A 59,575-nucleotide genomic window follows, 5' to 3' on the forward strand; every position below is an offset into this window, starting at 1 on the left:
GCTCATCTACATGTAATTTCCTCCTGGGTGAGGACAGGGAAAAGCGTGATGAGGACAGGAGTAGAAGGAGCGGTTGAGAAGCGAGGCAGAGAGTGAGCCCAGCTGAAGCTCAAGAACGGCAGCCTGATTGTCAAGCAACACGTAGCCATGGCAACGACAAATGGGGAGAGCAATGAAAAGAGGTACAGAAACAGTGGAGGGGAAAAAAGAAATGGGGGAGATGCTTCAGGTTAAAACTACATTGCTCAGAGATTTAAAAAGAAAAGAATTTAGCTGCTTTCTTACGCTACACTGGAGACTAATGTTACATCCACTCACAGGTGATATTTCAGTTACAGTCAAGAGCACGGAGATTAAATATTGCCTGGGGATACTTCTTCCATGTGGTCTCACCCTTCCAGTTTAGATTGCTCAGCAGTGTTCAGTAGTACACTTTAATATTTATCCCTAAGTGCGTATCTCTTTTCTGCTGTTGTGCTCTTCTACTTCTTCATCACTCCATTCTCGCTTTCATTTGTATTCTGTGTGCATACTGCCTCTCCTCATTCTCCAGCCCGCCATACACCCTTTTTTCCTCCTTTGTCTCTCCGTTGGTTCCCTCTCCCTTATTGCCCAAAGATCTCTTTTTCTGGCCTCCATCCCCTCCAACCCTGCAGAGAAGAGCTGACATTGGGCATGAGGTCAGAGAGATGGGCAGTCATGCTCCTGCTGTCAGCCAGCTCAAATGGGCTTAGATACAGTGTGTGGAGAGACCTAAGGGACACCCTCACTAGCCTTCGGCGCTGGCTTGGCATATACAGACACACACACACACACAAAACCCCTACACATTCAATCACACATACATACGTTAAAACCAACAAAAATGTCACCTTCACTTGTAACAAGGACATTCATTCAAGCTGCACATATAAAATGAGCGTGTGAAAGCCCATACATGAAAGCACACACATGGTTTTACTCACACAAACACAGTGAGACGTGGAATAACAGATTACAGAAAGGACAAATTCCTTTGGAGAGCAGTGGATTATTGGCTGTTAAAAACAGACTTTTGAAAAATAGAGATATAAACCTCCATGTGTCATATGCATGGACTGGATATATGGAATAGGCATATACCAGGAAAAAAATAAAGTAATTAAAGTAAAATATTAATTAAACTTCATTAGATCTTTTCAACTAGCCTTCTGTTCAAAGAACGCTTGTGTCATCTATTGGTGGATATTACATTGCCATAAGTAACTATAAGGTTAGCACCGCACTGAAATGTCAGACTCTCCAGTCAGCTCATTTGAAATTGGGATATGATTACATCTTTGTATTAATGTTAAACTCAGAAATTGCAGGATCTTTAAAAGGGTAATCATTGCTGTGGTATTTTAAGTAACACAGTTAGAGAAATGTCCCATTTTTCCACATTTTTACACAAATGGCATAACATATATAATAGGATGTCATGGCTAGGGTCACTTTGGATTACAGAAAGAAGGACGCTGTCAGAAGCACTGTACCAAACTGCCCCCAGGTGGCAATGATACACATTGCAAAGGTTAGATAAAGAGGACGTAAACAAAGCTGTGTACTTTGATAAATTAGTCGAATGGATATTTTTTCTCTGTATTTTGCTTTATTATTAGAATAAGAAACTCTTTAGGGAAACCTGTACAGTATGTTTTGTTTCCCTAAGACACACCTATAATATAAATTACATCATTTGAGTTTCTTAATAATATTAAGCTCATCACACATCAATATATATGCATATTTAAGGTGAAACATTACCTGCACTGGAGTAGTTGTTGCAGTTGGGCCTCCTCTGAAGGCTCAGGTTACAGGATAGGATTGCAGGGCACACAGGCTACATAAATGGCCACCTCCATTCAGGGTAATGAAGGCAGTCCGTAGTGCTTCGTCACCTGCCCATCAAGAAGTGTATCACTTTTCATACCTGGAGAAGAGAGAAGGAAAAGTTTGTTGAGTAGAAAGAGCTCATCCATGTTATGTGCTGGGAAATACCAGTTTATAGCTTCATAGGTTGTTATAGATATTTGACAAGAAGGACTGGTAAGTACATACCTGTTAGCTCACTGTTGGTGATACTCTTTTCTTATTTCACATTCCTCTACACATTGTTGTGTCCTTCCTGCCCGCTAAGAGCTTCATGGCTGAAGCCACCAGCATGAGAAGCAGCAGTGGAGGTTTAGGCAGCGGAGGGGCTGGGGGAGTGCGTGCCTCCCAGGAGCCCACTCTCAAAGCCGGGGTGGTTTTGTCAGATGAGAGAGTGGACTTCCTCCGGGAGCAGGCCTTCTATGTGCTGAGAGTGAAGACAGATAAGTGGAACCGCTTCATTGGTGCTGATGAGAACCAGAAGATTATACTGGATTTTCTGGACCACATCTGGACTAACAGGCTGCTGCTTTTCACCGGACCTGGAGGGACACTGCATGCAGGGGATGCTCAAGTAAGATAAATGCACAGAAGGACAATGATAAATGTATATGTATACAGATAAAAGTGATGAAAAATTCAGGCAACTGCTTTTATAAATGTTGTTTTCATCTCCCCACCCAGTCTTGAATAAATATTTAATAGAGCATAAACTGTTTATACTAACATCTCTGAGGTAAACATAAGAGGAACAGTTATGATACACATATTTTCACAATCTTTAGTGAATTTAGTTCCTATAAGTGACAAAAGCTGGCATACAGGTACACAGGTGTTTAACAGAAACTCCTGGGTTTGTAATCTGCACTCCATCTAATATACACATTTTTCTGAAATAAGTCGCTACTTATTTCTAGTGCTTTCAATGTTCTTGAAAGCATTCCCACTGTTTTTTCATCTGTGAAGACATCCCCGCCATGGAAGACCAAGCTGCTGTGTGTCCTAAAGAAGGGCGTGAAGAGAATTTCCCGAGAAGGATTCAGACACCAGTTCAGGCTGGGAGAAGTACCTGGATACCCAATGGAGCACCTGCCTGTTGTCATATCTGAGGTTGGGTAGTGTGTTCAGGTGTAGGATGTCTACAAGTGCACATTTTCATATATGTTGACTGTGGATGCAAAATTTTCTGGTTTACAGTTTTTCTGGTAAGTTCTGTGTACGTGTCCTTGTGTAATTTGTGTGCGTGTATAGCTACCTTATGAACACCTCTTCATACAGGTGCTGGTGTGTGTGCTATCCAACGGTCTCAACCACGAGTCCTGGCCGAGGGTGGTGTCTGATGACATCCACAGGCACCTGGAGAAGCTGAGGAGCAAGGTGGTCACTCTGAGAGGCCGAGCCGAGGGGCGAACACTGCTGCCCCTACCCCTGTACGTGGAGAGGGCACGACCTCAGGACATTGTGCTAAGGTCGGTGGTGTCACAATACACAGACAGCCAAATTATAGCTGAGAATGTTGGGAATTTTTAAAGTGTTGCGATGGCTTTGAATGGTGTCTCCGAATTAATCGGTTATTTTTAATTATAATTTATAATTGTAAAAGTTTCATTTGCCGCCCTTTTTTCAGGATGGAAAGGGGCAGGGCATGGGGAGCATTTACCTGGTAAACAGGCTGTTTTCTGGTCAAGTTCGTCGATGAAAATGTTCCGTTTGTCAGACATATTACAAGAAAAGTGGGCGTCCTTGTGTTTTACAAGAAACAAGACAAAAGACGGGATTCAGAAAGTGAAAAAGCAGGGTCAGCTGTCATATTTGTTTTCTCCTTGAGTCAAGTTTAGACAAATTGCTGCACAGTGGCGGAATGTTTTTCTTTCATGTTAGCTAAAGTTTACCTTGAGACCTTGAGGAACTTGGAAAACGCCTTCAACACAGCATCGTCAGTTAAACAGCTAAGTCTGACAAAGTTTAAGCAGTGGAGTTAAGTCATTAGCGCAAAAGTCCTACAGTAACTCGTTTTATTTCTGATATTAGCTTAATAGTGAAGAGTGAGGGTTTACATACTTGGCTATTGTCAGACTTTTGAAGAATGCATGGAGTAAGAGGTAATTGAATAATGTAACAAGAAGTTACATTAGTACTACGCACTAGTTCTTTAAAAAGAACTAGTGCGTAAAGGCACTGGTAAACGCTGGTTGGCATTAACAATGTCCTAGAGAAATAATATACAGTACCTCATTTGTAGCGTTCGTATTGTACGTATAGCTTCAGTAGCTCACTTCTATTTTTATCCAGACTGATTGCTCTCACTCTGTCCCTCTCAGCCACACTGGATGGCCACTGGACCGTGGCTTGTTATACTCTATAGAAACTCTGATTGTGCAGTGGTCCGGACAGATATGGAGTGTGCTGAAGAAAGACTCTGGTATGATGCTGCTTCAGGGAAACCACCCAGGCCCCAGCGTGGAGCTTCAGTTCTGGGCAGCTCAAAGGGAAAACCTGCTGGGCATCCAGTCACAAGTATGACGTTATAAAATAAGTATAAGACTCGTGTTATTCATTAGTTTAAAAAGAACAAAAAAAATGTATGTAATGTATGTTAAATGTATGTTAAATGTATGTTAAATGTTTATTAAATGCGTCCAAAGTTAAATAACAGTAGAGGTATATAAAAGTCGTCCCCGTGAGCCAAAGCTCAGCCTCCAGATTGCTCTGAATAGTGAGTTTCCACTTGTTATTTTCTATTGCTGCAAGGAGCTGACATCAGCTCCTCCTGGATTTCTTTATATAGTCATCTGCTACAGGTACAGCCACCTTTAAAGTACTGACAGCACAGCTCACAAGCAATGGCAGACTTCTGGAGAATGATCATCCAGAAGGGACGTTTAAAGGGAAGGTTAAAGAGTCAGCTTGTTTCAGTCCATTTAAAGAGCTGTGAATGCTGGGGTGCTCTAGTGGAATCACAATATACAGGAAGGAAACGTGGAATCACAATATACAGGAAGGAAACCTGACAACTAATGAAATTTTACTTTATATTCATTGTATGCGATGCTTAATGTTGAGATGTGTCCCTGTGTCAAATGATAAATGGCCTGTATTTATATAGCGCTTTACTAGTCCCTAAGGACCCCAAAGCGCTTTACACATCCAGTCATCCACCCATTCACACACACATTCACACACTGGTGATGGCAAGCTACATTGTAGCCACAGCCACCCTGGGGCGCACTGACACCAATACAGATGAACAGAGAGGGCAGCAATGACGAAAGTTGTCAGTGTAGTACAAACCTGTACATTTATTATACTCTTGAAATAATAAGTCAGTGCATGTTAATATGAGATCCTTGGTTCCAGATCCGCAGCTCCAAAGTGGAGCAGATCGTGGAGATCCTGAGAAGAGTCAAGAGCAGTTACTACTCCGCCTTCAAGGACGTCTGCGTCAAAGTCAATGAGGGTAGATCAGCATTACTTCTCATTCATCAAGGCTTTAATTTGTTTTGTCATCATGACATGAGTATGACAGCTCCAGCTCCCATTTAGTTTAATTTAAGAAACATATCAAGCATTAATTTTTCTTTATGCTTACTGAACCCAGAATTTTACAGCATTGTTACCCTAACAGAACCTTTTTTTTCTATACTTTGCCTTTTCATTGCATTTTCTGTGTCATCATGCTCACTTAACAATCATGGGAAGTGCAGATATCATGTTTACACTGGTGCTAAATAAATGTAATCAGAGATCACACCTTTTAGAGCACCATAAATGCCCCATTATGTTCACGTTATCGACTGATACTTGTGGATGTAATTATCACAGCCGTGCTGGAAGCAGAAGACATAGATCTGTATCTACGCCCTCTAAGGAGACTGATTACAAACTTGGAGGAGAAGAGTTTTCCACAGGTGGATGCGCTATTACCTCCTCTTTTTCACACGCTCTGCCTCATCTGGAGTCATTCCCAGTATTACTGCACTCCTCAGCGAATGGTGGTGCTTCTGCAGGAGTTCTGCAACCTGATCATTGAAAAGGTACAGGTGATGCATGTCTGTGCACATGTGATGAAAAGGAGACGAAGGAAGAGGAATTAAAAATTTATCTCTGTAACGACTTTGTGTCTGAATACAGGCCTTTGCCTATTTAATCCCTGAAGAGTTGTTTAAGATGGAGCTTGAGGAAGGGATGGAGAGAGTACAGATAAGCATCTCAGTTCTGCGCACCTTCAAGAAATTGTTTCACACTTACCGCGAGCAGATCCCGAAGTATTACAAACACTCACAGAGCATCAAGCTCTGGGACTTTCCAGCGAAACTTGTGTTTCAACGCTCAGATTGCATCATGGAAAGGCTTCTTATGATCGAGGTCTGTATCTTGGTTTTCCAGGAAAATTGCAAAATCAACATCTCTCACTCCTATAAAGGAGGGAGTATTTTTTTAATCAAGTAAATCTGCATGAAAATGCATATTTTTGAACTTCAGCTCCACGATATTATGCTGATCCATCACTGTCTTTTCTCATTTCACTCGTAGGAACTTTTTGCAACAGCACTGGACTTTCTGAAGCTGGAGAAAATTGAATTAGGTGGATCCAGAGGGAAAATCTTAAGTGAGATGGTCTTCAGCATGAGTGAGGAGTTTCATGACCGCTGGCGGACCCTTAGAGAGAGCAAATATGACCCCTTGGACTGCACTAATGACGTGAGAGCTACTGAGAGAGTTGCCGTTGTTTTTAATATCACGCTGCTCTTTAATTGTGGCATTGGCTGGCACAGGCAAATAATAAAAAATAACAATTATATTTTATTTTTCTGCCCAGCAGTACAATAATTGAAAGGTAGAAAAGCAGAGTAGTTGCTAAGCAACACACAAGAACAAGTGGCAGGAGTCATTATTAGTCAGCGCATCAATATTTAATTTACTGGATATTTTACAATAGTTTTCAGCGTGGCTCAGAACAGGAACTCGATCAGAAATTGATCTGTGTTATAATATATTTCTCTCAAGTATGTGTTAATCCAGTCAATACTGATTAAATGAGCTAAGGAGGAATTTTATGGAATGAAATTGTCTAATAATTTAAATTGAATCAAAGCTTTTTAATCACAAAGGCTTCTCAAAATACCCATCATTTCCCCTCTAATGCCTTCTCAGGATTTTGTGAACCACTATAGGTGTTTCTTGGAGCAGAACAAAGATTTTGACCAAAGGCTGGGAACTGTCCTCAATTTGGCCTTTCAGCACTCCAAAAACCTGAAGTCAGCCTTTAAGGTAGGCCGGTTACTCCTTTAAAAATCATTTAGTAGTTTACTTAAAGTAGCAAGTGTACGACATTTAGCAAGTTAACATAATAGCATCATTTGGTTGTTTTGGGGGATTTCAACTAGTGGTGTGTACATGTTTTGTGCCTTGAATGTACAAAATGTCACAAAGCTGCTGTTGTTCCATCTAGCTGTTGAAGATTTTTGGCACCCTGCTTGAGAGACCCAGAATCCACCAGCTGTTTTCACCTAATTACAGTGTGCTGTTGGACATGTTTAGCCAGGAAGTAGGCCACTGCCAGTTTATACTTGATCAACACAAAGATGGGGTGAGACAGATTGAAATTATGTTCCTAATTACTCGCACACATTTGCTTCACAATACGCCACGATTCAGCTGCCGTATTTTACGCGTGTGTCTGTGTGTGTTGTGAGTGTTTTATGTGTGTATTAATTAACGGTTTGATCAAGTTTAGCAATTTAAAACACTTCATTTTTGTCTTAGCAGTGAGTTTTATAATGTCTCTGGGTACCTGGGTTTTTCCTGCATACATAATTTGATTTTCAGTTGCCCCAAAGAGATTTTAGACTGAATTTTTTTTTAAAAAAATTACAAGGGTTGTAATTAAGATTACAATGCTTGGCTATTATTTTTAATTACTGAAGCACATTAGGCATTTTTTTTAATCAAATAACCAGACATCTTTGTTTAAGCACATGTGCACTTATTACATGTTTTCATTTACAGTTATTGTATGTTTATATGTTTACAATGTAGGTTGTCTGACACACAGGAAAAACAAAATGATGAGATTTCATTTGGGATTGTTCTGTGTCTTCAGTTTTTGGACCCAGCACAGTGCTGTGACACACAGGACACTGTGAGAGACATAAAGTTAACACCAGCTGGTATTCACAAAATAAATGGCACTGCTAAGAAATACATTGTGTGTGAGTGTGAGAGTGAATGAATAGTGGCATTGTAAAGCGCTTTGGGTGCCTTGAAAAGCGCTATATAAATCCAATCCATTATTATTATTATTTCCTGTATACTGGGAGCTTAATTTAAATAATATGAATATTATTAAAAATATGTAAACAGAGCCTTTGCACACTTGCATAGAAATGTAAACATCCACAGCTCACTGCTCTTACACCCAGCGAGAACAGTGTCGTTAATTACAGCGGAAACATAGTGCTGTAACAGCTGCTTCATAAATAGTTTGCATGCATTACATGTTAATTGTAGCCACAGCAGAAGATTTGAGATGACACAAATGGCACTGAGGTCCACATACTTCCGCGTGAGAGTGTTAACTCAAAGTGATTTGAAAGATTAAGCTGTCAGCCAAATGGCATGAAACCTTGTGTTTCAGCTGCAGTCAGGTTTTGCGATCCTGGGAAAGAATATGCCTCAAGTGGCCGGTAACCTCAAATGGTCGCAGGAGCTCCGAAGCCGGATTCTGACTCACAGGAGTAACCTCTGCCAGCTGCCCCACATGTAAGAACCTACCTAATAAACACAATAAGGATGATTTTAGAGTATTTTTTGGTGCAAAGCACTTGGTTATTAATCACTAAGGGTATTAAATCAATAAAATGTTACCTTCCTCAGTTGACATACATGGGTTTTGAAACCCAGCAGATCCATTGATGTTATTATTATAATTTGCAGTAACCGAAAAAAGTTTAAAAAATATATATCTTGTGTCCATTGATTATTTAAAGATTTAAAAAGAACATCAAACATTCAAAGCTTTAAGCAGTCAGCTGTAACTAATATTTCAGATTCATGTACCCTGTATTTAATCATCTGACCAACAATGTGCACCTAAAATATGTATTTTGGTTATAAACACTTTTTTTTTTTGCATTTAGCATATTCATTACAAGAATTTATTTATTTTACTGTTTCTGCCAAATGTTTACAGTATACACATGACTTATACTTCACTTGCTATATAATTCTTTTCCTGCATTATCTCTTTCTTTCTCCGTCTCTCTTTCAGGCCCCTGGATTGTGCAGAGGCACAAGATGTCCTCCAGAGGTGTGAACGCGTTCTTGAGGTTTTGGACCAGCATGATGAGGAGATGTTCTTAGAGTGGACCGAGGGGCTTGAAGAAATCTGTGAAACACACCTCAAGGAGCCACTGTTGGCACTGGATAGTGAAACTGGCTTCTTCCAGGTCAACTTCAGTCCTGGTGTAAGCCCAAAGACGATTGATTTTTGAACAGACTTTAAAAACAGATAAAAGATATTCCATAGAGGCAAGTAAAGGTGAAAATCTAAAAGTCACAGTCATTTTGACTGTATGAGTTCAGAAGTGAAATGACTTGTCAGACTGCTTCTTTAAGCTCTGCAGGAGAGAGATCGAGAGAAATTCAAGGTTTTGTGAAGAAAACCTGCTAGTATCAAATTGAGCTCATAGAGTGTTTTTCTCTGCTAAGTCATTATTCAAACTAGTGCCTCTGTCTGCATTTCTTTCAACTCAAGGTTAATAAAGCCACATTTTTGTCCACTAAACTCACTTTGTGAAACATTCCCCAGAAGTAGCAACAGCAGTTTGATACACAGATGAAGCATATTTTACTAGTATAATTAATCACCATGGGAGGAAACAATGGATACACATAAATATAAAATATGAGAAGGTGTTTGGTAACTGATATCTATTCCAAAATCATGTACTATAATCTATGGAAATCAGATTGTACTTTCTTTTGTTGTTACTCTCCACAGTTAGCATCTGTGCTAAGAGAAGTGAAATATCTGGGCATGCTGAAGACCCAAAACATTCCCCAAGCAGCTCTTCATCTCTATTCTAAACGAGAGAGACTACACATGGTAGGTCATTAACCCTCAAGCAGTTTTCTGGACTTGACAGCTTTCTTTAGAAAGCGTGTTTTTTAGAAATATGTTGGGGGTTTTAATGCTGCATTTTATTATGCAGTACACACAAACACTGACTTTGGTGACCCAGTGGTACAACCAGCTCCACAGCACCATCCTAGCTGTAGAGCTGGGACTGGTCAAAGATGAGATGGATGGGATGAGACGACAGCTGAATCCGGCCCTCCGGGAAGTGACATGGGCTCAGGATGACCTATGGGACTACATTCAGAGTACACGAGACCTGGCACAGGTACTGTAAATATGCAGGAAATGTTGTACTGAACTTAAAGCAAACAAAAAGATGCAAGGCAGTGCCTGCATTAATGGGTGAGTTTCCTGTACATGTGTTGGTTGACACTATTTTGCAGCATATTTAAATGATTTTGCTTTTTTAAGTAGAATAAACACTGTCTCTATCAACATTTGGGCTGATTTATTTTAAAAAAGCCAGCGGTCGCCTGTCTGCATGAAACCCCAGAATCCTCTGTGTGTGGGCCAAGCTAGTTTTCTTAATTATAGCCCTATCTCAGAGCGCTTCAACTCTACAGCAAGCACTTGAAAAACAAAAAGCAACATGATGCCGGAAACATAATTATTGCCTGTAATTGTTGCTCCTTTTTTTTTTTTTTGCCATCGCCAGAGCATTTCTAGTGGTGTCCAGAAGAGCAAAGCTAATGTGGAAGCAATCCAGGCCTTGATGGGTAAATTCAGCAGCCGGGCTTTCATTACCAGAAAGAGTCGTGATTCTACTCTCCTCGTTTTCGCTGACATTGAAGAGAGTGTTTCCAAACAGCATGCTCTCATTACTAGTACAGGGGAGCAGATACACAAATTACTGCAGGTATATTCATCGTATAATCTCCATGCTGGAGAGATGCTGTGCACACATTGCAAATGTTAACACAACCGATATTCATGTGTATGTTTATTTGGTGTTTAAACTTTTCATTCAACACATAATTTTCAGGAGAACCAGTCTCTCCTCAGTGTGACGGATCTTGACAGCAGTGAGTGGCATGCCTATACTGAGTATGTTGACAGGATGATCCTGGCAGGCTTCACCAGCGCAGTACGCTGCTCTCTGCAGTACCTCATGGACAATACAGATGCAGCTCAGCGTATTACACCTCTGTTTGAAGTCCAGTTGGTTCTCAACAGCAATGAGATGACCTTTGACCCTTCATTAGACTTGAGCCACACTGGTAACTTCTATGATATTGTGGATAAGATGGTGGGCAACATTACAAGCATGGCTTCCCTCATTCCTAGAGTGGCAAGTCACAAACAGCTGAGTAACTACCAGGTACCACACAGATTAGATTATAAATGCATATACATATACATACATATATTTCCATGTAAACAGACCCTTATCATAAGCAATCTTGATTTTCCATCTTGCAGGGTGACATTAATGAAATGGAGGATTTGTCAGACATGTGCCACATAATCCGCTCACGGGCACGTGCATCTGTCGCTAAGGTTAGTGACATTTTTTTATGGTCACATGTGGAAGATTATTTTATGAAGTTTACAGGCGAATAGTTGTGAAAGTGTTTATTTACAGGTCAGGGAGTACCAGGCATCATTTTCTAGCTACCGCTACCTCTGGACTGATGACAGGTCAGCTGTGTGTGGCTGTTTCTGATTTGTTTTGATTGTTAGCAAGTACAGAAATAATTTGTCTCATATGTTCACAGGTCTGAATTTATGAGACAGTTCCTACTTTATGGACATGCATTAAGTACAGAGGAAGCTGAGCTGTATGCCGACTACGAACTAAAGAAGAACCCACCCACCCTGGACAACTTTAAAGAACAAGTGTGTTCAACATTTGTGATCCATTTATGCTGTAACCTTGGTTTATTTCACTCACATTTGGAAAGCAATGCAACAATAATAACTGAATTATTCATTATTTCAGATCAATCTGTTTGAGTCACTGTATGTGCGAGTGAGCAAAATGGAGGACCGAAGGGTGTTTTGTGGTTGGCTACAGCTAGATATCAGACCCTTCAAGCACACACTGATGAATGTCATTAAAAAGTGGAGCTGGATGTTCAAAGAGCACCTTCTTAACCACGTGAACCAGAGGTCAGACACATAAAAGTCAAAATAAATAAAACTTTTTTATCATTTAAAAGACATTTTTTAAAGCCAGTCCTCTGAAACCTCACTTCATCTCCCTTCTTCTCTATTTAACAGTGTGAGGGAATTGTCCCAGTTTGTCCAGGACACAGCATGTGGCCTTTCCACCAAGGTGTCAGATGGCGATTATGCAGGCCTTGTGAAAATCATGGGGCACCTCATGGCCATACGAGACAGACAGATCAGCGACGAACAGCACTTCAAACCGCTCAAGTCTACCGCTGAACTTCTAAAGACCTACGGACAGCAGCTTCCAGAGAGTGTCTGCACACAGCTAGAAGTGTGAACCAATTCAAAAACACACATTTTTTCATTTATCATAGGCGATATGTACAGTTATCAGTGCTTCTTTCCCACACAACACAGGAGCTGCCGGAAAAGTGGAAAAGTGTCCGAAAAATTGCCTTCACGGTCAAACATGAGGTGGCACCACTACAGTCAAATGAGGTTTCAGTTATCCGCAGGAAATGTGTTCGGTTTGAGGTGAGGCTTTGTGTGATTGGGGTAGGATGTCAGTCTGGCAAAGAGCTCAATATCTGACACATAAAACCTCTTTCCTGCATTATATATATGAAACCCACACAGTGTCTGCAAAATGATAGACAGAAAGGTAGAGGCAGATATGCATTAATCCTTAATTTGCTATGATTTCATACTTTAGGTCAAACAGCATGAGTTCAGAGAACAATTTCGTTCAGAGTCAATCTTTAAAATCAGTGTGGAGGAGTCATATAAGCTTATTGATAAGGTGAGCAGGGGGCACATTTCTTTTAGTGTCTGTTAAAAGAGAAATCTTAACAGTACTTCTTTCAAATGTAGTACACAGTGTGTGATTAAAGAAAATTTAAATAACATATCAAAATTGCCTGCAGTGTAATCGAGGCGTAGCTACAATGGAGATGGAAATGAAGAAGTTGCAGGACACAGCTGATCTGTTTGAGGTCAGCTTCCCAGAATACAAGCAGCTGCGGCAGTGTCGCTCTGACATCATACTTGTCAAAGCAGTATGGGATATGGTCGTCTTTGTAAAGGTACGGTTGAACTCCAGAAAGTTGGGATGGTGTGTAATATGTAAATAAAAACAGGCAGTGATTTACAAATTTACAAATATCATTTTATTCTCTGTTGGACACAGAAAACATTTCATGTCATGAACTGAGGTGTGTGGCAGGCAGAGAGTGGACAGCTTTCTTAAATATCACAGCTTTTATTGTGCTGGCAAAAAAAACAGAAATCAAAAGCTAAATAATGTGGACAGTGATGGGGCTGTAACAAACTAACTAAAGAGACTGACAGAGACTACACACACCATGAGGGTAGACACGACAAAGAACAGAGAGAGATGCAGAGAGTATATAGACAGAAGGGAATTAAGGCAGATTGAACACACCTGTGAACACAGCTGAACAGAATCTAAATAAAGAGACACAAGAAGCAAAACTGAGACAGAGACAGGAGCTCGATGCAGGGACCAGCGCTAAACATACATGGAAACATAACTGACTGGGGAGACAAAAGGATAAAACAGAAGATTATGGGCAGAGGAAAGCATAAACATGAGGAATAGGAAGGAAGACATATTAACTTGGAACGGAGATTGGGAAACCAGGTAGAACCCAGGAAGACCAGAGAGACATGACCAGGGAGACAGAAAGCGTTGAAAACACTGAGATACTGATGACACGACATGTAGATGAGACTAGGGCAGACCAGGCACAGAAAAGGGTACTCACGTAATCAAGAACCACGAAGTAGAAATATAAATAATGACAACTCATAGGCACTAGGAAATACTGAAGTCAGGACTAATACAGAACTAAAACCCTGAAAATCTTTTAATTCAAAAAGAATGAATCGCAAAACAAAACTCAAAATAGATCACAGCAGCCTTTCTGGATCATGCTCACATGTGGCCTCTTCTTTGCATGACAGAGCTTTAACCTGTGTTGGTAGATGGCACAGTGAACTACACTCACAGAAAGGGATTTCCGTGTAATAAACATTATTTCAAGTTGAGGAACATTATTCTGAAAGTGTTGCATAATTTCTAAACACTTTATTTACATTTTACACACCATCCTGCCTTTTTGGAATTGGGGCTGTAAATACAAATATGCTATTTTTTTTTAATACAAGGCAGGGTCTCCATAGTGAGTCACTGCATGCAAAATAATCAAATGATGCACTTAATCTCCTGCAAATCCTAGACCAGTATAGAGGATTGGACAAAGACTCCATGGAAAGAGATCAACGTTGAGCAGATGGACATGGAACTCCGGCGGTTTGCTAAAGTACAGTACAGCACTCTTCTCTGGATAGATACTTGAACTTTGATTCAGTTTAACTGTTTCATGTTTGAAACAAGAGTACCTTTTCAATAACTGTGAGTATGTCTGTTGTCTGTTGAAGGAGATGAAAATGCTGGATAAGGAGGTGCGTGTGTGGGATGTCTATATGGGTCTGGAATCAACAGTGAAAAACCTATTGACCTCTCTGAGAGCTGTCAACGAGCTGCAAAACTCAGCTGTCAGGGAGAGACACTGGCAACAGCTTATGAACACCACTGGGGTAGGGTATCTGTGCTGCTGCTGCTACACAGTCTCTCATACCATCTGCTGTGCCATTTTTCATTTTGTTTGTTTGTCTGTGTGTCAATGAGATTATCCAAAAGTTACAAGTCCAAATTTCATTAAACTTGGTGGCGGAGTGGAGAATGTGTATGAGAACAGCCCATTAAATTTTGGTCCTCATACAGTTTTTTTCTTTAAATTTGTTAGCGCTTTGGTCTTGGCAGAGGACTGCCCCAAGTGCTCTTCTTGTTCAGTAACTTTTCATCAGTTTTACTCATGGTATATTATACTTGCCACTCTGTGGGGGTTAATCCGTTCGTTTGGCTGTAGTTTTCATGCAGTGAATTGCTCTCATTGTTCTGCAGACACTTCTCTGGATTTGATGAACCCAGTTATCTGAAATTTGATCACACCCATAGTCTGCTTTTGTTTTTAAATCTTCAGGTTAGGTTTGTGATGGGTGAGGGCACCACCTTGGGGGACCTGCTGGAATTGCAACTTCATCGTGTGGAGGATGAGGTTAAAAACATAGTAGACAAGGCCGTGAAAGAAATGGCCATTGAGAAGGTAAGACACCAGACCAACCAGTTACTGTGTGATATATCTTGTAGTAGTGGATTATTGATGGATGGAATATTTAATTACTTAAGCACTCACTAGACTTTCATCATATTCTTAGAACAGATATTTATGAGCAGATTCAGAAAGCTGAACTCACAAATAATGACACACAAATAGGAATGAGCCAATGTTAACGAACGCGTTAGCTTGTTTTTTGGTTGTCTTTAAATGACAGGCGTCTTTGTGAAGTATCTGTCTTTGGGGTTTTTTAGGTTTTGGCAGAGATAACCCAGACATGGAGCATTATGTCGCTGTCCTATGAGACTCATGCCAGCACAGGAACCCCTCTGCTCAAAGCAGATGAGAATCTGATAGAGACGCTGGAGGACAACCAGGTGTGCCTGCCTGCTGCAGAATGTGATATGCAGTTTGCTTTATTCTTTCAAATTGCAATATTAACACCCCAGCGATCCATAATATAGTTTTAGTATGAACGGCTCGGGTTTATTACTGACTCCTCAAAGACTAGTTATATAAATGCATAGGCAATGGGGAATTTAAAAAATGTTCATGCAATTTCAAGAGCAGCTCATCAGGGCTTCTTTGTACAAATTGCCATTTAAAGTTACTGCTTCATTTCTTTTCAGGTGCAGCTGCAGAATATCCTGATGAGTAAGTACATAGAGTATTTCCAGGCAGAAGTAAGTGGATGGCAGAGGAAGCTGATGGTGGCAGACCTTGTCATCTCATCTTGGATGTCTGTCCAGAGGACCTGGGCCCATCTTAACAGCATCTTCACCAACAGCCATGACATCCGCTGCCAGCTGGCCAATGATGCTGAACGCTTTCAGGGAATACACACTGACTTTCAGGTAAATCATACCTCTGCCTACATATAGTGCCATGCTTGGCTACATATTTTTAGCATGTCTTTTTGCATTTCTCCCTTTATTTCCTTTGATTTGTTTGTTTGTTTTAATCAGAGTTTAATGACTGAGGTGGTCCAGAACAGTAATGTAGTAGATGTGACCAACAAGCCTGGCTTCCTGGAGAGCCTTGAGACCTTACAGCAGAGGCTGTCTCTGTGTGAGAAGGCCCTTGCTGAGTACCTGGAGACCAAGAGACTGACATTCCCCAGATTTTATTTTGTCTCTGCCTCCGATCTACTGGAGATTGTGTCTAAGGGAACACAGCCCAGACAGGTGATAGATTACATTTTAATCATGTTTTTCTAGAAAGAATCTATAAAGAGATTGTTAGCACGTTGTGGTTATCTGTACTTTATATACCAACTATATTTCAGTGTTATGGAGTGGAAAAAGTGAAAATGGAAAAACACAATAATGAAAGGCAAAAGAAATCTTTTTTTCTTTTTGATTTGTTATCAGAGATCAGGGTCTGTTAACGTCAGAGCTTTGTTAACATCATAGCCTATAAAACCAAACTCAAAAATAGTCTGTGTGTCTTTTGAATACACATATATATTTTTTTCCAGGTGACCCGACACTTGCTGAAGCTGTTTGACAATATAGCAGATCTTCGCTTCAAGGACTCAGACCAGGCCGAAGGACGGGGGGAGGAGGGGGAGGCAGTTGCGATAGGGATGTACAGTCGAGAGGGAGAATATGTTTCGTTCTCTGAGCCCTGTGTCTGCGAAGGACAGGTACTGTGAAAACAAAATGCGGTTTCTGTTTGTGGAAGTACATCAGCACCGTTTTATTTGAAAAATATGATATTGCATGCAATTCATTTTAGAGTTTTTTTCAAACATTTTTATTTTTTTTAATCAGGCAGAGTGTTGGTTAAGTGCTTTAGAAACCACCATGCGCTGTACAGTTCGAAAGGAGATACAGGAAGCTGTAGCTGCCTATGAGGACAAACCCCGAGACCAGTGGCTGTTTGACTACCCAGCCCAGGTCTGTTCATGCAAAGTCTGTAGATTTACAATTTTAACTTTATAAACATGCAAGCTATCTGCTGTACACCTCTGTTTCCCTTCCATCAACAGGTGGGGTTGACTGGTAGTCAGGTGTGGTGGGCGACAGATGTGGGCATTGCTTTTGAGAGGGTGGAGGAAGGATTTGAGACAGCTCTCAAGGACTACAACAAGAAACAGGTACTTCCATAATGTAAGATTTTATTAGGCTGGTAAGTGATCGTAGCATCATTGTATTTGTCAGTGATGTCTGCTGAATTCTGGTTTTCTAGATCACACAGCTCAACTTGCTAATCCACATGCTGCTTGGCGATTTAACCCCTGGAGACAGACAGAAAATTATGACTGTCTGCACTATTGATGTCCATGCTCGAGATGTGGTCGCCAATCTCATTACTCAAAAGGTACTGCGACTATTAGATATTATTTCAAATGAGTTTTGCATTAGTTAGCAGACCATCCTGATGCTGTTGTATGTCTCTAAGGTGACATCAGGACAGGCATTTGCGTGGCTGTCCCAGTTACGGCATCGCTGGGATGAAGAAATGAGACACTGTTACATTAATATCTGTGACGCTCAGTTCCAGTTTAGCTATGAATACCTGGGGAATACAAACAGACTGGTTATCACTCCACTCACTGACAGGTATGTGCACATACATGTTCTCCCGTAAGCCAAACCTTTGCAAAAGTATACAGAATGCATACATTAGTAATGATTTGTATTCTAAAGGGAGAGACTTACAGTAAGGGCACGCATAATTACTAGACTTGCTTTGCAACTAAAAACAAGGCCGCTTTACTTTAGCACTAAACATCTTAATGCTACAGTCAAGCTGTGCAGAACGTGATAGTAGGCACCCATGCAAAATGTAAGTGCAAAGATTGAGATAGTTGTTATTTTAGAATAAAGCACAAATACTAAAATCTTGCATATTTGCTTTTTCTATTCACAATATCCACTATACTCAAATACATTACATTGTTGCTTTAAATCTACATTATTTTCAAATGCACAACTTCATTGAATCGAAATTATCTATTACTTTCTTTCTCCTGTGATTTAAATCTCAACCGTACCATGACAGGTGTTACATAACCCTGACCCAGTCCCTCCATCTGACTATGAGTGGTGCTCCATCAGGCCCAGCTGGCACTGGCAAAACAGAGACTACTAAGGACCTTGGACGCTCCCTGGGTATCATGGTATATGTGTTCAACTGCTCTGAACAGATGGACTACAAGGTAACCTGGACTGCACAGATGTTTCTTCTAGTGCCCGTTAATGTCACATTTATTCTTTTTTTTTTATGTTGTTATTGATATTTATTCCACCATTCAGCCATAGCATCTCATCCTCCAGTCTATAGGTAACATCTATAAGGGCCTGGCTCAGACAGGAGTGTGGGGTTGCTTTGATGAATTCAACCGGATCTCGGTGGACGTTCTGTCTGTGGTAGCTGTGCAAGTCAAGACTATACAGGATGCTGTACGCAACAAAAAACAGAGGTATTATGAGGAAATAATGACATGTATGTTGTAGCATCTATACATTTGTCTACTAATCCATTCTATATATTTTCTAAGCATCCATTTAGCAGCATGCATTTGTTGCTGTGTATGTAGGTTTCATTTTCTGGGGGAGGAGATTGAGCTGAAGCCAACAGTAGGAATCTTCATCACTTTGAACCCAGGTTATGCTGGAAGAGCAGAGCTCCCAGAGAACCTCAAGGCTCTATTCAGGTCTGATATGAGACAAAGAGGAGACTTTAGCGTGCAATGAATAGCAGCTATTATATGATTATTTATTGGTTAATTTTCTAAATGCTCAGGCCCTGTGCGATGGTGATCCCAGATTTTGAACTGATCTGTGAGATCATGTTGGTGGCCGAAGGATTCATAGATGCACGGCTACTGGCACGCAAATTCATCAGTCTCTACACTCTTTGTAAAGAGCTGCTATCCAAACAAGTGCGTACATACAAACAATTTGTCTGACTATTTCTTCAGGGGGTTTTCTGATGAGCGGAGGGAAGAAGAGGAATTTAATTTCGCTGTCAATGTTCTTATACGCATCAGAAGTGTGGTCCAGCTTTTATTAAAATGCAAAGTAGTGGTGGTGCTATTCATCAGATTATGGTTTTGTGTTTAGGTGTGAAGATTAGTCACCATAATCTTCCTATTTATATTCCAGTTCCTCTGTGTGTGATGTAGTGAATATAGTAAATAATAAAAATATCAACTATTTTTGCTTATACTGTGTAGAGTACTAGCTCTCAGCTGAAACTGGCTGTTTGTGTCCTTCTATTATAACATCAACAAACACTTAAATGCTTATTTTGTCAGGATCATTATGATTGGGGTTTGCGGGCTATCAAATCAGTGCTGGTTGTGGCTGGATCTCTGAAGAGAGAGGAGCGTAGCAGACCTGAAGAACAGGTGTGTATCTCTTCGCGATCACTAATGAGGGCTGTTCTTTACACTGAAGTGTTTCAGCTCTCATGGTTGTTTCCAGAAATTTGAGGTTGTCAGAAATTGCCTCATCAAAACTGTGCGTCCAATATTGTCTCACCAGGTGTTGATGCGGGCTCTTAGAGACTTCAACCTTCCTAAGATCGTGACGAGTGATGTTCCCATCTTCCTTGGGTTGATCAGTGACCTCTTTCCACAGCTGGATGTGCCCAGGAAGAGAGACCCAAAGCTAGAAAATGCTGTTCGCCAGTCAGTCAGTGAGCTGCGTCTGCAACCAGAGGAAAATTTCATACTTAAGGTTCATCTGTGTTTTTATTATATAGTATAGTTTATTTGGCAACACCTTTCGTTAGTGGTGGTAACGGTGAACAAACGTTAATTTTAGATTTCTCAGAATTGTGGGAAAAAGAAAAACAGTTGTTATGATAAAAATGTCAAAGGATTATTTTCCTTTTTTCCATCATTCTGTGAGCAACCGTGATGTGGTTTTCATACCGTGCATGGCCTGAGTCTGCAGACAGAGCACAGTGAAGGGATCTGTTACCCCGCTGTGAAGCTGGAGGTGTGGAGTCTGTCACCTGCAGCTCTTCATCTGACAGTTCACTGTGGCTGCTCCTCGTTCCATTTTTCCCTGCAGTATTTCCGTTTTTTGCAGGGAATAAGGAAATACAGACACACAGTTCATAAAGCTTCCAATATATAAACACTAATCAGTTGCCTCCTATTGTGTTCATTCAATTAGTGATTTAATAGACAAAAATCTGTAAAATCTAATAGAAGTATTAAATTAAGTGTTAAACTGCTTCTTTTTCAGTGGCATATGAGCAATGATAGTTAAGGATGATCTGAAATCAACATGCCAGATCACTTTACAAACACATTCATAAAGTTCTGAGCTAATTTTAACTTGGGGGAAATGCATAATTCCCACAGGTCAATAGAGGAACAATATATAAAGCTTTGTGGTTTGTAACATAAACTAATTGTTAATCATTTTGGTTGTATTTTTTTATTGTAAGGTGAGACAGCTCTCTGATTGAACTTGCAGTATTTTAGAGTATTTTTTTTTTCAGAAATCCCACTATTAATGTGATTCCATGTTTGCAGGTGACCCAGCTGGAGGAGCTGCTGGCTGTTAGACATTCTGTATTTGTAGTTGGTGGCCCGGGTACTGGAAAAAGTCAGGTTAACTTAACTAATGAACATTTTTAAAACTGTTTATGTGTTTTTGTTTTTTTTTAAATATCTGTGTGATCCAACTTCTTATACCCAAAATATGCCCAAACATATTAACTAAAACTACTTATATAAATGATCTTGTTTACTTATCAGATCTTGAAGACCCTTCATAGGACTTATGCAAACATGAAGATGAAGCCCTTATGGAATGATATTAACCCTAAAGCTGTTACCACAGATGAGCTGTTTGGATACCTGCACCCTGCTACCAGAGAGTGGAAGGATGGTGAGAAGCAGGAGGATTATACAAAGGATTTAATGTGCAATAAATGATGATCAAGAGAACCAGTTTTTCCTCCAGAATTTGGGTCGCTGTCAAGTCTGATTTATTTTGGTGCCAAGACCATAATTTATTCCAAAGCCTCCTCTCAGAAATAATTAGAAAGTTAATGCACTTTTTCTATTTCACAGCCCACTCCTGTTTAAATAGGTTTCGTGTGCAATATTTTCATTACCAGTTCATTTCACAATTTTGCATTCAATACCTTTTTTGCTGCAGTGATGGTTTAGTATGTAAAAATGGATTTACCATATGTCACTGTTTCCTTTTACAGGTCTGTTCTCCTCTACCATGAGAGAGCTGGCCTCGGTGGGCCATGATGGACCCAAATGGATTGTTCTGGATGGGGATATTGACCCTATGTGGATTGAGTCACTCAACACAGTTATGGATGACAACAAGGTAAAAGATCATCACATGTTTTTTTGTCTTTCATCCAGGAGTTTGAATATGTCTCCAAATAAGTAATCAATTTCTGCCAATGCCAGTCATTAAGTTAGCGCATACTTTATATTTTTGAACCAGTGCTTGAGCTCCACTCCTTCTGCTTTTCCCTCCACATCCAGGTTCTGACACTTGCCAGTAACGAGAGGATCGGCTTGTCCTCGTCCATGCGTCTTCTCTTTGAGATCTCTCATCTGAAGGCTGCTACTCCAGCTACAGTGTCAAGGGCAGGAATACTCTATGTCAACCCACAGGACTTGGGTTGGAGCTCGTAAGACACACACAATGCTTAAATGCACGCATAAAATCACAGTCTTCTGTTTCTTTGATTTTCTTAAGGTTATCTTGGTTAGCAGAGCTGCCTTTACTGTGTTTTCAGTTATGTGACAAGTTGGATCGACACACGGCAAGCCCAGTCAGAGCGAGCCAACCTCACTATTTTGTTTGATAAGTACGTGCCATACTGTCTGGAACAAGTTCGCTGCAACCTGAAAACCATCACACCGATTCCAGAAAACAGCATGGTGCAGGTACATGTAGGGTTTTATGGATATCAAATGCAGCCTGCAGAGCCATAATATTATATTTTTCTGTTGTTATTGTTCAGTCACATGCAGCATTTCTGTGTTTTGCTCAATCAGACATTGTGCTCGTTGTTGGACTGCTTGCTGATTGAGGACAACACTCCAGCCGATTCTCCCAGAGAACTCTATGAGATCTACTTTGTCTTTGCCTGCGTCTGGGCTTTTGGAGGCGCTCTCTTTCAAGATCATGTGTGCAGTGACTAACTGTTCCTTCTAATCGTATCAGATAATTCACATTATTATACCATATAATGACAGTGTTTTTACCTTTATAGCTCAATGACTACCGTGCTGAATTTAGCCGCTGGTGGTCCAAAGAGATGAGAGCCGTAAAGTTTCCCTCACAAGGGACAGTCTTTGACTATTTCATTGACCCTGAGACTAAAAAGTTTACTCCGTGGAGTGAGAAGATGGTGCCATTTGAGCTGGAGCCTGATATTCCGTTACAGGTATGTTATTAGACTAATGAATGCGTGTGGTTGTCTACAGCAGGCCAGAGTGTCCTGTATAATTATAACATGTTGATTTAGATCTCTCAGCACGCTCATCCACTGTCTGTTTCAGACGGTGCTTGTCCACACTCCAGAGACCATCTGTCTCACCTACTTCATGGACCTTCTGCTTCAGAGAGGCAAACCTATCATGTTAGTGGGCAATGCAGGAGTGGGAAAAACTATTCTGGTGTCTGATAAAGTCGCTAAGCTGAAGGAGGATTACATAGTAGCAAAAGTTCCCTTCAACTACTACACTACATCTGCCATGCTGCAGCGTAAGAGTCTCTGAAATGAGCATACACAAACAGATTTTTTCACATGTGTATTTTTTATTAATTTAACAAATTGTATAATACATATAATAATCTAATAATTAGGGAAATATAATAAGACAAATCGAATAATCTGAAAAAAGGCTTCTAATGAGATATGTGTGCTTCCTGTCTATGCATTATGTTATTGTGGTAGTACTGTATCTAATTGTGTTTGCCTATTCATACTGATTGAATGGCACAGGCTTCATTAAAAAAAAAAATTCTGAGTTTCCCTGTATCTTCAATTCTTTTTTCCTTCAAATTTCAGTTCAGATTTTCAGTCAGTGAGTTTCTGTGAAGACTGTTCTCACTTTGTCATTTTCCTAAACTTGTGTATTAAATGTACTCCAGGCATCTTGGAGAAACCTCTAGAGAAGAAAGCTGGTCGTAAATTTGGCCCTCCCACCGCCAAGAGACTTATCTACTTCATAGATGACCTCAACATGCCTGAGGTGGATGTTTATGGGACTGTCCAGCCACACACCCTCATCCGCCAGCACCTTGATTACAGCCACTGGTAGGATAAGACGCACGTGATGGACTCGCATATTTATACTGCTTTCATACTGCCAAAGTGTGCAAATACACATATATACTCTGTACACAACTGTTACACAGAGTTTAGTGCTTAGTGTGAATTTTAACCAACAGGTCTTTGTACTGTAGGTATGACAGACAGCGGCTGGTTTTGAAAGAAATCCATAACTGCCAGTATATCACCTGTATGAACCCAACAGCTGGAAGCTTCTCTATCAACCCCAGACTGCAGGTACTGCCACACATTTGCAAGTTCTTTATGCGTAAATTTTATTTGTTCATAAATGTTATTATCAAAATTCTCCTATCTACTGAAACTATACTCGATCACTATGGCTTTGTACATAATTTCATTGAATACTTATTTAGAAAAATTTGTTTCAAAGAAAAACAGCCAAAGACAGGCAGAAACCTTTTTTTGGCTAATAAGAAAAATTTAAAGGTAGTTCAGAATGCAGCTTTCTGTCAGGGTCTGCGGAGGCAGACCGTGCGGAAACGTGTGTGGTGGACCCAGGTGCGAACACAGGCGAGGATGCAGGAGTGGATTTAAACAAAAGCGAGCCGTTTATTATGGCTGATGAAAAGGAACAGAACAGAGTGAAGGCAGCATAAGAGTAACCGTTCAAACGAAAACCTAAACTGGAAATAAACTAAGGAAAAGCTATGGCTTGGAATACGGAACACAGAGGTGGTAACACAGACGACGCGACACAGACTGTATGAAACACAGAGACTAAATACACATGAGGGATGATCAGGGGAAGTGGATGCACACGGGGAACACAGGTGACACTGATAATCATAACAAGACACGGCAGGAGTGAACGTAACACTGATGGGAGATGGGCAAAGTAAAACAGGAAGTACACAGAGGTTCAAACAGGAGGGGAGAGAGCACGGGGAGAACGCAGACATAACGGGCTGGGGAAAACATAGAATAAAACAAAGAGAGACGAGGGCTCATAAATACACAGAGGGGCACACAGGGGGTGAGAGTCACGAAGGGAAAACACATAAGGAACAACGTAACAGATCAACCCAGGAAGCATGGCCTAAATAAAGAACAAAATACAAAAATACATGAAAACTAAGAATACTGGGCCCACATGGCCCAGGACCATGACACTTTCTCAGTTTAAGTGGGTCCAGCCACAGATTACTGTTGGTAAAATCTTTACTGCCTCCATTTCAGAGGCATTTCTCAGTGTTTGCAGTGCATTTCCCCGGTGCTGATGCATTAGCTACCATCTTCTCCAGCATCTTGTCAGCTCACTTTCTTCAGGGAGGGTTTAGCTACGGGGTCTCTCGCTCAGTTGGAACTCTCATTCAGGTACTGTACACTTACACTGCCAGTGCAGCATTCATTTCTATTAAAACTTGACTTGAGACAACATTTATCTGTTTCTGTGTCACTATCTTTTGATTCTCCTCAAACAGGCAGCTATCTGCCTGCACCAGAAAATTAGCCAGAACTTTCTTCCTACAGCAATACGCTTCCACTATATCTTCAATCTGCGAGACCTTTCCAACATATTTCAGGTAACACACTTTGCTCAGTCATCCAGAAAAAAATAAAAACATAAAAATATAACTGAAATAATACTTACTTCTGTTGAAGATCTTTTCCTTGAACTGCTTAAAAGGATGCTGTTGACTCCTTTTTTCACTCAAGGTAGCAAATACGAAAACGTCATATGAATCCATTTGCAAAACTGTCATTGGTGGCAACTTGCTTTAGATTTGACTTTTGTAGGAATGTTAATCCTGAAAAACTGAAAATTCTGGTGTCAAAAGTTCTCTCGTGGAATAGTTATGTGTTTATTAATACGATTTCTGTATAGGGCATCCTGTTTGCCTTGCCAGAAAGCATCCGTTACCCCATGGACCTGGTCCACCTGTGGCTGCATGAGAGCTCCAGGGTCTACTCAGACAAACTGATGGAAGAAAAAGATGTAGAACTCTTTGATAAAATCCTGTTGGACACTGGCAAGAGATATTTTGAAGTAAGACATGGGCGATTCAAATTGCAACCTTAATCTTAAAAATCTTTCAAAATGTAAGAGGTATTGCAGAAGTGATGCTTTTGGTATTTAGTATTAAAGCCAGCTATGGCATGTTCAGTATTTTCTTGTTTGTTTGTCCTGCCAAACTCTCCAGGGAATAGATGAGTCCATCTTTATCCACCAGCCTTTGGTGTACTGCCACTTTGCCCAGGGAGTGGGAGAGCCTCGCTATCACCAGGTCTGACACATTCACACACACACAAGCTAGTCTGCACTCCAAGTTCTTTATGGAGATTAAAATAAGAATTAAGAGTGTAGTCAAATACATTATGGGAGTTTAATTGTTTATTACTTGAATCTGTACTGTAGCATACTTATTTAGTGGCCTCCAGATGTGTCGTATCTGCTCTGACAGAAACCAGAAATGAGGATAACTGTATTGTCGCTAGCAAAAAGATTGCCTGTCTTTGATATGTGTGTGGCAACTTAGTTTCATTGTATATGGAATTTACCACGTAGACACGGGTTAGTGCTGGCTTTCCTCAAGAGAGACAAGTTTATTTGTTTTATTTCTCCTTTCTTGTCAGGCTTCAGACTGGGAGAAGCTCCAGAAGACATTGGCTGATGCTCTAGAGCACTATAATGAGTTGCACGCTGTCATGGACTTGGTACTGTTTGAAGAAGCGATCCAGCATGTGTAAGAGACACACACAGACACAAACTAACATGCACAAAGAAGAATTTACAAAGCAAATGTAAACCACAGGCAAGAAACACACCATCAGTTCTGTGTTTGTACCCAGGTGTCGCATCAGTCGTATACTGGAGGCCCCCTATGGTAATGCCCTGCTGGTTGGAGTTGGTGGGAGTGGGAAGCAGAGCCTGTGTCGACTGGCTGCTTTCCTCAGCATGCTGGAGGTTTTCCAGATCACGCTGCGTAAAGGTTATGGAATCAATGACCTCAAAGTAAATATGCACTTCCACATGCAAAACACGGTTGTATATCATAACACATCTGTTTTGAATGATTTGGGATGTTTTTTTTTCCCTGCTTTGTGTTTGCTGCAACCCTTGTCTGCAGAGTGACATAGCTGCATTGTATATAAAGGTGGGGGTGAAGAATATTGGGACAGTGTTTCTTCACACAGATGCCCAGATTCCAGATGAGCGCTTCCTGGTGCTGATCAACGACATGCTGGCCTCAGGTTTGGATACACAGACCGGAACTGAGATAACTGAGATTTCTGCTTTAATAGCTGTCAGATCTAAGAAATGAATGTCATTTCTGCAAAAACTATTTTTGGATGGTGTCAGTGGCTTTGAGAGCATAGAGTTGTGCATTTGAATAGATAGCAAAGAAGGCTCATTTGGTCACATAGACCTGCTCCAAGTAAGAGTGACTATATAAGAAAGAACAAATACACAGTGAGCTCGCATTCTTTGCATTTGTAGGGGATATTCCTGACCTTTTTAGTGATGAAGAAGCAGATATGATTGTTTCATCAATCCGTATGGAGCTGAGGGGATTAGGACTCATAGATACCAGAGACAACTGCTGGAGCTTTTTCATCGAAAGGATACGAAGACAGCTCAAGGTCTATAATGCAAACCATGTAGAAACCATGATGTAATGATTAGTGTTGATAGTCATCTCACCTTCTCCTTTTGTCACCCTTTCTGCCCTCCAGGTCGTCTTATGTTTCTCTCCAGTTGGATTCACGTTAAGGACACGTGCACGGAAGTTTCCAGCCCTAGTAAACTGCACAGCCATAAACTGGTTCCACTCTTGGCCTCAGCTTGCTCTGCAGTCCGTCAGCTCTACTTTCATAGAGAAAATACCTGGACTGGAGGTGCTTCTTGTTTAAATTCTGTGATACAATCTAAAGCTGCTTTTAAAAGTACTAACTCTGATGCTGATTATGCAAGTGTTTCAAATAGTAGATACCTAATAAGCATAAATAGGAACTAAAATAACTATTAACGTAGACACATGTCTATAGCTACTTTTATGTGAATTAATCAAATAAGAAGGTTCTTCTTACTCTCTCAGTGAAGTGAGTCAATGTGTGTGTTTATACTGTGCAGCCAAATGTGAGAGCATCTATCAGTGAGTTCATCTCCTACGCTCACACGAGTGTCAATGAGGTAAGAGCTGCTGCACAGCACTGCGAGCGATGACCTCTCTTGATGTCTTCTTTGATACGATTTCTTGGTTTCCTTGTTGTGAATTCACCTCACAGGTGAGTGTCAAATACCAGCAGAATGAGAAGCACTTCAACTATACCACGCCAAAGAGTTTCCTAGAGTTTATGAAGTTGTACGACAACCTGTTGAGAAAGAAACGCACAGAGCTGACTCAGAAGATGGAAAGATTAGAGAATGGACTTCAAAAACTGCTGACTACCGCGTCACAGGTCAGGGGGGAAAAAACACCACATTGCACCAGTGTATACAAAAGTTTGTGTTTCTTGTTCTTACTTATTTTTTCTTTAGGTGGAGGACCTCAAAGCCAAGTTAGCAGTGCAGGAGGTAGAGCTGTGGCAGAGAAACACAGATATCGAAGCCCTCATTGCTAAAATAGGACAACAGACAGACAAGCTCAACCAAGAGAGAGCTGTAGCTGATGCTGAGGAGCAGAGGGTAAGAGTGTGATTCTAGGGCCTCTCGAGCAGCAAAATGACAGACTTAACGCCATGTATTTTCAGAATTACTGCACATTTTGAGGTTCATTTTAAACCACTTTGTCAATGAGAGGGCCATTAGAGAAGAGAGGGCAGAGAAGTAATAACATAGGTCTGAAACAAGCCAAACTTTCAGCAATCCATTCACAGCATACACACACACGCGTGTTGTATTTTTGTGATTCAGGTGGCAGCAATCCAAGCTAAAGTGACCAAACAGCAACAGGAGACTGAAGAGGACTTGGCGAAGGCTGAACCTGCCCTACAGGCAGCCAACACAGCTCTCAATACACTCAACAGAGTAAAACACTTGCACACACATAAAGTTTTACTTCATTTCATTCGATTTATTTTATGAGTCCATTGCAAGCATAAAAGAAATCTAATAAAGTTGTCCTGAGCTCAGGCCCCTGATTAAAAATGTGGGCGTTTGTGCATTCGTGTGCATCTGTTTGATCTAGTTAAACCTGACAGAGCTCAGGACGTTTCCCAACCCTCCAGCCATTGTCACCAACGTCTCAGCAGCTGTTCTAGTGCTACTGGCTCCTCAAGGCCGAATCCCCAAAGATCGCAGCTGGAAAGCTTCCAAGGTGGTCATGAGCAAGGTGATACGATTTTTAGGTTTTAGTTTTCCTTCATTTAATGGCTTGAGACCGCCAAAGTAAATCCATTTTAGGTTAATGTTATGGTAGATCTGGCGACCTGTCCGTGTACTGTATGTAACCTTTCATATGAAAGTTAGGATAGGCTCCAGTCCCCCTGCAAACCCGAACTGGATACACTATTAGAAAAATAAATGGATGAATGAAAACCAAAAAACGAATACAGAACCAAAAAAAAATCTCTCTAATCATCTGAGATAAAAAAATATTTAACATTTAAAACACGACCTTCTCTTTTAGTCTTCATCCTTGCACAACTCTAATTTAATATTGATTGCGACTGCAGTTATTTTGTTGTGTGACTGTTGGCACTTTTCAATCTGATATACTTTATACTTTGATGAACCCATTCATATTTAATTTTTGTAATATAGGTTCTTTCATATTGTTAATATCTCCTGTGTTGTTGATACCGCCTTGCCTCAAAAACTCTTTTTTTTTAAAGAGAGGTTTAACCTGTGAGGAACTATGCTGGTTGAAAAAAGTAACAACTAAAGCAATGTTCACACTCTGTAGATCAGATATGGTTTTTTTTTTTAGTTAATTCTACTTTTTGACTCAGGATTTAGAATTCAAAAATGTTGAAAAATATTTTGTTAATTTGAAACCCTTTGATCTAACGCGCACCCGTTTGCACACAAATGCTTGTGCAGGTGGATGACTTCCTGCAGGCTCTGGTAAACTTTGACAAAGAGAACATCCCTGAGGCCACGGTGAGGTGTGTGAGAGATGAGTACCTCAGTGACCCAGAGTTCAACCCTGACTTTGTAAAACAGAAATCCTCTGCTGCTGCGGGCCTTTGTGCATGGGTGATCAACATCATCCGCTTCCACGAGGTACACATCTAAACCATCTGCCACATATATTTAGTGTCATCCAAGCTAATCCATTTGCTATATTTTTTTCTGTGTAAAACACTTTGAGTTTGTTGTTTGATTTGTTTTTTTGCCTTTTTCCCCAAAACTTGTGCTGCCTTGGATAGATTTTTGTAAGTTCATCTCTTCTCTTATTTCTTTATTATAGGATGTTCCTTATAACAAAGGTTATACTGTACTTTAGTTTCAGCTGTAAGGATGTTCTTGTTTCCAGGTGCTCTGCGAGGTAGAGATGAAGAGAATGTGTCTGACTCAGGCTAACGCTGATTTGGCTGAGGCTGCTGAGAAGCTAGACGCCCTGCGGAAAAAACTAGCTGTACGTCTGTTTAAATTGGACAGATTGGATTATTTGGTGCTTGACAACAAAATTAATTAGTTATTTGCAAATGCCAGCATTCATAATATTTTCATCTGTTCCTTTTTCTCCTTTCTCAGGAGCTGGATAGCAGTCTGGAAACTCTGAAAATAGCTTTTGAGAAGGCAACATCAGAGAAACTTCGCTTTCAGGAAGAGGTCAACCGCACAAACAAGACAATAGAGCTAGCTAATCGGCTGGTCAAAGGACTAGAGGTAAGTATACAATGCTGTGCAAAAGACTTAACCCACCTCTCATTTCTTTATATTCTGCTGGGGAAAAAGGGAAATGGATTCAGTGATTTACTTAAAAATGTTCTGACCTACATGGAAATACAGTATAGGCAAAAACAGACTTTGCCTGCTATGACTACCTTTATTGTGCAACACAGCCTAAACTCTCTCAAGAAGCTCCAGTAGTCTTCAGGAAAAGCTCTCCAGGCAGCTTGAAGGACATTGAAAGCTCTTCTTTGGATGTTGGCTGACTATTGTTCTGTTGTGTCCAGATGATCCCACACTGCTTCAATAATGTTGATGTCCAGGCTCTGATAGTGTTAATTGTGTGTTTTTCTATCCATTTATGCTTTTACTGCATATGAAGTGCATTGAGGATTCTTGTCACGCTGAGGAATTAAGTAATCATTTGAACCACAAATGTGACATTTGTATTCATGACTCCATCAGACCTGTTGTCACTGATTTTCAGTCCAGTTCTTGTGTATTTGTCATACAAATACACAAGTATTTGTATGTCTTTTCAGTCTTTTCCCCCAGTTTCCCCTCTTTAATAAGGGGAACCTCTTAGTCTCAGCGACCCCTCCACTGAGACTATTTCTGAATATGCTTCAAGGAACAGTTCATTTAAGGGCTAGATGCATCTCTCGGATCCTGTGTCATTGTTTCTGTGTTTTGTGTCTTTGTTAAATTTTTTCTTATTTCTTGAGGACACTGTTCAGATACTGTTCATGTGCTTTAGATTGTTTTTTTAATGCCTGCCACTTCTTTTGCCCTCCACTTGCCAGGTTTCCCTCAATTTTTTTAGGGACACACTACACACCATGCTGCTGCCAGTTTTTGGGGCTAATAGCTCTAATACTATTTTATTCCTGTCAAACTGTGTTATCTTTGCATTTTTGGTAGATTTAACTGAAGAGATAAAAACAAATTATGTGTTTTTGTAGGCTGATAGTAACAATAAACCTAAGGATTCAAAAGCAGCCAATATCCAAAGAAAAAATATGAAAGACCTTCAGAAATCTTGGGTTACTATTGCTCAAGACCATTTTAAAAAGCTGTCTGAGTGTTACACAGAGCAGCTGTGTCTGTGTGTGTTTTTCAGAGTGAGAACGTGCGCTGGGCTCACTCAGTGGCTCAGTACCATGAGCAGGAGGAAACACTTTGTGGGGACGTCCTTCTAACCGCAGCCTTCATCTCTTATGCCGGATCCTTCTCAAAGAAGTACAGGAAAGAGCTGCTGGACAACCTCTGGATGCCGTTCCTACACAGCCAGAAGGTTTAAAATCTTAAAACACTGAGATATTTCTTTTAGTTTTCTTCTGCAAATGCAGTTATTCCCTCCAGTATCTTTGCCGTTCCACAACAGATTGTGTCTTATTTCTCTATGAACACACACCACTGTTTCTATCAGATGTCCATTCCCATGACGGAGGGCTTAGATCCAGTGTTGATGTTGACTGATGATGCAATGGTTGCCCAGTGGAACAATGAAGGCTTACCAGGAGACAAAATGTCTACCCAGAATGCCACCATACTTACTAACTGTGAGTGGAGTTTTTCACTTAGTGTAACTGGCTTTTTATAACAAACATTACAAACGCTACGGTACTAGGTTTTCTTCTTAGCACATCTCTGTGTATAAATAAGGAGTTTATTGTTGCAGGTGAGCGCTGGCCTCTCCTTATCGACCCTCAGCTGCAGGGCATCAAATGGATTAAGAGTCGCTATGGTAACAGCCTCAAGGTTGTCAGTCTGGGGCAGAGAGGGTGAGCGTTTCCTTTGTTGATGCTTGCTTGAGGCCTCGAGGATGTGTAAATTTGTTTAGTAGCAATTCAGAAATAATAACAGTGCTACAATTTCTACAGTTTTTATAAATTAATCTTAAATGTTGTTCCAGATATGTAGATGTTATTGAACAGGCTGTAGTGGCAGGGGACACTGTCCTCATCGAGAACCTCGAGGAGACCATTGACCCCGTTATTGACCCACTTCTGGGTCGACACACAATCAAGAAGGGCAGGTAACACACAGAATTGCTGTGATCGAGTTTTTCTCCTTTCTGCAGATGCTTTAAGAACTGGACTAAATTTGTAGATGCAGTTATTTTGGGTTCAGGGTAACAACATTTCCACACAGATATTAGTGAATGAAGCCCAATTTAAGGGAAAGCTTTTTCCTTGAAGAATTACTGCATTACTTGGTTAAGTACTCACCTAGCCATCAGGGCAGATAGTAGCAGATAAGGACACAGAAAAACAAAAGCCCCAAAAAACAAAATCTGCCAGTAAAGTACAAAAAAAGATGTTGTTATAGATTAAACGTGACCTAGAAAAGAAACTGTAAGACTCCAGGAGAATTCAATCAATTTTCACATATTTATTAAAAAATGAACACATGAACAGAGCTGATGTGTTTCATCAGAAATATATTGATCTATGTTCAGTCCTGTCTGTAGGGTTTTGTGAACCTTTCAATACATGTTTACACGTTGAAAGCAGACAAGGTGGTATAAGGGTTATGGATCAGAAGGAAGAAGTGGTGGGTAAATTCAGAAGGAGAAAATGGTTAGGAGGCTGGTGGGGGTGGGATGGTAGAGAGTGGGTAAAGAGAGAGGATAATTGGAAGGGTGGGTGGGGGGGTCTAAGGAGGTATGGGGAAAAGTGGGTAAGGTAGAAAGGAGGGAAAGGGGTAGGGGTGGGGTATAAGGAAGTAAGGATCTTATCACTTATCCACAACTTGCTCATCAATGCCACTTTTCCATGTATCGAAGATCATTCATATGACACTGGGTTCATTCATTTTATCATGCTCTACTCTCTTCTTCTTCCTTGCTACTACGCTGCTACAGTTGTATAAAGGTTGGAGACAAAGAGTGTTTCTTCCACCCAGCCTTCAGACTGATTCTCCACACTAAGCTGGCTAGTCCTCACTATAAGCCTGAGATTCAAGCCCAGACCACCCTCATTAATTTCACAGTGACCAGAGATGGATTGGAGGACCAGCTCCTGGCCCAGGTGGTGAATCAAGAGAGGCCAGACCTTGAGCAGCTTAAGGTAGAGTGGAACAGTTGATGGAGTTCTCTGTTGATGAGTCTGTCCTTTTTGTACTGCCTGTCCGGGTCCGGCAGTCTAGGAGTTTAAGAAACGTTAAGGCCTTCCTCTCGCCAACCACTGCCTTTTGCTTCACAAGGGGGCAGCATGCAATCTTCCACTTAATGCCTTCCTCTCTTGTGTACAAGACCCGGGTTACCTGAACTCGATTTGCTGTTTGGTATTTAGCTGTCCCAGTGCATGTTGGAGTTCATCGTTTAATGAGGCCAGCTGGCATTATTTCATCTCTGTTGCAGGTTTTGGTTTTCATCATTCTGGTTCCATTTATGCTTCTTTTTATATATTTGCATCGTCTTCCTACAGAGTGAACTGACAAAGCAGCAGAACATGTTTAAGATTGAGCTGAAGCTTCTGGAGGACGAGCTGCTAACCCGGCTGTCTGCTGCAGAGAGTAACTTCCTTGGTGACAATGTGCTGGTGGAGAAGCTTGAGACGACAAAGCACACTGCTGCTGAGATTGAGATGAAGGTATCAGGTTACATGTCTGCGTTGTTGCAGTAAAATGAATGGTTAACCTACTTTTTACTCCCTTTCATATTTTTTCTTTTTTCTGTCATCTCTCATTCGCAGGTTCTGGAAGCAAAAGTTAACGAAGTAAAGATAAACGAGGCCAGAGAGCACTATCGCCCTGTTGCTGTCAGAGCTTCTCTGCTCTACTTTATCATGAATGATCTTAACAAGATCAACCCCATGTACCAGTTCAGCCTCAAGGTAACCAGAAGCAAATATAGGACCTGACCACAACCTAGGAACCAACAACTGAATTTAACATAAGATGTAAAATATCCAAATTTATGTGAAATTATGCAGCAAACAAATACATCCTACGAATTGATTTGTCCTTTTGTTCTCAGGCCTTTAACGTTGTTTTCCACAAAGCAGTGGAGCTGGCAGAAGCCTGTGACGACGTAAACAGCAGAGTAAACACTCTCATAGACTGTGTTACATACTCCACCTTCAACTACATCAGCAGGGGACTATTTGAGAGAGACAAGCTCACCTTTACGGCACAGCTGGCCTTCCAGGTGTGTGTGTGTTTGTGGAAGGGTTAGACAAAGACTGTGTTTGTCCCTGACTGTGTTCTCCCTATTTCAGTTGCTCCTGATGAGTAAGGAGATAGTTGTGAGAGAGTTGGACTTCTTGCTGCGTTTTAACATTGACCACAGCTACATCAGCCCCCTTGACTTTCTTTCCAACTCGGCCTGGAGCGCCATCAAGGTTCACAGGCACATACACGCAGCATTTATTTTTGTTGGCATTTGAATTGCAATGCAAATCAAAAACTGCTCTCTCTCTTGTATCGGTCCAGGTTATGAGTTTCACTGATGAGTTTCGTGGTCTGGATCGGGATATTGAAGGTTCACCCAAGCGCTGGAAGAAGCTGGTGGAGTCAGAGTGTCCTGAGAAGGAGAAGTTTCCTCAGGAGTGGAAGGGAAAAAGCTCGCTGCAGAAACTGATCATGATGAGAGCCCTGAGGCCTGACCGAATGACCTATGCTCTAAGGTGATGAGGATTTGTTTTCCTGCTTGTTTAACTGTGTTTTTGTCTTTTCTATTTTTTAAGTGTATTTCCATATAAGGACTATTAAAAGCAGTGTTTGTTCATTCGTTTATGTCAATATAACCCGACTCTAGGAACTTTGTTGAAGAGAAGCTCGGTGTGAAGTATACAGAGGGACGAAAGACTGAATTTGCAAAGTCCTTTAGAGAAAGTGGTCCTTCCTCCCCTATTTTCTTCATCCTCTCCCCAGGAGTGGACCCACTTAAAGATGTCGAATCGCTGGGTACTGTTCAGAAAGCTGCATGCATCCAAACACAACTGCCTGATCGCACACTGTAATGTGTTGATTTATTAATAATTTAAGTGTCCAGCCATTTCTTTACAATTCAGTGACAACCTAAAAGAGTGTTAAGGTTAGCACATAAAAAATCAGTCCTTTGTTTTCCCAGGAAGGAAGCTGGGTTTCACTATTGACCTTGGGAAGCTTCACAATGTCTCCCTGGGTCAAGGACAGGAAACTGTGGCTGAACTCGCCATGGAAAAGGCCGCTAAGGAGGGTCACTGGGTTATATTGCAGGTCCAGTTAAAAGAAACACATTTTCTTATGTTAGAATGGGGAGAATCTGAAAAAGAAATCAGCATGACAGTGCCTGTGGAGTATGCTACAGTTATTGAGCTTTGATTATGTGTTTCCATTTCCCTGCAGAACATCCATCTGGTTGCTCGCTGGCTGGGTGCGCTTGAGAAGCTCCTGGAGCGCTGCTGTGAAGACAGCCATCCGGACTACAGAGTGTTTATGAGCGCTGAGCCGGCATCTACGGCCCAAGAACACATTATCCCACAGGTAAAGATTCAGCAAGCATGCAAGAAAAGTCACACTTTGTCTCACTTTAACACTTTAATGTAACATCTACATAAGGAATTTATTCTCCCAGCTGTCTTAACCTATACCAGCATTGCATTCATTGAATTACAGTTGAACACTTTAATAGTGACATGAAATTTTTATTTTTTTATTTTTTTTACTCAGGGAATTCTGGAAAATGCTATAAAGATCACCAATGAACCTCCTACAGGCATGCATGCTAATCTACATGCTGCTCTGGATAACTTTGACCAGGTGATTTTTTTTTTCTTTCCTTGTGTTCTTTGTGCATTTGTTTTGATTTATTTATCAATTCACTTATTGCTTTGCCCTCTCTCCAGGACATCCTGGATCAGTGCAGCCGTGAGCAGGAGTTTAAGACCATCCTGTTTTCTCTCTGTTACTTTCACGCCTGTGTGGCGGAGAGGAGGAAGTTTGGGCCCCAGGGTTGGAACAGAAAGTATCCATTCAGCACTGGAGATCTGACTATATCAGTTAATGTCCTTTACAATTACCTGGAGGCTAATGCACAGGTGGGTTTTGTTGTTGTTGTGGATAGGAAGCATGGTGTATAACTGGATGACCGAAACACTGATGTATGAGGTTGTCAGTGGTGCTGCGAGTGACGGTGCCACAGGCGAATTAGGGTTGTGATTGCCTTGGCAGTGATTTTTATAATTATGATGACACAGGTGCCATGGGAGGACCTGAGGTATTTGTTTGGGGAAATCATGTATGGAGGACACATCACTGATGACTGGGACAGACGCCTCTGCAGAACTTATCTGGAAGAATACATGCAGCCCAATCAGGTTTGTGTGTGTGACAGTAAAAGAAAACATGGACGTAGTGTGCCAGCAAACCTGGCTGTGTTCTGCAGAAAAAGAACAGGCTTCTCCGCAGGCATTATATGGTAGCCAAATGTAACTGCTCTTCTTGTGCAGACTTGGGCCATTTTGGGTTGAAAATCAGCTCCAGTTAGAGCAGATTGACTACTTTTTTACTATAGACTGTCCATAAAAGCTAAAAAAAAATACTGGCATGAGTTCCTGGCAACCAGTTGCACCAGACCGAGGGAATTTTGCCGTCTGGGTTTGGAATAATTTTATGTTTTGTACAGTATGTGAGTCCCACAGCTAACAATACTTCTCTCTGTTTTGTGTCTCCTAGTTTGACCGGAAGCTTGCATTGGCACCGGGATTTGTCATTCCCTCCAACCTGGATTATCAGGTAAATTAAATCCAGTAGTTTTTTATTAAAGTTTACTTTACACTATTGTACCTTAAACCCTGAAAAAATATTGTCATGTAAATGAATATTAAAGGCCAGTTTTCATACTAAATAATTCTGACTGTACAGCTCATTAAATGAAAATGTTACTCTGCATCTCCAGGGCTACCATGATTTCATAGATGAGATGCTGCCCCATGAGAGCCCAGTGCACTATGGGTTGCATCCCAATGCAGAAATTGAGTTCCTGACAGTGACATCAGATAACCTTTTTCACACTCTGCTGGAGCTGCAGTCCCCTGATGTTGTGATTGGAGAGGGAGCCTCACAAACACTAGAAGAGAAGGTACAGTAGATGTACAGGGTTTTTTTTTTTCTTGGAAGGTATAAAAAGACAATTATAGATCAAAACCAGTGACCAGTGAAGTCATAAAACAGATAAAAAGTACAGAAACAGATACATTCACTCCTCTAATGTTTAAATTATTCACAGTAGGAACACAGTTAGCCCGCTTCTCTAATTCTAGGAGAACCAAGATAGAAATGAGCAAACCAGTAAATCCAACATCTTGGACTGACTATATACTTGCTCTACACACATCCAGGTGAAATCAATTTTAGATGAAGTTCTGGAAAAGCTGCCAGAGGTGTACAACATGACCGACATCACTTCCAAGACAGCTGAACGATCGCCATACATCCTGGTGTGCTTCCAGGAATGTGAGCGCATGAACACACTCATTTATGAGATACGCCGCTCGCTGAAGGAGCTTGACCTTGGACTCAAGGTATGCTTGACACCTTTGTGTGTTTGAATGGGTATTTACAGTAGAAGTAGAAAACTAGTCTGGATAATATATAAACACAGAAGCCATCACAGCACAGACTGTCATCACAGCAGAGTGTGTGTCAAACAAATGATGTAAGGATGAAAAGAAGCCTGCATCAGGAGAAATCAGAGAAGCTTTTGCTCTTTATGCAAAAATGTGTTCAGCTGAGTTTCTGACAGTATTTACACTGCTGCTTTAGAGGTCACGTGTTAATGTCTCACTGATGTTAAATTACTACATGCATAAATTCTGATCTGTGCGGTTATACTGTTGCTCTCTCAAAGGGTGAACTGGCCATGTCCTCTGAGATGGAGAAGCTACAGGCAGCCTTGTTCTTTGACAACGTCCCAGATAGCTGGACCAAGCTTGCCTACCCCTCAACTTACAGCCTGGCAATATGGTGTGTTTTTCTTTCTCCAGGGGATGGATTTCCCAAATCTTATATAAGACTCTGCATTTAATTTCAGCTGATGCAATTTTGCATAATGTGCAAGGGAATCAAATAAGCCAAGGTATTGTACTGTTATACATTTCATATAGTGAAGAGTTGAGTTACAGTGCCCTATATAGTTTCCACATGACTGACATCATCCAAACAGCTGTCTCGGTCTATTTCCTTTCATTTGATGTCAGGTATAACGACGTGATGCAGCGTTGCAAAGAACTTGACAGCTGGACTCAGGACCTGTCTCTGCCCAGTGTTGTCTGGCTGTCTGGGCTGTTCAACCCACAGTCCTTTCTCACTGGTAAAATTCATTTACAGCATATAGAAAATTTGTACTAATACATTGACTTCTAACCAATTCTTAGTTATTTCATCGTGTCCTTGCACTCCAGCTGTGATGCAGTCTCTGGCACGTAAGAATGAGTGGCCTCTTGATAAAGTGAATCTGACAGTGGATGTGACCAAGAAGTTTAAAGAAGAGTTCAACCAACCGGCCAGGGAGGGTGCATATGTGTATGGACTTTATATGGAAGGTAGAAACACTGACACTTATTTTCTGCTTATTGTGGTGCAGCTTGCAGAACCACAGGCCACTTCTTTGTGCATAATTCTCCTTGTCTGTGTTTTAGTTCAAATAAAATCATACATTTAACTGTGTATATGTACCTTTGCACTGGGGACAGTTTTCCAGTTGTCTGTCTGTCCTGTTGTCACAATATCTCAAAGTAGCTTGAGGGAATTTCATTAAGTTTAGCGTAAACCTATGAGGTGCCGTAAGGGACATTATTACTGAAACGCTCTCACACACACTACTGAAACGCTCTCACACACACTACTGAAATTTTAGCTCTCACACACACTACTGAAACGCTCTCACACACACTACTGAAACGCTCTCACACACACAACTGAAACGCTCTCACACACACAACTGAAACGCTCTCACACACACTACTGAAACGCTCTCACACACACTACTGAAATTTTAGCTCTCACACACACTACTGAAATTTTAGCTCTCACACACACAACTGAAACGCTCTCACACACACTACTGAAACGCTCTCACACACACTACTGAAACGCTCTCTCACACACTACTGACATTTTAGCTCTCACACACACTACTGAAACGCTCTCACACACACTACTGAAACGCTCTCACACACACTACTGAAATTTTAGCTCTCACACACACAACTGAAACGCTCTCACACACACAACTGAAATTTTAGCTCTCACACACACAACTGAAACGCTCTCACACACACCTTTAATGAATCGATTTTAATGAAATCGATTCATTAAAATCCTGAATCGATTTTTTAATATAAATTTATTTTACCCGAAATCCCAGAATCTCTGGTGAAACCTCACAAAATTTCAACAACCACCAAACAGCTAAGACAGTAAATGAGAGCAGGTACGGCTTCTGCACAAAGACGTAAACACACAGCGCGGACCCGCGGATCAGAATCAGTGAGATGTCGCCTTTCTCACCCGACAGCACGGACACGGTCGGGGCTGAAAGCCGACAGCTCGCTGACTCTGATCTGTCGGCAGGTCCGCGCTTTGTTTTCACGCCGTTTTTGCGCCGATTCTAAAGCTGTTAGTTTGATCTCTCTCCAAACAATATTGACTGAACCAGCAGCAAAAGAAGATCCAAACTGCGCTTCACATAAACATCGTCATGAATTCCCTCACTGTTTTGCTTCCACCACGATAAAATCGCACGTCATGCACAGCCCTCTTTCTTTCTCTCTCTCTGTACTTCAAGAACAGTTTCCCGTCTAAAAATCTGTTTTCTGTATTATTCGCTTGCTTGTTATGCACAAGTCTACTGTTGTTTACAGCGCAGTCGGCCGCTGTTTTTTTTTTTTTTTCATTTTACATACTTCCGAAAAGAAAACCTAATTTCTGCCGTTCAATACTGAATAAATTTAAACTTTTTAAAATTATGCAAAACGTTAGCCGTGTCTCTAATAAAACCGCTGTAACGTCAGAGGTAACGTTCATATGTTAATGGTTTTCTTTCGTTTTTGATGTACTGCAGAATATTTTTTATAAAATCCCAGGCCAGGAAAACCACCTTCATGTTTTTATGTGTTTTATCTTCAGCTACTTTGACACAAAGGCATCTGCTGTGATGCTCACACCTTTGATAAAGTCTTGCGTGTGTCAGCTTCCTTTTTTTAAATACAAAAATATGTAAATGTACTGATCTGAATTATAATATTTCTGACTGTCAAAATTCCCCATAATCAAATCGAATTGAATTGAATCGAATCGAATCGTGGAACAAATCGATTCTGGACCTTAGTGAGACAGCTGCATTACTTAACAATATATTAGCCTCAGCATAAGTCAAAATTTAGAATAGCGGGAGACGTGCATTATCCTGGTTATTTTTTTGGCATATGTGCTTTTTGTCTTTTTTTAGCAAAGAAAAATATCTTAAAATCATCAATAAAACCAGGGAGAGAAGGCTTAGCGTTCCTCCATTTAGCACAATGGATATGATATTTACTCAAAAGTATTGTTAAGATATTCATTGTGTGTACTCATGTTGTACAGTGTTTAACTGCATTATGGTTACTGTGGTTTAACAGAGACAGTATTTTAGTTGCCACAACAAGGAGGCACTGTTTCATTGTAAGAGCACGGATGCTGCGTCATCACGCCCCTAAGAAAAAAAAAAAGTATACCACAACGAAAATGGCACCCATGAGAAAAGTTTTGCCGCATGTTGATGAGGAATAAAGTTCCCAAAAATATTAAGGACATTTTTGCCTCCGTCGTCATTTTCCTTCGAGTTGATCGCTGTCGATGCTGCAATACTCAACAAGTATGATGATGTTAATAATGTCTGAGACATCCAATGCTAGATGATCCATATAAAAAAAATTATGATGTAATTCAAACAGTGGCACATCATTAATATTTAGGGAAATCCAATTTTTTAAGTTGCACCAAATACATTGTGTGATAGGGCATAGGAAAAAAAAAAGATGTTCTAGGGTTTCATTTTCATCAGTACAAAAAGAACACTGATCCACCTCAAAGCCAAATCTCTTTTTTTAGAAATTCTGCCACAGTATTAGTTTTGTTTAAAGTGTGTTTCTTTAACTTTAGGTAGAATAGGCTATTTCATAAATTTTTAGTATGCTTTATCCAGTGTATATGAAATAACTAAACTAGAACCATGCCATGTAACCATTCTGTTGTAACTATGAAATATTTTGTCTTTGAAGAAACTACTAACAAATTTCTTATTGCATTTTTATCAAACAGCTGACATTGCCCTAGCAATAAATTTGGGAGCACTGATGAGAAATTATTGTATATCATAAAAATTTTAATCAAATGAAGCAGAGGCAGTGGGACCAGTTCACAAAATTTGTTATATTCTCTTTGAGAACAGTTTAGACAATATTTTTCTGAAAGTTCTGTGTAACTTAGAATGACACCGTTATCATCCAACAAATCTGTTATGAATATAATATTTTTGTTCAAACCAGTCACTCTTGAAAATTGATTTTTGATTAAGTGTTATTACCCTATTATTCCACAAGGTTGAATTATGGGGAGAAGTTGTGGGTAAATCGCATTTTCCCAAAAATGCAACGTCTGTTTTGGAAAGTTTGATATCTTTATGGGGATTTTATTTGCCGCAAAATCACATTTCAAAATAAAGTCTAATCCTGTATACTATTTTATTAAACAAGAATCATGGGATGTGGAGCTAAGTAGAGTCTGGCTGTGACAGACAAGATTTTAACCATTTAATTCTAAGGGTGCCAACCATAAATTCCAATTCTGGAGTTTTGATACCACCTTTATTGTATCCCTTCACAAGCTGAGATCTATGTAATGGGTTTTATTCCTCCACAAAAATTCGAACACATTTCTATTTATGGTTTTCATGGTATTTATCGTTTTTTTATTTTTATATCATTTACGTGGCGCAAAAAAGGTTGGGGACTGCTGTACTAGCAGGTTGCTGAGTAGAAATCCTTGTAGTGTTTTGAAATATACCACTTTTTCCATCAGTTTCCTTGTCAGGAAACAACTTCCTGTTCAGCAGAAATGCCTCTGGTTTCAGTGGTGTGTGTGAGAGCGTTTCAGTAGTGTGTGTGAGAGCGTTTCAGTTGTGTGTGTGTGAGAGTGTTTCAGTAGTGTGTGTGAGAGCGTTTCGGAAGTGTGTGTGAGAGCGTTTCGGTAGTGTGTGTGAGAGCGTTTCGGTAGTGTGTGTGAGAGCGTTTCGGTAGTGTGTGTGAGAGCGTTTCGGTAGTGTGTGTGAGAGCGTTTCAGTAGTGTGTGTGTGAGAGCGTTTCAGTAGTGTGTGTGTGAGAGCGTTTCAGTAGTGTGTGTGTGAGAGCTAAAATTTCAGTAGTGTGTGTGAGAGCGTTTCAGTTGTGTGTGTGAGAGCTAAAATTTCAGGTGTGTGTGTGAGAGCTAAAATTTCAGTAGTGTGTGTGTGTGAGAGCGTTTCAGTAGTGTGTGTGTGTGAGAGCGTTTCAGTAGTGTGTGTGTGTGAGAGCGTTTCAGTAGTGTGTGTGTGTGAGAGCGTTTCAGTAGTGTGTGTGAGAGCGTTTCAGTAGTGTGTGTGTGAGAGCTAAAATTTCAGTAGTGTGTGTGTGAGAGCTAAAATTTCAGTAGTGTGTGTGTGAGAGCTAAAATTTCAGTAGTGTGTGTGAGAGCGTTTCAGTAGTGTGTGTGTGAGAGCGTTTCAGTAGTGTGTGTGTGAGAGCGTTTCAGTGGTGTGTGTGTGAGAGCGTTTCAGTGGTGTGTGTGTGAGAGCTAAAATTTCAGTGGTGTGTGTGAGAGCGTTTCATTAATAATGTCCCTTACGGCACCTCATATAAACCGTTCACTTGGGCTCAAGATTTAATGATTGGAATTTGATGATCAGAGATCACTGGGACTCTATAAAGCAATTTTGTGCTTATAACTTCTAGATAGAATAAGCATATAATGATTAATTGACACATTTAAGTGAAAACTTCACTGCAACATCATGATACTCTGCAAAAAACAGACTTACTTCTCAGGATGAGCAGCAGATATGGCCTTGAACAGCAGCTAGGAGAGTTAATGGGGCATAAAAATCCCCAAAAGTGCTTTAAGTCTTCTCTCTTCTTCACCTACGCCCGACTACAGGTGCAAGATGGGACACTCAGACCGGAGTGATAACTGAGGCTCGTTTAAAGGAACTGACCCCAACCATGCCTGTTATCTCAGTTCGAGCTGTACCCAGTGACCGTCAGGAAACCAGGAATATCTACGAGTGTCCCCTCTACAAGACCAAGATCAGAGGACCCACGTATGTTTGGACTTTCAGTCTAAAAACCAGGGAGCGACCTGCCAAATGGGTCCTGGCCGGAGTGGCTCTTCTACTCAGTGTGTGAAAAGTGTAAGAGTTCTCAGTGAAGATGCAGTGTGTCCTCAGTGCTCCTGATGTCCCTTTTGAACTTATTAGTAGCGCAAAGTGACTGGAATATAATAAGATTTCTTTTCTTTTTATTGAAAAATGATAAAATGTACAGAGAAAAATGCCAATACTTCACACACTAGATCACAGTTAGAACTGAAAGTCAAAGCATGTTTGGAACAAATCAAATCTATAAACTACAAGATATAAGCAGGAGAAGAAAAAAAAAAGAAAACAAAGACAGTGCTGCCTCGTTAGAGCGGCGTTCAAGTGTCTTATTTTGTTACACTTGTACCTCTTACAGTATGTTATGCATCAGTTTTAATAGCACATTAAATTACACAGGTGAAGCCAATCTGACAACATGACAGTACAACCTCAAACTGCCTTTTCCTTCCTTCCCTCTTCACAGTACACATGGGTGTAGTATTCGTCCATTTAATTAAAAAACAAATTAACAAAAAATGTGTGTATACCAGCTCTTTTTTTTAACAGGAGATCGCACATACTGTAGCTCAGATACTGCATGTGCTTACAAGTCAAAATCTTTCTAGTTTGGCCTCGGTGTGTATTTCTGTGTGTGTATTTCTGTGCATGTTTCTGCTAAGGTGTCATCTAATCACTGTCAGACCAGTCGAGCTCCATCATGTCCATGGCTGCTGTTGCCATGTTGATCTTGGTTCCGTGCCGCATGCTGCAGCTCTTAACAGAGTTCTGATTAGACGATGCCCGCATGCTCACCTGCACCCCAGAGTGACCGACGACACCCACTTCACCCCTGATCTTTTGGCTGATGGCCTCGCTGACGTCTCCTCTAACATCCTGGACTACAACTCCCATGTCACTCCTGCGACCCCTGACCCCCAGCTCACTTCTGACGCCGTGACCAATGACTTTCATCACTCCCAGGTCGCCCATGTTCATGTCCATGTCACCCAGTCTCTCCATCTCCCCCATCTCATCCATATCTAAAGACAGCATGTCCCCAAAGCCCCCCATGCTCCCATGGAGACCTTTGAACATCGTTGGGAGCCTCCCTCCTTCGAGACCACCCTCCATCCCTCTCTCTTCCAGCGTGTCGCCGAGTTTTTCTATCTCCCATCCTCCCTCTCTATCCCTCTCTCCTTCCGCCTCCCCAAATCCCCCCGAGTACCCTCGGACAATAGTAGTCACCCTGCTTCTTTGCATTCCTCCTCTCTCCCTGTCCCCTTCCTCCCATGTCCTCTCCTCCCTTTCCACTACGCCACCGGGGAAACTCCTGAGTGTCACCTGCACCCTTCCTCCCTCCAGACTCCCACTGTCATCTCTGTCTCTCTGTCCCCAGCTTTTCTCCTCTAGGGTACCCTCCTCTTCCTCGTCCTCCTCCCCTAACCTCCCCTGCAACCCTCGGAACATGGCGTGCAGCCTCGTGCTGTCGAGCGAGCCCATCCCTCTCTCCAGCACCACACTGCTCCCCCTCTCTGTGTCTCCGTTGCTTAGTGTGCGAAGGAGAGAGCTGACACCAGCACTGCTGACCCCAGCGCTATTGGAGTCCTGAGAGTGTGAGCGGAAGAACGAGCCCGAGGAGCTGATGGACATCGGTGTGAAGAACTGGTAGAGACAAGGGCAAGATTAAGAAAAAGGTATCAGTTAATTTTGTTTATGGCAGTTTGAGATAAATTATATACAGGCAAGTTTTGCGTACCGGTGAGATGTTTGAGCGCTCCATGAGTAGGGAGGTGGGGCTAGGAGTCATGTTGGACCTCTCCATTAGCCTCTCTTCCCACAGTCTGAGCCTCCTCTCTCTCTCCTCTAGCTCCTTCTCCTTGGAGTAAAGTTCCCTCTCTAGCTTCCGGAGGCGCTCTAATGTTGACTCAATTTCACACCTAAAGTATTTGTACACATGAAAACATTAGTGGTCAGTGATTAACTCCAGGTTTTAAAGGAGAAATGACTATATTCAGAATGAGAATATAATAATTAATATGTAGTCTGCTAAAAACAGCTACCAGTGCATCTAAAAAAACTGTATATAATGAAAAGGTTTTATTTTTAATTTATGTCATATATCATATATTCAATACACATAATGTGAATTATTTGAAATCTTTTTGTTTTAACATTGATGCTAATGACCAGGGGTCCCCAATTGCAGTCCACGAGGGCCGGTGTCCCTGTAGGTTTTAGATCTCACCCTGGGTCAACACACCTGAATCACATGATTAGTTCATTACCAGGCCTCTGTTGAACTTCAAGACACGTTGAGAAGGTAATTTATCCATTTACATCAGCTGTGGTGGATCAAGGACATATCTAAAACCTGCAGGGACACCGGCCCTCGTGGACTGGGATTGGGGACCCCTGCTAATGACTTACAGGTCATGAAAATCAGAAATCCAGTACCCCAGATTATTTGAAAGCTTTCATTTTAAGTAAATTGCTATGCCAACTCTCGATCTAGTTCAGTACACACAACTACAATCATGGAGATGACTGCTGACTTGGCAGTCATTTCTATGATGGTCACTGACACTTTCCACAAAGAGGGTAAGAAGGCGTTTGATGAAAAGCCTGGCCTTTCAGAGTGTTGTATCAAAGCTTATTAATGGGATTAACTGAAAGGGAACACTGTAGTAGGAAAAGGTGCACATGCAACACGAATGATCGCACCCTTTAAAAAATTGTCAAAAACTTAAGAAAGATTCAGAGTGGACTGATCCTGGTTTCTGTGCATCCAAAGCCACCACAGAGGTCTCCAGGAAAGGAGAGACAACACCAAAAGAGTCTTAACTGGGCTAAGAACAAAAAGAACTCAGTGAAAGTCCTCTTTTCAGATGAAACTCAATTTTGCATTTTAGTTGGACATCATGTTCCTAGAGTCTGTCAGAAGAGTGGAGAGGAGCCAAGAATCCAAGGTGTTTGAAGTAGTCTGTGACGATTTGGGGCGCCATGTCATCTGCTGGTGTCGGTGACATTGTTTGGTCCACCATGTTAATCCAAAGTCAACATGAGACAATCAGAAAGAGATTTTAGAGCACTTCATGCGTCCACCTGCTGACAAACTTTATGGAGAGAGCGGTTCGTTTCCAGAAGGACCTCTAGCAGCACCCAGCCATAGTGCCAAAACTACGACTGAATGGTATGCTGACCGTGTTATTACAGTGTTATTATTACTGTTATTGTTTGTAACCGGCCAACTTGTCTGGCCTGAACCTCATCAAGCACCTGGAATATTGAAAAAAGGAAGTCAAGAAACACCAGACCCAAAAATACAAACAGCAACCTGGGCCTCAATAACACCACAGCAGAGCCAACACTTGATTGAATCCGTGCTAAGACACTGATGCAAAATATTGAGGGCCTAAATAAGCATATTATTCAAAAGCTGGTCATTTCTGTATCGTAAACGTCATTATAATTAATATTTTAATGATTTAAGATACTGGATTTGTGATTTTCATAAGCTGCAAGACATTTTTCACTTTATGTATATTGAATATGCAAAATGTGAAAGTTTACATTTTTTGAATTTTGCAGTGACCTCTGAGGCATACTCACTGGAAACTACAATTCATTTTCATTTCTTTCATGATTTTTATTTCACATTCACTTGATACTTTCATTTTTTTATAACATTAAAATATTTTATGTTCATGAGGAAGTAGTTTGCAGTTGTGAGTAGTTAACTTTTTACAGCAGAACACAACATTGTTTTATAGTCGTCTTTTGATGCAGTACTCTCCTTTGCCACAAGAGGTCACTATTGGATTGGCTGTCGATGAGCCTGCATTCACAAACACAATCATCTCTCACGGCAACTAAATATAGACATGTGCAGAGTCATACCTCCTCCTGTATTCCTTCCATACTTCCCCTTTCATTCATCCCACCCCTTCACCTCTCCTCCCAGCTTGTCCAAGTTTTTCCACCCATACCTAAAACTTCACTCAGAATTGATTGCCTTCCTGTACTCATGTTAAATATGCACAGAATTTTGCACCTTCTCTCCTCCTGCTGTTCCATTGGCCACCTCTCTCTCCCTTTTTCCCTGCACCCCCCAACCTCCCCTCATCTGTCCACTCTTGTTTTTCTCTATCCTTGCTGTTTGTGTCTCACTCAGTGTTTTAGATTTCACACTCACACAATACATTTCTGTTCCTCCCTGAACCTCTCCTCCTCCTCCTCCTCCTCCTCCTCCTCTTCAACTCTTCAGTTTGATTTCTCCTCAACCACCCCACACCACCTCCAACCCCACCCCTTGTCTCTTTCTCCCCATGTCGGAGTGAGGGCAGAGTGGAGGAGTAGAGGAATCTCTTCCATGGCTACTTTCCAGTGAGCTTAATATAGACTGAAGTAGAGTACAGGGTCACACATTCAGCTTCTCCCTTGAGCTTCAGTGTCCACAGAGTTGTGTATGTATACATGTATGTGAGCGAGGGTACATGCTGATGCGTGTGTGGATTTGTGATCTACCGTGTGCACACGCATTCAAGAGGGTGGATTTGTCAGCCTCATAAGAGAACAACACTTTATAGCATGCACTTAAAAACGTCAGGAGATCCCTCTGACACAGTGCAGTTACACTCTTATTTTGGATGTCTACAAGACTGTGTTTTTTGTGTGTGTACCTCCACTGGTCCTTGTTGTGTAGGAAGGAGTTACACTGGTCCGGTAGCCTGCTATCGTTAGCCATGGTCTCCAGGGTTGCCAGCACCTGCTTAAACTGTGGACGCTCCTGTAAATACATTTGTACACACAGGATATGATCGTGTATCTTTGAAAGCATTCGGTGCGCTATATGAAACTTTTTTCCGCACATTAATCACTGTGTCCTGAGTCAGTTTAGCTTACCTTTGGGTCTGCTTGCCAACATTTTCTCATCAGCTCTGCAAAACTTGCTGGACAGCTGGTGGGAATGGTCAGCCTCTGGATAGCCAAACACAATAACACAGACACATATAAAAATAATTACTATACAAATGAAACCACCCCGTTTTTTTTTTTTTCTTAACTCACCAGAGTGTTTTCATTTAGTCAACCATCCATTCATGCAAATAGCTATCTGGTGATCAGGTCAAAGTGACCGCAAAACACACACTTTTGGCCCAAACTCAAGATTTTTTACACTAATTAACATGAAACTTTACACAGTTGTATAATAGAGGAAAATAATGAAGTGATCACATTTTTTATCATAATGTTGTGCAAAAACACTTTTTGGATATAAACTGCACCTTGAATTTTTAAAAACTAGGCAAACAAAACTGAATAAGTTTCCTGCGCAGCCAACCCGTTTGACTACTTCAGCGTCAACAACTTCAGAATGAGAGTCTGCAGTCTTATATTTGGCTCTGTGAGCATGTACAAAAGGATGGAGCTTTGCAATTTGATGCCTTCCCCATAATGACAATGCATGGTAATAACAGCATGTTAGGATGCTTCCATTTGCTAAGTAGAAATGCACAGCATTTAACCAAAAGCTGATCTGATCTGAGGTGATATCAGAATTGGCATTACATTTCATTCTAAATCAAGTCAGAAAAATAGCTTTCAAACACCAGAGACTTTGCAGATCTTGTCTCGGTTCCAAATTCTTTTTACTCCAACACTCTGCGAAAACTTGTACATATATTTATTAGTTTCAGGTTGGCCATTCTTGTATTTTGCTCGTTTGTGTTGTTGTGTTTGCACATCTCTGTTGCTTGTGGGGCTCGCACACAAGAATTTCACTCGCATGTGCTGTGCCAGTGTGCCTGCACATGTGATGTGACAATAAAAAGTGATTTGATTTGATTTGATTTGATTTGAAAACTTTACTGTATTATTCCTCTTTAAAGACCTCCACCTGCTCCTTTGACATAGTAAAGTAAACTCTGGGGACCATTAGCCCTCACCTTTAACCAGCATTGTTCACCCTTCCTTCAAATGTGCAATAGTCCTGCCTCTTCTGAAAACCAGAAAACGGCATTTTAGAAAAATCTAACTAGGTAACAGACTAAATTGTAACCTTTTCCACTTTAGCTCTCTTTATACATTTGTCCAGCTCTTCATCATCCTCAACCTCTTATATACTTTTACTGCTCCAGTGTTCTGCAGTTTCCTGTTGAGTAGCATTATTCAGAAAACGCAGAAAATGTTTCCGTTAACTTTTATGTGGATGACACAGATTTGGAGTAACTTTAACAAACTTGGCTCTGGTGGCTATAGAATTAAATTTAGAATCCTGTCATTTGGCTACTATGTGTTAAAATGTGTCGCTCGTTTCTCCATATTATACGCTGAGAGATTAGAAATCGTTTAAATAAAGAATATACCAAGATCCAGGACTAAGTGCTCGGGGGAAGAGACTGTGCCAAAACCTTCACCCTTATACTGAAATTTTTAACACAGCTGAAATGAGTAATGAGTGAACAGAGATGTCTTAACTTTAGCAGAAATCTGTGTGTATTATGTTGAAAAAGCTAAAAAGCTGACCAAGGAAAAACATGTTCATGTCCTTTGAAATTAGGACTAATCTCAGAAGAAACTAGTTTATAGGTTCACAATATTAGGTTTATAATTCCAAGTTTCAGCAAATTACAATCCATCACAGTGTTTATGAGCTAAATGGTGGGGAGGGGGGTTCATGTATATCTTTCTTTTGTACTGTGTAAACTGCAGTTACAAAGCCAATCCCTTTGAAAATCATAGGCCCAGACATCTCCATAGTACAATGTGGTAAATGGAAACGGTTTCCCTGGGGATTAATCCTAAAATATCACCAACTCAGAGTGGAGAGAGGGCGAACTGAAGGGTCAGGAAGAGAGGTGTAGCAATGGAAAGGGAAAATCAGACGGAGACTGGGAAAGAGGAAGAGAGAGAGAGTTATTTAGGGAGAGTATTTGGAGACGAGCCAGCAGCTCCGAAGGAATCATGTTCTCTGTGTTGTTTTGTTGTGTGTGTGTGTGTGTGTGTGTGTGTGTGTGTGTGTGTGCGTGCGTGCGTGCGTGCGTGTGTGTGCGTGCGTGCGTGGGGGTGTGTGTTTCTCTTACAGGGGCTTCGGTCACTTTAGTAACTGAAACACAGATGCAGCATAACCATCATCCCCTACCACTCATAAACCCAAAGAATCGACCCTCCCACCGCTGCAATCTTCTCTTCTTTCCCCCCCTCTCTCTCTTTTACTCTGTCTGCCTCTCTCACTCGTAAAGGCTTTAACCAGGGGGAGTCTGGCCAAGCTCCACTGCTGTGTATCCAGGCCTTACAAGAGCAGAGAACTGACATCAGGCCTAAAAATACTCTGCCTTAGCCTCACCAGCTCACAGTGGAAACCATGAGAGCATCACATTGTGCCTCCAGTTGCTTCAAACTCTGGTGGGTCTAAATGCTTTCAGTATGTTCAAAAAAGTGCACATGTATGTACGTGTAGGTTACCTCTTGCTTTTCCACCACCAGCCATGCGACCTGCAGCCCTTCGAAACCTTTGAATGGAACCTCCCGAGTCAGCATCTCCCATAGCACCTGGCCACAGAACAGACGGTGTTGGTTCGCTTAATGCAGTGAAACAGCGTACAGTTACTAGTGACAACTACATGGCCTCAGTACTGTTGATACGTGAGGTGAGAAACTATTGGAATGAGTATAAAAACTGTTAGTGTTCAGGCCAGTATGCTCTACTTAAGTTTTACAGTTTTTTCTGCATTATTTTAATCTGACCTTTGCATTTGCCAGAAATTTTTATGTTATCACCGGATTACTTGCAACTTTATCATGTTACCATTTACCCAAACTTCTTAGCTACTCCATTTAGCCGTGACTCATTGTTTAAGAGGAGATCCCAATCTTTTATCCATACTACTAGCTACAGCTGCAAATGGTATAACTTAATAACCATGCTTTAAGTTAGTACTGTGCAAAAGTCTCGAAAGTCCATAAAGTCAGGCTTTCATGTAATTTTGGAGCAGTAGTTTTTCAGGCTGTCTAAAGAGTTTTTCTTTGGCTACTTTTCCCTTTTCATTAATTTTCAGTCCATTCCTTGTACCTGATCGTTCTCAGATACATTTTTTTTTTGGTTGGTTGGTTAAGCCTCTTAATGCTGACCTATGAATCATTCGTAAAAAAGGTATCAAACTCAAGGGATGAACCAGTACACATAACAACAGGGCAAAGAACCAATTTTAAATAGTATCTTCAGCGTCTTTGTTACTAGCGCCCTGTCACAAAAAAAACACATAACTAAAGAAATTAGAAGAAATTGAGTCTATCAAAAATAGCAAAGAAAATACAGTTTGACAGACATGAAATGTTTGACTCCCAGAGAGCTATTAGCCAAAAACTTGCCACGTCTCGGTATAGTGTACATGTATCCTTTAAAAAAAACAAAAAAACATGTTGCAATACTGGACAAGTGGTGGACAAAGGAAGTAGTAGGCCTAAAAACTATCTACAGCAGATGAACAGTAACTAAAAGTCATGTCCTTAAAAAAAAAAAAAAGTTAAATCCAGCAAAGCCCTAAAACAGGATTTGAGAGGTATATCTGGCCCCTTCAATTGATCCATCTGCTGTTCCTCCTCAGAAATGGACTCCGTGGAAGAGTGGCTGTCAAAAAGACATTGTAAAGGAAAGGAAGCAGTGAAAAAAGGCCAAGGTATGCCAAATTACACAAGAACTGGGATAAAAAACATGGGAATTGGGTCTTATGGACTGATTAATCCACATTTGATATTTTGGGTTCCAACTGTATGTAGAGATTCGGTCAGCATAGAGGTACAACAGTGAGCATAAACATGTTTAACACACAGTGAAGTCTCTGTCATGGTTTGGGCATTTTAGCCAGTGGGATCTTGTAAAAACTGATGGAATTATAACTGCAGAAAAGCACAGTCAGATTTTCACCCACCACACAATACCATCTGGAAAGTGTCTGCTTAGCAACGGTTTCATTTTTCAGTATGACAATGATCCCAAATATACTGCCAATGCAATAAAAGCATACCTGGTGGATAGAAAAACACAGTGAAACACTATCAGTCATGGTTTGTCCTCCCAAGAGCCCGGACCTCAACATTATTCAAGCTTTGTGGGATCATGTTGACAGGGAACAGAACAAAAGGCAGAAACAACCAAAGAAGAGCTTTGAATGTCCTTGAAGAAGCCTGGAGAACTATTCCTGAAGACTACTTAAAGAAATGACAAAAGAGCTGCCTAACAGAGTTCAGGCTGTGTTGAAGAATAAATGTGGCCATACCAAACATTGACTTTCAAGCTCATCATAACTCAGTTTCTGCCGGTACATACTCTATCAATAAATCACTGCACCCATTTCTCATTTTCCAAGAAAAAACAAAGAAAGAAAGAAATGAACTGGTTTGAGGCTTTTGCACAGTACTGCATTTCAGTTATTTATTCTCTTATTTATACTTATTTAACCACTTATCTAGTTTAATCATTTATGAGTCCCTCTCGGTGGTTTATTACTATCAATTAACTATTAACTTTACTGCTTAAACCTGCTCTGGTCTGCACATTTCTTTAATTAAATTGTAATTTCTGTTTCTTAGGATTAGTAGCACTCATCCGTCAATATTCCCCGTGACTACCGCAAAAGTACCCCCTGGGGTACTTCTACTCCTACTTGTAATTCACTAAATTACAGCACTAGCACTGACTGCTACTTCTTAGACTTATTCCTGATCTTAAAATACTGATATTCCTACAGTACTGCCAACTCACCACACCATAGGAGTAGGTGTCACAGGTCTCAGAGACAGGCAGGCTCTGAATGACCTCTGGAGCCATCCAGGGAAAAGTGCCCACTACTGTCATATGGGTGGTATGGGAAAGAAACTTAGACGCTCCAAAGTCACAAATCTGAAATATCAAAGGAAAAACGCTATTAAAAAGATGCGCAAAAATGCACAAGATGTATGTCTTTTTTGTTTTGTTTATAAATACATTATAGGTACAAACCTTAAGCACTTTATCTGCTGTCATTACCACTGAAAAACAGACCACATTATACAGTCCAGTTAATGGTGCACAACACTGAAAATACCTGACATTCAGGACTCGTGATTGGGCACATCTACCAAAAGCAAGTTAGAAAAACTAATCAGAATGGGGTTTAAATTATGTGTTACCATTTCGGGACTTGAGGTCTCTGTGAATCACTTTGACTGGAGCTTCTGCATGCAGGTAATGCATCCCTATGAGGAAACCAATCATTAATAACGTTGTATCAAAAACAAACAACCAACTACAGCACTTTGATTGGTTTTTGTGGAATTATCTAACAATACTCAATGTTTGGCTTTCAATTCCATTTGTTTTTGATCAGTTTCAGTTAATGCAGAAATCTATTATGAACTGACGTTAAAACGTTAAGTGAGACAAGAACTTCAGCAAAAAATCAGCTAAAATAAGGGCAAAATACTAAAATGGTTTATAAAATTAAATAAAAATTAATGTTTAAAGTTTTTTTCTCTAAAAATGTGTGACAGACTTTATTACATCATTGGGTGTGTTAGAGACTGTAGATTCTCTCTTATATAACCTGTTATATCCATATCCAGTTTTTAATCATCTTTATTTTTCCTTATTACCCTTGGCTATCTGGATGGCCCATGTCATGATCTGGTTCATGTCCATCTCTTCACTCTGCTCACTGGCGAGGTACTCATACAGAGACCCTGCGCTAGCATATTCTGCAAGTACAGCACAGACAGACACAAACAATTTTCATTATGACAAACAAGAAAAATCATGCGCACCAATGCATCGTGTAAAATGAGTCAACAAGTATACTGATTAACAGGAAAAATTATATAAAAAAGGACCGTTTTTATATTAGTCTGTCACTCTGAGTTTGACCTTTGACCTGAAAAACAATTATATAACACACATGTATACTTTTTTTTTTTTCATAAAGCAATAAAAAATCCTATTTTATTATTGGATGAATTAGTTTCTCTTTTTGTCACCCTAATAAAGCCAAACATTCAATCTAATAGTTACATTGCCAGTACCACGTTGGATCTCAGAGCTGCCTTGCATAAAACATATAAAAATTCCTTAGAGATTCTGGGCCATATTGACATGATGGCTTCATGCAGCTGCTAAGGATTAGCCGCAGAGTTATTCTGTGTTAAATCTATGCCGTAGGTACTTTGTAACTACAAATCCCTCTGAAACCCAACAATGTAACCTATGCTGTAAACTGATGTGCGCCTCTGTAGAAGTGTAGCTACACATCACATCGAGAGCCCGCAACCTTCCGCCTCTTAAGTCAGAAGTCATTAACTATTTCCAGATCCAAACACTTCTTCACTTCCCAAACTCAAACAAACACCGTGGTATCACTGAGAGTTCAAAATGACCCAGATTATCTCATCTTCAATAAAATGAAACTTCAGATCAAACACAACACAAAAGCATGAATGTTGGTAACGGCAACATTTATTTATCTTCGTTATATTTGTAGACTGGACAAAGATTCACCACAGAAATATAAATCCAGTTCATCCTATAACCGTGTGCCTCATTCACAGTGTGTCGTGGAGTTTAACTCAGAAATGGCTGCCTGGACCTTCCTCGTTCAAATGTCTAATATAATAATATTAATATATAAATGTATTTAAAAATTAATTAATACCTAAATACCTACCACACACTATGCTTGGCTTATATATTTACTGAGGTCTTTATTTGTTAAATAATCAATTATTTCCTTATTTTTGTTAAAGTATCTTGAAAAGAGCCACAAGAGTTATTAGTAAGAAAGATTATAGCTCTGCACCAGTGTAAAACAGAGCCTCCATTAATCTCATCAGCAACAACCACTATTTTAAATAATAAAGTCTACAGTAGTGTATATTACAGCATCTTCAAAACCATCCACTGCTATTTAAACAAGTGAAACAAACTTGGTACTTGAAGTTTTACGTTACAATGTGTGAGAGCTACAGCCCACTGTTAAGCAGTGCACAAATCATACACAGTGAGAAGCTGCCTCAAATCATCGGAAACATCTTCAACCTTCACATCCTGCCCTGACTTTTAAATCCAAAATATGTGAGAATTTTTCCATTTTGCTACTTAATGTCAGATCAAAGACAGAAAGTAGAGCACAAGCCTTTGTAGCCTTGTGAAAATAGAAATGAATGCCTGAATGTTTTCATCTGCACACAGAGACCAAAATGTGCTGATACCTGCTTTACTTTTGATATATCAGTAAGCATTAGGCATCAAGAAACATTGCTGGTGGTGTTTCAGTGCTTTATCTATACCATATAAACCCAGCCGGGATTACAACCACATCCAAACATGCTGGTCTCAGTTACAAATGTCCTGCCAGGAATCACCGCAAGAACCAGTGTTCAAAGTATGTTCTGATATTTCACCATACACACATAAACACTTGCCGGCCATCAGAGCATGTGTTAACGCGCGTGTAACTTTCTCCGCCTCGGATCAAATACGCACCAATTAAACCAATATACACACACACGCATACACGTGCAGGTTTAGATGGCACCACAGTGTGCCCTGACTGTATTCTGTAGCTTTTACGACTTACCTCAGACCTTGACCTGATAATGACTTCATACTTATATTACACCTGAACCCCAAGGATAGTCACACACATTTCATTTTGTGCATCTCGTCTAAATTTAAGCATTAAACTACACTGACAAAAACATCTGAAAGTGTATATTTCAAAAACACACTCATACACACACTCCGAGTCTGACCTGTGACAATGCCATAGTTGGGAGATTCCAGCACGGCTCCATAAAACTGAATGATGTTCTTATGACTCAGTACACTGAGAATCTCAGCCTGGATGAGGGGTCAAGAAAAAGAGAAGCAGAGAAGTATGATCACCTTCATTAACTTAAGTTTTACAGTAGAGGACTCTTTTAATCTTTTAATAACTCTTTTAATAATCATTAATCACAGAATGTTAGGCTAACTTAAATGTTAAAACCAATTTTAAAGTTAATCCTGATTGCATCTCCGGGATTCCTGAGCTTATTCCATTCCACAAGTTATCCAAACAAAAACTCTCCACCCTGCAGCAGTAAACAGGCCATAAATCTGAAATAACATCTCAATCATCATCTTTGCATGTGTGGAATATGTAACTTTTGCCAAGCAACATCATAAACTAACAGTGAAATGGATTTACACATAAACTCCAATCGAGCATTGAGCAAAATATTTTCTCTCTAAATATTTTTTTTTTCCAAAGAGAAATTCATCATTCTGGGTTTACTCTCATCTATTGTTGTAAGGCTATCAGTTTGTGCAGGAAAACGATGCATGAAGGCTCCACATGAAGCTGCACTTCTCACATTATCCATCAACTTGTATTTACACATGAACTATGCAGACAGCTTTATGCATGCATGCCCACCCTCTGTGTATTTTTGTGTGTCAGAGAAGTCGCTCAACCGACAAAATTTCTTCCCTGTGTAATCTTATGAAGTTGGCCCACTTGTGACACCACCTTTCATTTCTCTATAATGCATGTGTGCACTTGCTTTTGTATTATATAAAATCTGACACTGTGAATGAATACACCCACAGGCCCCAACTTCAGCTTCCTGACACAGACCCATTAGCCTTTACCAGCACGGGATCATTAACATGGAAGGAAATCATGCAGCCCGCCTCATACTCGTGGAGACTCACACCCAGGCCTGAACTGAAGTGAATTAAGCCTCGAGGTACTACTCACCTCACCCTAACATACAATGGGAGGAACAGGGGAGTCCAGGCATAAATAAAACTGCTATATCTACAAAGAGTGGGAGGAGGAGGAGGGGGCATGAGAAGCGGTATGTTTAAGATAAACACATGTACAATGGCAGACAACAAGGGAGGGGGAGGTGGGGGAATGAGGGGGCTTTGGATCCAAATCTGGGTATTGAGTGGAAAGTAACTGTTTTTGAAGTTTTGAGCAGTAACGTCCCACGAAGGAGAGGAAATACCTAATGACTACTGTACATTATGTGTGATTGGTCTACGTCTGTGCGTGTCTCCACTTTACCTCTTTGTCGATCTTCAGAAGCTTCTTCACAGCCACTTCCTTGTCCTGGGATATCCAGAGAGCTCTGTAGACGCTCCCAAAGCTGCCTCCACCACAGTTCTCGTAGAAGAGCAAGTCCTCATGCTTTATCTGCACAAACGACGAGCCAGGGGACGACATGGCATACTGACTGACTCCCGCGCACTCAAACACACACACACGCGCGCGCAGCAATAAAGTGTGACTGCCCAACTACCTAACCGCTATCCCGAAGGTATACAAGTCACGGATGAGCTGAGAGCAAGTGAAGGAGAACAACACAAAAGAGAAGGGAAGTAGTTTCCTCCACAGGGCCAGAGTGGATGTTGTCGGTCAGCAGAGCAGATTGTCAGGGAGAAGAAACCAGAAAGTGCTGGAAAGAGAGAGCGAGAGAGAGAGAAGTTTGCTCCCTGTGAGTGAGGAAAAGTCAACTGTCACTACCAGACAAGGTATTACATTGCCTGATAGTGGTGATCCAGTGTAACTACAACACAGAGCACACAAACACACACACACACACACACACATACACAAGCTTGAAGATGAGGGAGAAGTGAGCGTTGACTGTGTGCAAGTTACGGTTTGCAGTCAGTGTGTGCCGTCTGTCTGCAGCAGACACACAGTTCAAATATGGTCATTGGCATCCCGGGCATTCCTTCTTCCTGGATAACTGTGGCTATATAAAGCGCTGAATGCACACACACATATAGCTCTGGCTTATAAGCGCGTCTGACATAGTGTAAATCATTTAGCAACAAGGTTGTTGCTGCCACATATGCACCTAAATCTATCCGCTCACACTCTCTGCAGTTAAAAACACACACTCACCAGAGAAGCCAGGCAAGGCCGGCGTGTTACTCAACCAGACAGGAATGACCCACTGACATCAACAAGCAGGATAGCTGTGCTGACATCACCGTGCAGGGACAGGTGAGATCAGCCATGGGAAGTTAGGGACACTTGTCACTTGTTGACTGTAATCGAGTACAAATGTGGACTTCGTGGTGATTCACTGAATAAATAAAACACGACAAACACTGCCAGCGGCTCTTAGAAGCCGTAGTGAATCATGACAACATGTAGTACAAATGCACTGTATAAAATAAACAACATCCCGAGAGACCGGCTGCTTAAAGAGATACAAATTTACAGCTAAAAATGAGTTTACAAATACAGATGGCGAATGGAAATTGTGATGCAAACGTTATTCGCCGCCATGCAGTTTCAGTGTAGAAACTTAAAGACACAGTATTTCATTGGAGTTCATTTTTGGATGAAAGGTTGGTGAATATAAAAAGTCTGGGATCCATAAGAATCCCTGTCACTGCTCATTCAATACTGTGCTCAGCGCTGCTTGTTTTCTGTTTCTAATATTCAGAAATGACCCATTCAAGGGGAAACGTTTAAAGCTATAACCCACTGTACACAGGCCTCAACAGAATTTACAGCAATGACATTCAAAAAGACAAAGTCCTGCAACATCCCGGTGTCAGAGTACCCTCCTGTCTGGCAACTCAGTTTGCAGTTTTAGTGTAGAGAAAAGCTCAGTGGTACAAATCAAAATGCACTGGCCTGGCAATAACATTGTCCTCTATCCTACAAGTGTTGCAAGTGTTTTGACCTCTTCACCTTTTCCTCTCCTCTATCATTCCTAGGAAGTGGATGAAATCTCCACTCTTTACACTACAGTTTATCTCATTT

The 59,575-nt window shown here is 40.8% G+C and overlaps 2 protein-coding genes across 2 annotated transcripts; one reads left to right on the forward strand and one right to left on the reverse strand.

The window, feature by feature from the left end:
- The first annotated feature begins 2,970 nt into the window (after window positions 1-2,970).
- dnah9l (dynein, axonemal, heavy polypeptide 9 like) lies at window positions 2,971-43,846 on the forward strand. Its single transcript, XM_026150410.1, has 91 exons — window positions 2,971-3,000; window positions 3,169-3,359; window positions 4,212-4,407; window positions 5,248-5,347; window positions 5,713-5,924; window positions 6,022-6,255; window positions 6,424-6,591; window positions 7,045-7,161; window positions 7,343-7,480; window positions 8,528-8,652; window positions 9,161-9,356; window positions 9,893-9,997; window positions 10,104-10,295; window positions 10,686-10,886; window positions 11,013-11,348; window positions 11,450-11,527; window positions 11,613-11,668; window positions 11,746-11,866; window positions 11,970-12,139; window positions 12,251-12,473; window positions 12,560-12,676; window positions 12,855-12,941; window positions 13,066-13,224; window positions 14,401-14,484; window positions 14,603-14,761; window positions 15,208-15,330; window positions 15,597-15,719; window positions 15,972-16,196; window positions 16,308-16,526; window positions 16,820-16,987; window positions 17,115-17,240; window positions 17,333-17,440; window positions 17,533-17,664; window positions 17,746-17,906; window positions 18,349-18,505; window positions 18,624-18,769; window positions 18,848-19,003; window positions 19,093-19,231; window positions 19,607-19,699; window positions 19,836-20,030; window positions 20,840-20,917; window positions 21,065-21,197; window positions 21,526-21,653; window positions 21,818-21,966; window positions 22,075-22,225; window positions 22,337-22,468; window positions 22,555-22,728; window positions 22,844-23,048; window positions 23,439-23,604; window positions 23,754-23,856; window positions 24,817-24,954; window positions 25,062-25,163; window positions 25,466-25,627; window positions 25,782-25,865; window positions 26,215-26,324; window positions 26,431-26,593; window positions 26,709-26,832; window positions 27,080-27,222; window positions 27,316-27,477; window positions 27,713-27,772; window positions 27,868-28,041; window positions 28,121-28,267; window positions 28,496-28,609; window positions 28,770-28,913; window positions 29,624-29,806; window positions 29,953-29,958; window positions 30,060-30,161; window positions 30,281-30,415; window positions 31,539-31,712; window positions 31,848-31,980; window positions 32,100-32,202; window positions 32,334-32,456; window positions 33,285-33,489; window positions 33,850-34,014; window positions 34,117-34,257; window positions 34,401-34,571; window positions 34,642-34,764; window positions 34,856-35,049; window positions 35,181-35,329; window positions 35,496-35,623; window positions 35,753-35,890; window positions 36,077-36,166; window positions 36,253-36,444; window positions 36,604-36,723; window positions 37,082-37,141; window positions 37,305-37,487; window positions 37,747-37,929; window positions 38,256-38,371; window positions 38,605-38,717; window positions 38,809-38,949; window positions 43,577-43,846. Exons 1-91 carry the CDS (start codon window positions 2,971-2,973, stop codon window positions 43,822-43,824), a joined length of 13,131 nt encoding a protein of 4,376 aa, XP_026006195.1. The 3' UTR covers window positions 43,825-43,846.
- Window positions 43,847-43,919: 73 nt separating this feature from the next.
- LOC113011055 (mitogen-activated protein kinase kinase kinase 7-like) lies at window positions 43,920-58,364 on the reverse strand. The gene is made up of 11 exons (XM_026150422.1): window positions 57,857-58,364; window positions 56,556-56,643; window positions 54,408-54,509; window positions 53,946-54,011; window positions 53,776-53,804; window positions 53,539-53,676; window positions 51,240-51,326; window positions 48,678-48,752; window positions 48,455-48,561; window positions 45,532-45,712; window positions 43,920-45,437 (listed from the first exon to the last, which is right to left on the reverse strand). Exons 1-11 carry the CDS (start codon window positions 58,013-58,015, stop codon window positions 44,463-44,465), a joined length of 2,007 nt encoding a protein of 668 aa, XP_026006207.1. The 5' UTR covers window positions 58,016-58,364; the 3' UTR covers window positions 43,920-44,462.
- Between the last annotated feature and the right edge of the window lie 1,211 nt (window positions 58,365-59,575).

This window comes from Astatotilapia calliptera, chromosome 18 (genome assembly GCF_900246225.1).
Source record: "Astatotilapia calliptera chromosome 18, fAstCal1.2, whole genome shotgun sequence".
Taxonomy (NCBI): Eukaryota; Metazoa; Chordata; class Actinopteri; order Cichliformes; family Cichlidae; genus Astatotilapia; species Astatotilapia calliptera.

Excerpts from the sequence above, each read along its gene's own strand:
- dnah9l (XM_026150410.1), top strand. The coding sequence starts at position 2,971 with ATGGAGCACCTGCCTGTTGTCATATCTGAG. Across the intron at positions 3,001-3,168 it reads TGCCTGTTGTCATATCTGAG|GTGCTGGTGTGTGTGCTATC; the intron begins GTTGGGTAGTGT and ends CTCTTCATACAG. Across the intron at positions 28,610-28,769 it reads CTCTCAATACACTCAACAGA|TTAAACCTGACAGAGCTCAG; the intron begins GTAAAACACTTG and ends TGTTTGATCTAG.
- LOC113011055 (XM_026150422.1), bottom strand. The coding sequence starts at position 58,015 with ATGTCGTCCCCTGGCTCGTCGTTTGTGCAGATAAAGCATGAGGACTTG. Across the intron at positions 53,805-53,945 it reads AGACCTCAAGTCCCGAAATG|TGGTAATGACAGCAGATAAA; the intron begins GTAACACATAAT and ends TCTGTTTTTCAG. Across the intron at positions 48,753-51,239 it reads TGGTGGTGGAAAAGCAAGAG|AGGCTGACCATTCCCACCAG; the intron begins GTAACCTACACG and ends TTGGCTATCCAG.